We start from the raw sequence: 72089 nt of genomic DNA, 5'->3' as shown, positions 1-72089 counted from the left end.
ATGGTGCAATATATGTCCATCCGCCTGTCTGTCTGTCTTTCTCTATCTGGACTAGTTAAACTCAAAAACTGCCAGACTATAGGCTTGATATTTGATGGGGACATTACTTGTGGTGTCTACTATGCAAATTGTTCAAAGACAACTGATTGTAATTTTGGGAAAAAAAATAAACTCAAAAACGTCTGGACACATTGGACTGAAATTTGAAGGGAACATTCTTAAGGTTATGTGCATTATTTTGTGTAATAGTTTTAAAAATTGTCTTCTTGATAATTGTTCTTTCCAAATAATGTCAAGTGTTGGATATCAACACCAATTATACTGTAACACTATATGTAGTAGTTGACGTACTATATTACAAATGTACTTAGATTGTAACACTCACAAAAGAAATATCAATTTCCAATTGGCAAGGCAAGCAACTACATCAATCGACTGTCTCTAAACTGAAACCGATAATTATTTGGCATGGTATGACATGCAGCAAACTTTAGAATCTCATTCCCTATCCTAGTTCATGTCGATATTTTTAATTTCTAGGAAGAGATTTTCCTGCAAAACATCAGATAAAAAAGAGTAGTAATATATCATGCATAAAGAATTGATATTGTGAGGGGTATACGAAATTTAATTTTGAGATGTTAGTTTTCCTGTTAAATTTGATATGCTGCTTTGGCAATACTTTGGAAATGCTGCATAAAGAACAAAAAAAACAAAGTGGCTCAGGATTCAAATTCAACTTGGCTGATGTGTTGAATTTTCGCTTGATGATTTACTCTACAAAGTATCTTAATTGGTCAAAAATTGGGGGTAAAAGCATTTCGAAGGTTTAGAAAAGTCTTTTACACAAAGATTTTTCTTTTCTATCTAATATTTGCAGAAAGTCCATGTAAATTATATGCTAGTTTTGAGTGGTAAAGTCTAAGAATTGTGGTTGCATGTCATTTTTGTTAGATTCAGCACCATCAAATTATATAACCCTGGAAATGTTGCATTCCAACTTAAAACACATGCATGACCATTGTTTAGATCATTTTTTGAATCTGATCTACACTATGAGTAGCTATACTTGTGTTTAATTCAATCACCAATGAATTAGTTTGATAGAGGCAAATTGACTAATGAGTACAAATGAAATACCCTTGTACAATTATCTACTACTATTGTAAATCTACAGAACATATAGGGAAAACTGCATACAAAATATCAAAGGATTCAACATTTCACCTGTATTGATTTTTTCCATGATTCATTGCTCGGAAAATGTATTGTACTCAGTCAAAAATATGAAAAAGGCATTTTTCCCGGAAAAAGTCAAATTACTTTAATAGCAAAGTAGCCTTCCTAAAAATGCCTACAAGACAATTAATTTTCCAGCGACTCTATCTGGGGATATACAACTCAAGATATATTAACTACTTGATGACCCTATGAATGATATGCAAATAAGGTTACAAATATGATGTTTTGGTCAGATGTCTCAGCAGTATTAGGCAGGTAGGATTATACAGAAAATGTCATTGTTTTAGTAATCTCATTAAATCATTAAATGTGTTATGGGGTAAAGTGGCATTGATATTAATCTCTCCTTGAGGTGCTAAGTTCTGTCACAAACAGAACCTTAGTTGGTGTAATGTGAAATACCTGTCCGTGTGTCCGGCTGTCTTGTGGATGATGCAAACTACTGGGGATGACATTTGCTAATGATACTAAAAGTGTTAATCTGCAAATTGTGAATGTGTCACACTTGCATAGGTTGCCCTATACTAGCAACCATGATCACGCCCATAAAAAGCGATACACAATGACGTATATATTTCCAATACAACACCGGTAGAATAAACTTTCCAAAATGTATGCAAATATGCCTAGCAACAAGACCATATAATCGTAATAGACAATTAAAGTTAACTCTCAACAGTTGTGCTACAATACCATCGGCGCTTTTATTCAAATGACTAACCAATCGCATCCCTATAAATGTCTTGTGTGATTACCATATAAACAAAACTGTTACCTCCGCGGGTGGAAATATTTTCGATGATCTCAAAAGAAATTGAACGCGTAAAAAATCCAATGTTTCAGGTAAATTTGTATAGTTCATTTTTGAAAATGTTTTCATCTAATTATAAACAAGTTTAAATCTTCCTGTATAATAAATTGCAACGATTTTATTGTGAATACTGTGATATTGATTAGCAATGTCCACTTCAAATTTTACTGACACTGAAACTGTCGTTTTAATCTCCATTTGATTTGACTACCATCCCATTACATGTTTTGGCATAATTTTGATTTTATTTGTATGATTATTTCAATATACATTTTCAACTCATCAAATCTAGGAGATCGTAAGCAATCTCTATTAAACAGATACAATCATGAATGCTGATGGTGCATTATTAGTTTCTTCTTTCTTCTTTTTTCTTCAGAATTGATATTGAAATTTCAGCTACCAACGGGGGATATGTCACCTTAATTCGAGACTCTGTCGAGAGAAAAGAGTACTACACGGGTACTGAATTATCCTACCTAGGAAGTATTGTTTTTGACCTTGAAGAGCCATATCATTGCTCAATGCGTACCAATTGTGCCGATGAAATACTTCACATCAGCAGTCATATTACGAAGACGGTAATTCGGCGTTCTTTTTAAACATTGCAGTATGACTATATGACTCTCCAAGAAACAAATCTTAATTATGGGTGTTTAATTTACGTGCCAGTGTACGTACCACTGCGAAAACCATAGATCCAAAGCGATCAATTAGCCTTTTATTAGAATTAGAGGTACTTCAAAATGTCTTTACACAGAGACAAGTAACTTCTTTGTATACAACATTAGATTTAGTTAATATTGTGTCTCTATTCTACAGTGACTATATTCTCGCCGCCAGACTGGTGACTATCGTCCCTTTGTGAGGCGCACAAAGTGCGACCCGAGCGGCTTCGCCGAGTCCGGCTAGAGCTGTTTGGAAAGAATGTGATGCCATCATTATGTGGGTTGGCCAAAAAAGCAAATAACATCTCAAAGCAGGTAGCAGGCCGGTGATTATAACAAAGACATGACTTTTGTGTAGCCACCTGGGGCGACGGTCCACACAATGTGCGTCTTATTAATATTCTGTTTTGTCGGTAACTTGTGTCATTGCATAATTGGTTATATCGTACGGTCTCGGCGACTTTCCTCTCTTATTTGATCTGTTATCGGTGCCACTAAAGATTAAACAACTACCACTACAGACCTGCGAACAGTAACAGTTCTGTTGTTGTTGTAGTGGTCAAAGCAAAATGGTGTACTCTGATAAATGGTCGACTTTTCGTACCCTATTGGAAAATCGACAACAAAGACATCCTGCCCCTCCAGAAACGCTGCAACTACCTCTATTTCTTTTCACTTCAGCTCGGCTATCTTAACTTCTTGTATCCTGTATATTTTTGATAGCAAGGCGGGTTAAAGTCGCTACCTTCTCGCGGCTTCGCCGCTCAAGGTGCACCTTACAAGGGGACGATACAATCACTAATAGTCACGAGTCTGACAGTGAAATTAATCTGCAATTAGCTGAAAGCTATAGGATTCTGTTGTAGCTCATTTCTTGTGATACATCACCTGTCACCGCATTCTGACTGCTCGACAGCACAAATATAGAGGCGTATTTTTCACCAACAGCCATATTTTGGATTATTGTATCATGTGACCAAAATTCGATTTGTTCTTTCATGAACAACAACAAAATAGTGCTACTTCCTAGCTTAGCAAAACTCTAATTGTATTCTTAGATAAGAATTTTTTTTTAAATGTTTGGTTTGTTGTGATATAAATCCATAGTAGTGATACTTAAACGAATTATCAAAAGTCTGGATTGTTGTCATGGTCTCGCACGTCATGATCAACACCCGGTTTACTGACAACATAGCAGAGGACATTTGTGTATACAATCAAGTCTATATATGTCGTACCAAAACTAAAATTGAGTCATTGCTCGCATGAGACAACAAAACAGAAACACCGAGAAGAAAACTAAGTACGATGTACGGAAAGATATACCATGTATACATTATGACGAAACAAAGCTCCTTGAAGAAATTCCATTGAGTATTTTGATCAATATCTGCAAAGATTTTATAAGAATATTGTCAAAGAGGACGAGAGCGAATTGGATGAAAGCAAGCTTAAATTTCACATAATTTGATACATATATCAACCACAACAAAGCACACAAATCCTATAAAGAATGTTGGCATAGTTTTGATAAGTAATTATATATAATTTGCTTAATTAATGATTTTCGGTAATTGTAGTACTAGTATATCTGAAGGATAAAGCTTCAAAATTGTTCATATATTTTTTAGCAATTAGGCTGTATCTGACTATGCAAACTTCAAATTTCATATACTTTGCTACATATATCAACCACAATAATGCGCACATGTCGTATGAAGTTTGTCTACATGGCTTTCACTTTAAGTTGTAATTTACATAAATTAATGATTTTCGGCAATGATATCTGTAGGATGCAAACTACAGATTTGACACAATTGGGTGTATTCATGGGTGATAACAAAGCGCACGTTTTTGATAGTAATACACTATTTGCATGAGTAATGACTTTTGATGATCAGACCATATTTTAGAATGGAACATTTTCAAATGTTACATAGTTTGGTACAATATAAATCAAACATAACAAAGCGCACATGTACTTTAAAGTTTGTTGGTGTATCTTTTACTTTAAATGAGAAATTTCCATAATTAATTATTTTTTCGATAATTAGTCAACCTGTTCAAATTTCATATGGTTTCATATAATTATTTTTTCAAGTAAACGAAACGTAGTGTTTTGCATTTCAAAAATGTGTGTAGAAGCAAAAAGCTATGGTTTTGTCCTTATTATATCATGCTTCGAGAGGCATTGAGTTTACAGTATTTATTTGGTCATATTTATCGTTACGACGTTGATAAATATTACTGATCGTGTATTTGACTACGATCTAGTAATCGCAAAACTGAGTTTGTCGACATGTCACAGTCAGTCGGTCGGAATACACAAACTGCGCATACTTTATTTAATCCCAATATTTAATGTTGCTATCGTTACTGTACGAAATTATAGAATAACAACCGTCATTCTGTTGTGATCACTGTAGCGATAGCGTGGATGGATTGCAAGTGTGGGTGAACAGTTAAATATAGGTCAAAATAATCCTTACATATAACTGGTTAATAAAAAATTTGAGTATCAGGTGAAACTGCTAAACAAAGTGCATCACAATTTTTAAGGTTATGTAAAACACCTAGCACACGTGAACAAATGCGAAAGTAAGACTTAGTACCCTAGAAATCGCTATATTTCATCGATATCCAAAACACCGATTTTTACTGTGGCAGGTGGCGTATATATTAAGTATTCGGCTCTCGGTTATTGCTAGAACAAATTATCTCTTGCAGCAAATATGCATTTGGCAAATGACATATGCGTATTTCAGATTTTTCTAAAATTATCTATTGCTTCTTGGCAAGTCTATTAAAAGTTTCCTTTTTGATGATTCTGTCATTTCTCTTAAATCGGGAAACAGATTTGAGTTTGACAATAGTATTGTGTTCTCTTTCAGGACCAAATAGATATTACTTGGTCTGGATGGATTGATGGCGAGTCAGGCATTAATGAGTTTGAAGTCAAAGTCATGTCTACAATAACACTCGGTGATTATCTAAAGTGTGAACAGGGTGAGGGTAAAGAGCAGACATACAAAGCAAACCCACAGGACTCCTCTTGTTCGATTACACTTCCGATGCAAGGTAGGAATTGTGTGTACTATTAGTGAAATATGTAAACTGCAAGGCAAACTTTCTTCAGGTGTATGTGGTTGTGTGAGAAATTATTCACGGGGGGGGGGGTGTTAGGAGACCAACGAGGTGATATATATGGGTAGATATATACCCTGGACTGAAATGTACACATATGTCGCGAGAAATAATCACTCTGATCGAGGTCATTATTTTCTCGAAATAATTGGGCAACCTTCAGTTTCGGGGCATATATCCATTACCCATATGTTACTGATATGCCACCCTGGATAGAATGTTAGACAGGACAGGAGGAGTCGCTCATCAGCCTTTATTGACCTTGCCTGAGGGGTCCCGTAATGGAGTACTTTAAACACTACTTAAACCCCTCCAGCTTTTGTGACGAAATGAGACATTGTCAAATTTCTTTTAACATTAATTTTCACCTCCCGTGAGGGAGTGTTATCTTATGCTTTTTGTCTATCTGTGTGTCTGTGTGTATGTATCTATGTGTATGTCTGTCTGTGGACACGATATCAAAATAAATTCAGCACCGATCCTAATGAAACTGATTAATTAGTTATTTGCATAATTAATGCATTTTATTAATTAGGCTATATATTAAGAATGCAAACTTAAAATTCAATATAATTTGGTATATACTTAGATATAACATAGCATGATGTAGATTATAGTTTTAATGCATAATTTGCATATGTATGAGCTTTGGTAATTAGGATACACCTTAAGAATGCAAGCTGCAAATTCCATATAATTTGTAACATTCATCAACCATATCATTCATAGTTAATGATTTTCAGTAGTGAATCTATATCTAAAGAATGCATATATTAAATTCCGCGAAATTTTGTTACATACATCAGCCATAGTAAGCACGCATGTCCTAAAGAGTATGTTGGTATAGTATTTATAGTATTTAGTTTCAATGAGTAAGTTTAATAATTAATTGATTTGGTAATTTGGCTGTATATTAAGAATACAAGTTTCAATTCAATATAATTTGGCACAGACATCAACCATAACAAATAAAGCCTGTTGGTAGAGTTTTTATTTTTAATGATTTATGTGCATAATAATTATTTCTGTAATTAGGCTATATCCTAATAACACTGCATTCCGCCAATGTGTGTAAGAGCAAAAACGTATGGTTTGCCCTTACGGGGGGTATTTAGTTTAAATCTGGCAATAGGTGGTCTGAGTTTAGTTTGGACTTGTTTAGCATAATGCTGCATGTGATTGTAGAATTTGAAGTTATTGCACTGATGTCTTCAAGACAATCATTGAAACACAAAACGTCGAGCTCTCTTTGTCTCTTTGAAGAGCAAATTCTGGACAAATTGGCACATTACAGACCTATATTACGAGGGCTTTGATTGGAATATATACATACATTTCTTTTACCACCATTTACAACTCTCACCCTGAGGTAAACAGAATGCCTTCCGTAAGGACCAAATGCAAACCTTTCGATTAGTTCCTACATGCATTATCAGAATAGGGCATTTTGAGTTACCATCTGTATCACCCCAATATGTAATAACCAACCAAATATGTGAAAATGATCCATAGCACATCGCTAATAATAGGTAAATCTCATTGATATACTTGTGCAAATGACTTAATAAAAGTAAAAACTATATCAACAAGTTCTTATAAATCACGTGCTCATTGTTAGGCCAAAGAAAAAGAATTGTGTGGTTCCGATAACATCCAGGGTTAGGATTTGTTTTTTTGTTATTATTATTTGTTTTGATCTTGTTCACGTTGTTACAATGTAAATGTACGCTGAGGTCAACAGAAATTTCTCATAGATGCGTTCACATTTTCCGTACGGTGTGATATTCAGACATTGTGTGCTACTGTATTCTGCCATTTTGTTTTGTTTAGAAGATGATAATGTCATCAAATCTCACTATTTCTTTCACGACTTTGCAAAATATTTCGATTTCGATATTTCGAATGTAATACCTGGAAAAAGTTAAGTATCGGCAGTAAAAAACTAGGTTGGGTCGGGTTACCAGCCAGAACCAAAAGAAATATACTCGATATATGCATAACATTATATGACATTTGAAGCTTGTATTCTCAAGTAGCTACATGATGCTTAACATGTCTTTGTAAACGACAGTCACATACTTTACTTCTGTGTGGCTGAATGGTGACATGATTTATAAAAGAAATTCGTGACAAACTAATACTAAAAAGTGTCTCTGATATCCAGAAAATGGCTTGATTTTGATAATTGGGCAAAGTCAAGGTCAAAGATCAAGATCTCAATAGAAATGTACGCCTAATAACATAGGGACGGACACGTGAATGGAGTCTCTATGTATGAATTTGTTTGGAGCCACCATCCAGTTAAAAGCTATATGAGACATTTTGAAAAATATTGGCCACATATAAATGTTACACTGTCGACATTATGCTAGAAATAGCTTGATTTTGAAAATTCACGTGCAAGTTCAAGTTATATTTAGCAGAATTAACTAATATGATGGACAATGGAAATACAACCTTTGGAATATTTATCGATTTCAAGAAAGCTTTTGACACCATAAATCACGAAATTTTATTACGTAAGTTACATATCTATGGGATTAGGGGTGAATCGCTAAACTGGTTTCGTAGCTACCTTTATAAACGTCATCAATCCGTAATTGTTGGCGGGAAATCTTCAAGTCCACAGCAAATCCAGTGTGGCGCGCCTCAGGGATCAATTCTCGGCCCGACCCTTTTTCTCATTTATATCAATGATATTTGCAACTCCACCAACTATTTCAATTTCAGACTTTTCGCCGATGATACAAATTTATTTCGACCATTGTATTCCCCAAAACTTAACCTCAACACTATCAATGAAGAGTTCCAACATGTGATTAGATGGTGCATGGCTAACAAACTTACTATTAATGAAGGGAAAACCAATTTCATGTTGATTAAAACGCCACAGAGAAATATAACTTTGGAAGGTAATCTTTATGTTGGCAGTACGACGATAGAGCAAGTTTCATCTGCAAGTTACCTCGGTGTTTCTATTGATCCTTCTCTTTCTTGGAAATCTCACATAGAAAATATCATCAAAGTTGTTAACAAAAAAGTAGGAATTATTTCACGTTTACGTAACTTTGTTCCCAGATCGACCCTTATCATGATATATAATTCATTTATTTTACCACACTTAACATATTGTTTAGAGATTTTGGGCAATACTTACCAAACTCTTCTCGACCCAATATTCCGACTACAAAAGAAATTTGTCCGCTTGATAACATTCACTGATTTCAACGCACACTCTGAACCCCTTTTTAACCAACTTAATGTTCTAAATATATTTCAACTTAGTAAATTTTCCTCCTGTATTTTCGTGTATGATCTTAGAAATAATAGTTATCCCCACAACATAGAAAAGTATTTTGACTGTCCCATTCATACATATCAAAACCGTTCAGCCTCCAGTGGTAACTTTCGTCCACCATCGATAAAATTGACCATCACCCAACACAATTTCAAATATGCAGCGACAAAGCACTGGAACTCTTTACCAAGTCACCTAAAAATTAACATGTCCAGGCAACAGTTCAAAAATGAACTAAGAAATTATATTTTAAATTCTACACACCAACCTTAATTTATACTCTTTGGCGTTTTTACAACATTTCTGGTTTTTGCTTTATTTCTTCTCGTGTGTGTGTATGCGTATGTATGTATGTATGTGCGTGCGTGTGTGTGTATGAGTGTGCGTGAATGCGTGCTGTGTTTATTTTTGACTTAATTTTCTTCGTTGCGTCCATTTATGAATTTGAATTAATCTAAAATTGAATGTACGGGCCATGGACACGACTAGTTCTGCTGAACTATTTTCATGGTCCCCATTAGATAACACATGTATATTTCCTTTTGTCCAATTTGTTTGAAAGTGTAATGTATTATTTGTTTATTTATTTATTTACTGTTTTGTATTTTGTTATCTGATGAAATAAATTTCAATTCAATTCAATTCAATATCGAAATATTGACTGTTGACCACTAGAATGGTCGTCATCAAACAAATGTACATATGTGGAAAAACAAAATGACGTGCATATGTTGAAAATGTCACATCCCAACCATGTTAACGCCTTAAAATCAGATGTTAGAATAACTAAAAGAACTAGTACTGGTATTACATTTAAGTATAAATTGCATCCTTCTTAATATAACTTTCTTTTCAGGTGTTTACTGTGTGCAATTTTCTGCTATTGACCAAGCGGAAAACGTGGCTAATGCAATGCGTTATCTAATATTTGATAACAAATATACTGCAACTATTGACCAGACTGATCCACTGAGGGTTGAATCAGCCGACGAAAACACACGATTCGAATGGCAATCAAACGTACAAGATGCTGCACTAATCGGTCCTAAGGTGAGTTGAACCATTTTGAGGTATGAAAATAATGAAATACCACGGCTGAAAGTTTCTTTTAAAAAATCAACTTTAAAAATGGCTAACGAAATACGAATAGAAATGAGCACTGTTCGAACACAAAAAAAACAAAAACGACAAAAGTGTCGAACACATGTACAAAGATCACTGCAAGTGCAATATTCTATACGTATTGATAATTATGAATGGTCTCTATCATCGTGAACTCAAGACTTTTTAGCATGTATGATAGGAAATACCACGGCTGAAAGTTTCTTTAAAAAAATTATCGCTTTTACACTAGATATACATCTCATGGAATGGACACTTTCGGAACACACATCATCACCAGAATGGCTTTCTTCAGGCAATAAATATAGATCACTTCGATGTACCCGCCGAGTATGACGAACCTTACGGTCAACCACCTGAAACTAGATCGCGTGAAGCTATTCCGAACGCTTACGGGATTGTTAACTACCAGATGATATACGGCGTGGATCATGATGGAGGCAGATCTCTTTCCTCGCCACCGACAGGATGGGTCGATGTACTAAACTTTACAGTGAGCATAGCTTTAGCTTTCAAATTGAAATACATCATTTCGTTTAAAGATTACATATATGCATGTATTATGCATTTACATGGATATATGTAGACAAGTTATTCACAGTCACACTAGGTCACATTGATCGGTTGTAAGAGGCAATGCAATTATATATATATATACTTTCTTTATACTTTCGATCTAATAACATACTACTTACATAACATTGGTATTTCAGAATCAACAATTAGAACTCAATATACCAAGGAATGATGGCGATACAATCCGTATTTGGGTAAAGGCATTTGATGTTATGTATAACACAGTCGTTGACAATGTTACTGTACATATCGACTCGTCCCCTCCCGAAATTAAAGACATACACCTCACTAAAGATGACATTTCTTTTCTGACCGTTCATAATTCTGTGGATCTATTTGATATGAGGTTAGTAAAACTCCATGCAAGTCCCAATGACTTAATTTCGGGTTAATTTTATTTAATTAGACCTCAAAAAAAAAAAAAAAAAAATAAAAATATATATATATATATATATATATATATATATATATATATATATATATATATATATATATATATATATATATATATAATATATATCTCGTCATGACATGGCACTAAATATAATCCATGCAGCACTCATCACGTTTTAATTCATGTACAGTGTCTTTGTTTTCTAAATATTGTCTGGCAATGTACAAGGTGGTTAAAGTGGTAATGGAAATGTTAAAGTGTTCAATTGTATGTTTCACATAGAGTCGTATTTGTGGCGTTTGATGATCACAGTGGTTTGTACACAATTCATTGGACATTACATGACACGGAAGATGGGGATTTAGTACATGGCAGTGGTACTGTGGCTGTGAGAAAACCTTCGGTGAGTTGGATTCGAATTGGTTCCCGTCCTTTTTCCCTTACAAAGAAAATGAATTGCATAGCCGCATTGAAACATGAATACACTATGTCGAGAGTTTAGGCCTTTACATGTAGTCTTCAATGGCAGCTATCAGGACGTATCTGTTTGCCAGAGCTTTCTAGCTTTACATCTATCTACAGTACTATTGTTCCTGTTCATAGGACATTACGTCGTATTGGATTTTGGGCACTCTACACTTTCTTTTGATTGATTGATCGTTACTGTAAAGTTTACACATGGTTATGGAATTGACATAACACATCGCTCAATTTAATATTGCACTGTCGCCGTCTGTAAAAACATTGTGTAGAATACTATCTATAAAGATTTCCACTCATCAGGTTTAAACAATCAAGACGAGAATCTAGGGGACTAGAATCAATCACGTACCCATATATTACATAAAGTGATATCATTTTCTTTCCTAATGACATAAATTATATAAAGAAATTAAAAAAATTGTTTTTCACCAGGAAAAAGAACCCGCCTGCAACCCTCCTCACTGCGCATGTGTTCCTAAGGACAATGAGTGTTACCATAGAAACTATGAGATTCCATTGGACAGCAGTAAAATGGACATCCCAGAAGGAATCCATGACTTTAATTACATATTTACAATCACCGTTACTAATAATGCCAGACTTCGAACTACTCGTCAGTTTCAGGTAATTTAAATTTCATTAAATAGAGTATCGCATTTCTGGTAGAAATACTGTTGTCATGGTATAAACAGATCAATGGCGTTGAAGCACAACTGTTGAGGGTAAGCTTTAATGTTAACATTCTACTGTGATTATGTGGGCTTGTTGCTAGGCATATGAGCATATATTTTTTGGACATTTTTCCCATTCCTACCCATCCATGGTGTTATATCTGCTATATCTTGCTATGCATTTGCCTTTCCTTCACTGGTGTTATATTGGCATTTTACGTCGTGTACCTGTTGCTATGGCCGTGGTATTTTTGCTAAGGACATTTGCATATATGTATAATGTTCATTCATCCCTGAATTACCAATCCCTGTTGTTATATTTGCAATAAATCCTACCAACTGACTGTTGCTAAGGGTATGGTCATTGTTGCTAGGGCCATTTATGTAAGTATGATAGTCACAATTTTCATTCAGACTAACATTTTTAGAATCATTACCCATTACCAATTACATCCCCAGCAGTTTGATAGGTAAAGGTCATTACCAAAATCATTTACATCATCAACAAGAACCATTATTCACACTCGTGTTACAATTTAAAGAATGTGTCCAAGCAACCGCAAGGAGGGATAATTCAAGTGCCACTAACATGCACTTGTTACATTATCTTAAGTACTATACCCTATAACATGTTAAAGGATTTAATTAGATCAATGAAACAATAACAATTATGTACAGCCCTATCTGGCTAGATATGAGAGAAATCGGACCCAAAACATCACGTTTTTAGCCTTAATTTACATATCACTCCTGTAATAAATATACCTTGATCTGTACACTCCCAGAAACATCCCTGCGAAATTTCAGTCAAATCAGCTGTGAACTTTTGGAATTACAGGCTTTTTTACCAAAAATTCCCATTTTTTTTCCTCATTTGCATATCACTGATGGCATCATCATGTAACTAACCATTCTTAAACTACACACCTCTGAGAATATTCTCACAATTTCAGAGAAATCTGCCCTGAAGTTTTTTAGTTTACGTTTTTTGCACCTTATCTTCTAATTGTTTTATTTTTCTACCAGATATGTAACTTGTTCTGTTTTACGCCGCAATTGCAACAATTCTAGGTAACGGTCGACACTAGTCCACCTCATGAGGGCAGTGTTCATGACAGTAGACCCGGTGAAGTAGATCTTGACTTCCAACAAGATTATGAGATATTCGCTTCGTGGGATGGATTCTTTGACAGGGAAAGCGGTATCATGATGTATGTTTATTATTTCGGGGAAGGTTGTCTGGAGGAGTACAGCAATATATCATTTCCATTGGATTATCCTGTAAGTAGCCCTAAATGTCGCAATGCCGAACCGCGTAGCATGTTTAACTTAATGCGTTTTCATTTTCAATTCTTAAAACAGTGATACATATAGACGAGGGCGATATAAAACTATTCCTTACTTATGTGTCATAAAACATTCTATAGAATGCAAAATTGAAGACAGATTGTAATGTAAAACAAAAGTCTGTTCAGTCTAGCGTTAATGGTATACACCGATACTTCAGGCATTTTTCTGTTTTCTGTCAATGTGTGGCAATTCCTTTTACGATTTACAAAATTTATCAATATTATTTGTTATGGAAAATCATTTCAAAATTTCAACTTTCCTTATTAGTTACAGGAAACAACATCGACACATTCCACATGGACTGCACAAGGTCCTGGTATATATCACTGTACTGTGATCGCATACAATAAAGCCATGGCTCCATCAAAACCTGTATGTTCAGATGGTGTTACCATAGATACTAGTAAACCAACGATCAGTGAAGTTAACATTAATGACATGCATACAAGACCAGCATTACTGAAAGATGTCAGTAATACAGTTTGGTATTTGAATGACAGAAGGCAACGATATCTCGTAGTAAATGTTTCAGAAGCATGCAGGTGAGATTTGAATGATAATATTTTCAAAGGATAACCAGATCATATCTTACATATTTATCTACAAATGATGAAGTGTGTATATTCACATTGTCAGTATCACTTTTATCTCATAGATCTGTTGCTAGGACTGAGACTGGTATTGACTTAATTCCCATAGCAAGGACAGGAAGTAATACATCTACTACATCACTATCTGACTTGGAATGTACGTCTATGGGTAATACATCAACAGTAGGATATCTGAAGAAAGAACACCATGTAAGTGTTAGCGTTATTCAAATGTATGCAGTATTGCAGCAAAATATGCCTAATATTAACACTAATTCACCGACATTTTAAATTACTGGTGATAACACATACCTACACCCCGCGAAAAAAACACCAGTGCGTTTGCTTGCACGAGGTAAGCAAGAATGCGAGAGAGAGAGAGAGAGAGAGAGAGAGAGAGAGAGAGAGAGAGAGAGAGAGAGAGAGAGAGAGAGAGAGAGACAGACAGACAGACAGACAGACAGACAGACAGACAGACAGACAGACAGACAGACAGACAGACAGACAGACAGAGACAGAGAGACACAGACAGACAGAGACACAGACAGAGACACGCACGCACGCACGCACACACACACACACACATACATACATACATACATACATACATACATACATACATACATACATACATACATACATACATACATACATACTGCAGATTAATGTGTTTCTGGCGCGTTTGTCTTTCTTACACACAGTTAAGCCTTCAGTGGATGGGCGAGGACAAAGAGAGTGGCATTTATGATTATGAAGTTGGTTTAAGCAGTTCTTCATCTGGTCTGAATCCTGACATAATGCCATTCACATCAACCAATGGACATCAAGAATACAAGACTTATCACCCAAACCTTGGTGAAGGGACAGAATTCTATGTCGTCATCAGAGCAACAAACAGAGCACGATTGTCCGAATTGTGGGTACGTGAACTACATTAAGCTGATTTTCAAAGACAAATAAAATGATAGATAATTACCATTAATACTTAATTTCTTCGTGATGTACGACTTAAACCGACAAAGTGTAATTGTGCATCTTGTATTTGCGATACTCGAGAATCATTATAATGTGAAATTATTGACACAAGCAGAATTTCATGGTCAAATAATGATATGTAGTAGTAGAAATGACGGTAGGGATGGACCGTGGTGCGAGTGCTGGTGTTGGTTACTATAGTATTGAAAGTAGACAAGTGTTGATATTTACTATATTGAAATTATTTCTTGATTCATTTTCCAGGCAACTGGTCCTTTCTTTGTCGAGATAACACCTCCTGTCTTCGATGGAGAAATTACCGTTACTTTGGAAAAAGAAGACGATGGTCTAGACTTCTTGGTTGCAGGCTGGCAACGTGATGCTTTCTACGATTTTGAAACCTCTGAACCTCTCACAAACTATGAAGTTGCCATCGGTAAGTATAGGTAATACAATGTCAAACCAAATAAACCTTACATTTATTAAAATAAAAGGATCAATGTCAAACTATGAAAGTAAGGATACCACACCAGTTTACCTTTGTTAAGAAACCATTGTCTGTTCTTTCAGGTGATATGGAAGGGTATACAAATGTTATGCCATTCACTCCTTTGACCTTGCTACCACCTCACAGTTCATGTGAAATTACAACCCCACCATCCTGCGTTGCCATACCAACTAGTGTCATCAATTGGCATATCCATGGTGAGCATGTCTACCATGTGTCAATCAAAGTTGAAAATGTTGCTAGACTCAGCGTCATTGGGGTATCACAACCATACAAGCACAGTGTTCTACTGCCAAGACAAGGTGTTGTATATGAAACCAAAGACCCTGCTGTGGAAGGAACTGAGTTCGGGGTAATTGATCATTCTAATACATTTTTAAATTTCGATTAAAATCAAACTTTAGTTTATGTCCGAATATGACTTCAACACCATACGCGTTAGACACTGATATCGATTCTATACTTGAAAAATTCTTACCACTACCTATTGCCTTTCATATTCAGATAAAAGACGACGTCGATTTTCAAACCAGTATTACCAGTGTACATTGTCAATGGTTTGGATTTGCTGATCCTTACCAAGAGATAAGTTACAGAATAGCACTAGGTACAGCCAAAGGAATAGCAGACATTCAGCCATTTACCTCCGCCAACTCAGCCATATCAACGTATTCATTTCTTGGCTTAGACTTGGACCCATATGAGGTAAGAATAACACTCAACCATCTCAAAATCATCAATGTCTAAGATTTAACGTCCATGTTAAAGTTTAACATATATCGTTTCATATCAACTAAACGTAAAACCGTGCATCGTTCAACATCTTGACATGAATATATCTATCCACACATGAGCAATACGAAGCATGTCATCTTACATTTAATTTTATTTGCAGAGGTACTTTGTGAGCATTGAAGCATCAACAGAGGTTGGTAGCATTACAGTAAGTTCTGATGGTCTTCTCATAGTACCTGATGAAGACGTGGTAGATATTGACGTATTCGATGGAGAAGGTTGTCAAGTTGGAATTGGTAATGGTTCTATTCAATTCAATTTTCAATTCAATACAATTTCATTGTCATTGTTTGATTGTCGCCAACTGGTTGAGTGATCAAAGGGGTCGGTTTTGCCAAGTAATGCATTTTTTTTGTTTTTCTTGCCATATATTGATTTTCAGAACACCTTTTGGAAAACAACACCTCGTCACATCACAACTTTGACAGGAGAGATATTTGTGAAGAGGATATATCTTTCCAGAGTTCTACAAATGTTATCTCTGCTCACTGGACAATACCCAGTCATCTTAAGGACTTCATCACACACATAGAGTGGGCTTTGCAAAGGCGAGATGTACTGAATAGGTAATACATGTCCCTATAAGTGTACACAGTTCATGAAAACTGAACATTAAAAAGGTTTATAATGGGGAACATGCAAACCCGCCATCTTGAATATCCTGAATAGTGCATCACGGGAAATGTGATGATAAATACGGTGGCTCAATCACTGCTATAAACAATATAATTACAATATTTTTTGTAAACCACAAATAACCTAGTCTATGTCATCCAGACATTACAGAGAAGCTTCTCAGTCGCCCATCATAAATTAGGTATTACGATAACTACAGATAATCCCATAGTCCTTTGCAGCTGAGCATGCTCCCTATTGACACGCATATCTCAAGTCAGCAAACCTCCTTCCTTAAGTTACCCTAACCATCTTGGGAATCCTACATACAACCTGCTACATTTGAGTGTTTACATATCGTTTAACAGTTCTTACTCGGTCTGGGACTTTGTAACTGAATTTAAAAACATCAAAATGCAGTCATCGGTTCGGGTTGCAGACGTGTCACTTTTATCTGGACTCTACTACCGATCCTCAGTGAAATTCTGTCATTCAAATGGTTGCTTTGGAACAGTGAATAGCGATGGATTTTGGGTAATCACTCAGCCACCTACACCAGTGGCCATCCGGGAAATCACATATTCAAAGTGAGTATTCCTTTGGTGTGTTTTCGTATCTTGTTATATTCAAGATGTTTTGTTTTTCAACAGCAAGACAAAACTATATACCATACTGGAACTAATCTATTATGCATAATGTTTTTATTACTTTCAGTATTAGTGAAGAGTTATCATTTGTCTGGAAGGTGTTTGACCAAGAAGAACTGAGAGACCAAAGTACTTTAGCAGACGGTCCTATTGATTACTATGAATGGTGTTTAAATGCAAAGACTACAGCAGAGGCAGTACATGGGGAGTTATTACTTCCTTGGTTACGGATCAACACTAGTGATGACAGTGGTTCTGACTTGGTAGGATTACATTACACTTTCTAAAATCACATTAATTTGTTTTGGTTTTTTTTGGAATTTGTTTACCCCCTATCTATTTCTCTTTACAAATTTTGAATGAAACATTATTTACCATTGTAGTTACAGACGTCTGTATCGTTGCCGATGGGCCTGGATTTCACAAAATGTCTTCGGCTTGGTCTACGTGGCTACAATAAAGCTGGTCTATACTCCACCATATACAGAGAGATTAAAGACTGTGCGTCCCTGGACCCCAGACATGTTGTACCTAATGTCGTCATTGATGCTGTCGGAGAACACGAGTTTGGCGGTGATCCACGGTAAAAGGGCTTATATCATTTTTGCCATCGCTGTAAACGTAGAATTATTATAGTTATTGGGTTGTTTGTTTTACAGTCCAATGTTTGATTTAGTGTCTAAAGAAGTATCAATAATGGAATAACATTATTCCTGTTCTCGAGTTTTACCATACTTTAAACGTATTTTGTATTTAACAGTGACTTACAAAACAAAAACAGACGGCAAAGGGGTAAAATCACTATTAGTAATTTTACCTTTATCATATAGGGATATTCTATTGGAATTGAACGCTCAATGGCAATATTCAGACGCGGAGTATACGCCCTCTCAGCAAAAGCTATCAGCTGTATGGCCAACTCTACGACATGGTGCATATGAATGGAAAGTTTTATCATTTGCCCAGGTGTCCATGGAAAATATGGAATATAGTTCTTTTGAGTGCGGTACGCCACATGTTCTAGCATGTGGGCAAACACAGGTATGGTATAGAGTTAGACTATATCGAAACAGTATTTAAAATATGATGAACATATAATATTTAAAATGTCATATTTTTAAACCATAAGTTGTGGATGAGATTCTCTTTTACACAATTATCATATATTATACAAAGTCATTGGAGCACATTCCTTGAAAGGTTTCCATCGTTAAAGATATTCCAGAAACCTTCCTAATTGAGAACGTTTATCTCCTATTTAGTTAAACTACATAAATGTTGAAAATCTACCTCTTCACCACGGACAACGATACTATGTGTGTATACACGCCAACGCCACGTTAAAGATGTATGAAAAGTCTGAACATCTCCTCCCTGAAGTATCAGCCTGTTCTGATGGCATCGTTGTTGACCATACGCCTCCAGTGAGTGGCAGAGTATGGATTGGATGGAATAAAATTATCTTTCAGGTAGGATCATTTTACATCCAGAATACCTGGTCTTAAGCCTTGAGATGAAGACTTATTTAACTTAAACATGCACTTCTATGTATTTATTCGTGTGTCTAATTGTAAACATTACAGATAATATTAAGGCCTATCTTAGCATAGACTATTTTGCAAAGTCGGGGGGGTCGAAGTTATGCCTGTGTTCCCCATTATAATGGCAGCCACGATGTTAAAGTGATATTCGTGTCGTTCTGTTCTATTGTACTGTAGACATCAAAATCTGAGTTAATTATTAATTGGGATGGTTTCATGGACGTCGAAGAACACGGCAAAACAACACACAGCTCTGGTATCATGAAATACAAGACAGCAATAGGTATGTTTCTTTTCAAATAACTACTAGTGACGAGACGAGATATCTTACCGAGCATGCGACGTGGTACTATTTTTATTATGTTGCGATTGTTCACTGTGACACATAGATGAAGCTACGTCATTCTGCTAGGACCATTTACAATGTTAGTTATTGTTTTATGAAATTAATGTAAGTAGAACTGTAACAGGAAGGAAAAATGGCAGGATAGCCGTCAGAGTCTGATGAGCACACAAAACCTGGGAATTCGTATTGACGTATTTCTACACATGTTACTCGGCCCACTGCAGGTACATCTCCTGAAGGGATAGATGTTAAAGACTTTGAAGATATCGGCGTGACAAATTGGGTAGTGATACACGGTCTACATCTGAACGAAGGGGAAACCTATTACGCAACAGTTAGAGGTAGGAGACTGGTTTCAATTAGTTACCTGATTTCGACACAAAGTGTATTCCTCGTTTAAAAGTATTTATTAAGGGTATTGAAAAAGAGCATTGTCTATTTATGGTGCTACATGTATTCTAGGTTGGAAAATTACCTGTTTATGGCCACTCCACACCCTGTCTATCATTCTCGTTAAGGACCAACTTCTACCAACCGTACTGCACTGAGGAGTCGTGACTACTTGTGTTTCGTTTATTAGATGACGAAAGACATTGCCAATTGTCGTTCATTTGGTTTACACTGATGACGTTTGTAATTCTGAAAATGCCTCTATATGTAAGTCACACTGTATTGACTCTGTGTCGAAATGTTACAGTAAGGGTTTCGTGTGTATTAAAGATAGATACATCCACATTATTTTTTCGTTGCAAGTAAAGGTTATCAAACTGTAAACGGCCTTGTATAACACAGCAATGTTACCATCTCTTTGGGTAGCTACGGACTTTGTAGGCCTAACGACTGAAGTTGTTTCTGAAGGCGTCACCGTAGATACAACTCCACCTATCATGTCCGATAAATCTATCGACGTCGGTGGACATTTCTTGACGTCAACGACATCAATAATGGCGACATGGTACGGACTATTTCAAGATGTCCAAAGTGGTAAGATTATTCATCTATACTAAGTGGAATGTTGAAAATCATTCGAACGGGGTTCTAATTTTACGTTCCAGCCATGATCTAATGAACAGCATTGTTGTCAATATAATCTGATATTCTAGAAATCTTGATCATTTTAAAGTTAACATATCACACATCTTCGACTAGGAGCAAACATCAGTTTTTCAAATTAAAATGATCTTGATTAAAATTCAAACACATTAAGACACGTGTACTCTTCACTCGACTTTATAAAGTTGATTTGGAGCACTTCAAGAAGAACTTGATTTATATCGATGTCATTTCTGTTCCAGGCATTAACCATTATGAATGGTGCATTGGCTCAAAAGCAGGATATGCTGATGTATCTCCTTGTACCATCACTCACCAGGAAGAAATCTTGACGTCCGAGAATATCGAACTATTACAAGGACATGTGTACTACGTATCTGTCAAGGTAAACCTTGTTTCATATTATGACGGCTGTATTTTACCCATCAATATTACTCGTTATTTAAACAATACACCATTCTAAACTGCCACTAGTTATCATCCAGATATATATGCATACGAAGATTGTTTCCTTTCTTCTAATTGACTAGAGGATTCAATTGTTTCCCCTTAGGCATACAACGGAGCAGGGCTTACAACAACAGCTATTTCGTGGGGTGTGGTCGTTGACAGTACCCCTCCTGAAGACGGTTTCGTATATGACGGGGTTCCAACAAATGTCCTTGACCAAGATTATCAGGTGATAAATTCACATTCTTTACCATTTGTCAACTGAGAGATAAAGTTTTAGTTTAACATTCACTAAACTGGATACCACATTTTTGGTCACAGTAGCAATGAAAATATTAAAAGGCTGAGACTAGCTAATAATGTATGATATATCATATTTGTCTATGACTAGGTTAATCTAAACAACTTCACTGCACGTTGGGGCGGCTTCAGTGATCCACATACACCTATTGTTGGTTATTCCTGGAAAGTTGGATCATGTCCACAGTGTGATGACGTCATCGAGGAACAGTTGCTAGGATTAGTAACAGGTATAATAAAACTTGATGTTACAAATATCGAACGGTTATTTTCCTGGGACCTTGTAACGGACGTGAAGTACTTTCAATTCTTTTTAAAGAAAAAAAAAAGTGGGTCTATTTGTAACAAATGGTGCAAATTTGATTATTGTGGCAAAGGGCAACATCTAATTATGCAGTACCTCTATTTAACACAAATTCCATGAATCATTTTGTCTTGTAAGAAATAACGGCCACACATCTTCATCTCCAACCTGGAATAAGATACTACACAACAGTGACAGCATGTAATGCAGCTGATCTATGTACAACAATGTCATCAGATGGTATCATTGCTGATGACTCACCACCAATTGCTGGAATGGTATATGATGGGATTAGTGACGTTGACCACTCCTTTCAATCATCAAGGTATGTCGGGAAGTATGAGGAATTATCTTTACTTTCCAAGTTGATTTACAACGTGTTAAGATCTAGAGCGATGACCATATGCCCTGAAACCATTAAACCTCTGTCCGATGATACCATATATAGCTGAGTTGAATAAATCAAGTGGCAAATTCAATATAAATTTATGTATACCATTTATTCTCTATGCAGAACAACGTTGGCAGCTCATTGGTACAATTTCCATGATCCCCATACCCAACTTTCTCATTATGAATGGTTCGCTGGTACAACACCGGGTGGTGATGACGTATTTGAATCTATCAGATTACACTTGACAGAAAAGGATTTCATCTCCCAGCTACAACCACCTTTACCTGTCAACATTCCCATCTATGTGACTGTACGAGCCTTCAGTAAAGCTGGTAAGGAAATCACACTTTAACAACTATCATGCCTATTCATGTCATAATCGCATATATTTGTGTAACTTGATGCAGTGTTTTCATTGTTTATCAAAACCAGGACGTTTCTAATGTTTTGATTTTTGATTGTATTTGTTTTGTTTGTTTTATCCAAGGGATGTACACTGGTGCAAGTTCTAATGGTATTATTGTAGACAATACCCCTCCTGTTGTTGTATCAACACCACAGTTTAACCTGACATCAGGATCTATAACCACAAACACACAGGTAAATATAAATACATTTGACCTGTCAGAATTCTCTCATTAGTTGTTCCAATGCTAATCTTGGTTGTATTGATTACTGAGGTATGTGAATGGTAGGGTGATATTGATGGCAGTTGAGATCAACATCTCCTTGAATTATACGATATTACATTTTATTGATTGACACTACATTGTTACTTCAAATTGTTCAGTAATATTCACTTTGGAATTTTATTTTCTCATTTGAATCCATTATCAAGGTATGGCGTTCCGTACTACGTGTAATGTGGGAATTCAGTGATCCAGAGAGTCCAATAGAGAACCAGTTGTTGTCAGTATTTACGCATCACCAGTCAGACATGTCTATCCCTCCAGTTAAGGTACGTTATGGAGTCTTCCTTAGAGTAAACATTACTGAGAACCTGCCTATTTTCAACTCATAGAATGGTTATAACAACGTTATGTCTGGTGCATTGTTTATCCCTGTAGGTCGCAGGAAGTGTCCGTGAATACACATTTACTAACTTGACACTTCACGATGGTAATACCTACTATGTTAAGGTAGTGGCTTGCAATGCTGCTAAACTTTGTACTGCTGACGAAACAGGCGGGGTATTAGTAAGTAAATTCTTTACCACTTTTTCATATGAACAATTTGCCATGTGTATTAAAGTAGGAAACATTCTTTGGTGACATTTATCTTACTTTTATTTTGCCTTACGGTCAGTGAAAATTACAATGTCTAGGGGGGTTTCAATCTCCAATATTCTGTGTTTATGTTACTCACACAAGCATAGAATGTCAAGGTAGAACAGTTTCTATCAGCCGTATTAATGATCGAAATATCATTCATAACAACTTCACCAACACAACTCCTTATGAAGGTCTTATTTAAAATGGATCAATATCTCTACAGGTTGATTCATCTCCACCCTCTGTTGGAACATTTGCCGTTGCTACAGACCATACAGCTGGCCTAAGCCGCCACAGAGACGGATGGATGACCTATGATCAGAGACAAGGTGACACACCAGCACAAGCCAACCTAGCCTGGTTAGGCTTTGCAGACCTACATACGGCAATAAATCATTATTTTGTCACTATTGGTACCCGCTTTGGTTTACCAGATTTAACTCAGGTAAATTTCTAATACATGCATCACCTTACTTGGTATTTAAAATGAAAAAAACCGATATCAGTATATTCGTATTTCTAGAATTAGTATAACTAATTTTACCTTTCACTTTCGCAGAATACTACTGTCCGAATTGATTATGTTGATGGAGATTCGCATTTTGATGAAGGTGTGATTCAAAAAGCTTCTATCCCAGTATCAAGAGATTTCGTCACAGGGGAACATTTGTATACTACTTTATGGGCTGTCAATGCAGTAAGTGTAGCTAGACGTGCAAATACTTTATTCATATGATATACGGCTGTGTGCATACTATAAGAAAACAGCTTATTCTCAGTTTGACGCCGCTGATATTTCATTTGAAGCATCTCCTGACAAAGTATTCACGGAGTGTAAATGCAAAATACATGTTTATATATTGAAGTTATAGTTTAAGTCTTCTTTGGCCCAATTACTTACGATTTTACATACATTTAACCTTCATAACATATTACTAGTGTTATATTTCAGACTTCCTTTGATTCGCGAGATCATTTATGTATATTGCGTGGTTACAGGTTGGATTAAGGAGTTATGAAGCACATGAAACATTTATTGTTACTCGATCCAATGATGTCAGTGGACTGTTATCATTACTTCGCCGATGTGACGTGCAGACGTGTCAAGGAGACTGCACATGCGCACCGCAAAACCAGCTCTGTTTAAGCAACTTAACTTGCATAGACGTAACAGGTACAATATGAATTATTTGTATGCTTCGTTTATATACCTCGTTGTGATACATCGAGAGACTGCTTTCATGACTGGTAAAATAAAGTATGGTGATCACCGTTATTAATATATTGAAAATATTGATGTATTTTCACAAGTATTTCCTATACACAGCAAGGTATACTAAAAATAACTAGCTAGTTACCATGGCTACAACCACTTCCATCAGTATGTGTTATTCATTTCTACCTGAACATTTGCCCCCATCCCACACACACAACAAAAAAGAAAATGAAAAAACTAAAGGTATCTATAATGCTTTATGGAAACTAAATTTACAGGTACATGTAATTAGATCATGTGAGACACGTGCGAGTTTCGTGAATTGATGAATGTTGTTACTGGGTCACCTGTGACAGTTTGGGGCTCTGTTATCAGATATTGATCGTTGTGATTTTTACAGGTGATAATGGATACCAGCAGGTGGAGGTATTTGATGTTTTAGATTATCATGAAACTGGATACACGGACTTTGACTATACCCCATCAAGATGTACCTTAGCAGCAAGATGGAGGGTACTAAATGAAGGTAACTAATCATTTGTACAACTGAGTCCCCCTACTGTTAAATCTCTGTTGTATTTTCCTATTGATACAATATGTTCCTAATTCAGGATCGATACTGATTGAAATATGCCACTGGTATCACCAAACGTTCTATGGAGGTTGGGGTATCCTTCAATCGTTACATACATCTCAGATGGTCTATGTTTGCTGCAAGGTTGTCAACGAGGTCGTTAAAACGTTGAATTTAAAGTCACATCATCGTGTAGTAGATTGTACTTGAGCCCTTCCTATTTCTTATCTTTGAAGGTAATCAAATCCAACGTTATGAATGGAGCGCAGGTAGCAAGGGAGAAGAGCCTGGCACTGGTTTACTCGATCCAGCTGAGGACAGACTGTGGCATGAAGCAGGACTGGAAACGTTTGCACTGTTTTCACTGAAAGATGGTATGTCAACTAAATATCCCGTTAGATGGAAAATTCACATTGTATTGATTTGATTTGATTTGATTTGATTTGATTTGATTTGATTGAACGACTGTACCTGCACATCAACTTAAACTACCCAAATATATGTAATTGATACAATTTGAATATGTCTGGTTGTAGCTAATGATTAAACTTAAGGTAAAATCGTAATTGTACATTCCTTTGTTTAGGTCAACTGAATCCTGAGGCTGAATATGTTTTCTACGTGAAAGCCTGGTATGATAGTCAGACGTATGCTATATTTCAGTCTGATGGCGTTCGACCAGATTTCGTTCCCCCATCTATATCAGCATCACGAAAGGTATAAAGTCTTGGATTGCTTATATATTATATTTGTATATATCAATAACAGGACCGCCTTTAGTAATACACATTGTTCAACGCAAATATATTGCAAACACACCCACTAGTTGTCAGGTAATAGGGAAGAAAGTAAAAGTATTTTAAATTTGATTTTTGTTGCAGTCAATCACCTTGTTCAATTACTTGTTCTGTCTGCTTTGATAGACTTTTAACCATGTTTGTATGATCACCACAGTCTGTCTCATTATTCAAAACTCTGTATTTTCATCGTGATGACTTTAATAGGTAAAAGATGTTATCAACCTGGATAAACTGGTAGACGTCGATTATTCCAATGATGCGCAAACTCTTGGAGTATGTTGGTTAAACGTTTTCAGAAATACTGATAAAATATCACAGTTCATGGTTGCATTAGGTACACACCCTGGAGGTAAGTTGCAAGTTGACAGTGTCAGTGTCAGTGTCAGTGTGAAATTTGATTTTAAAAAATGTCAGACCAGTGGATCCTACAAATATCATAAACTAAGATAGTCAATTATAACACAGTTATACAGTACTGTGTTGACGATTAAAATTCGCACTGTAATTATAATGTTGCTCTGCCGTACTTTGTTTTGTCAATGGTCACTGTACGATTGATATACATGATATTAGACCTGCTCCTAGTCAACAGCGGAAACTGAAGAGCAAAGTTCGATGACCATACTCTCCTTACTACTTGCTTATGATAGAGTCGAAGGTATATTGATTACTGTCATTGTCTATATATTGTGTCTTGATGATATAACTGTAACAACTTCAATTATTCAGGTGAGGACATTCGACCCTTCCATGCAAGCATGCATGACTCCAATGACTATAAAACACTATTCACCAACCTAAGCCTTGAAACGGGCCAGACATATTATTCGAGTGTTATGACAATCAATCATGCTGCTCTCTACACAATAGCATCATCTGATGGAGTAATGGTACGTAACTATGGTTTTATTCTATCCTGCCGTTTTTCAATCACATTGTGTGTCAATATTGAGAGGACTTATAATTACGTTTGTATGCCATATTGACCACTATATCAAAACTCTTAAACACCCACCACGGCACCCCTACCATGGTACCCCCAGCATGGGACCCCTACACCCGGCCAACCCAGTGTTCAAGAAAGGAGGATATTATGTCTCCATACAGATGCACAGTCACATCCTGGAACTGTCCTGAGGTAATTTGGCAAATATAAAAGGGTATACGTAGAGAGGGTGAAAAGGGTGCTTGTGATTCCATAGCATCAACCATCCTACTCGTGTAAACCACAGCCATACTCCGTGGGTTACCAAAGCACCCAAAACTATGCACATATATTTAAACATGTCGATCCAAAAACTTAAGTCCAAATCAAATGATCAAGGAATAACACACTGTGAAACAACTCTGTGGCATTACTTGCACATAATAGTTACACACAGGGCTTTAAAAAAAACAGTTCACTCATACGGTCGAAAGTTTCCATACATTTAACAAAATTACACGTACCTGTGATTCTTGTATTTCTTACAGATAGACACAAGTCCACCCGATGCTGGCATCGTTAATGATGGCGTTCTAATCAACGACATAAATTATCAAAATTCAAGCACTCTGGTATCAGCATCATGGCATGGTTTCTCTGACTTGCAATCAGCTATCCATCATTATATGTGGTGTGTAGGTAGTCAGCCAGGATTACAGGACATTCTACCCTGTCACAGCGTTGGTCTTCATCTGTCAAGATCTGCTGAAACTGAATCACCAATACTCTCAGGTAACTATGGCAATTTCACTTTTGAAAACTATCATGTGAACATTTGTTCACAGAACAACATGCTTGGCAGGAACACTATCCATTGATATCGTAGTATCGTCACTAATTATGTAATGCACATTTTATACCTAAGAAATTAGAAAGGGTGAAGTAATAGATTAGTTTATTGAGCCTAAGTATACAACATTCTTGCGGTGTGCGTTCTACGTATACTCCTACTGCGTGCATGTGTCATTCGAACACACTGCATTTACTGGTAAACATATATGTAAATAACAAGATTTAATGTCACTCTTTCTGTACATGTATATGAGTTACGACCTATCTTCTTGATACTATCTTAGACCACTTTGAGATTATATGATTACCATTCTCAGTATATTTGATATCAAGAGGACGAAGTGTGATAGCGAAAAGTGAGGAAGTGAAGCTAGTGTTGGTACTTTGCGTTTTGTGAAGAATTATCATCCCGGTCTATATTTTGTGTTTTATTTCCAGGTGAGAGATATTTCTCCCAGGTTGTAGCAATAGATGCAGCAGGCTTGGAGTCTATCCCTGTAAGTTCCGATGGCGTTACCATAGACACATCACCTCCTGAAAACATATTGAGGTTTGTCACAGAATCAAATATAATTAGCAACCCTTCGTTCGAGGAGAACTTGACTGAAAACGTCACAGCATGCGTGGATCCTTCTGATCCCATTTGTTATCCTGAGCATTGGCAAATGGAAGGAGTCGGCCACGTGGTCATCTCAACACAACTGGAGGCCCAATCGGGACAAGCTTATCTAACTGTGCATGGCAGTGTGTCACAGACTATCATCACAGCAGAGGGTGAAAAATACATAGTGTCCTTCTTTGTCAGTCATCTACCTGTAGCTAGCGTTCCTATTTTGTCGCAAGAAGGGTATGTAAACATACCTGGGTGGCATCGTGTCTTCAAACTGTACCAACGAAGTGGTAGCCATGGTAACGATGACATAGAGTGGTATGAACATATCTACTATTTCACAGCGGATTCGACGTCATCTCGTATTACAATAGGAAGTCTTGGCGAAAGAAATGGTAACTATTTCATTAATGTAATGGAAGTAACTACAAATTCAAACACGTCCATACTCACCCCACATGTATACTCTACTATACACTCTCACCATTATTACAAGCAAATGGAAGTCACAGTTTTGTATTTCATGGTACGTTATTATGTGGTGTTAAGAAATTGTGACTTCGGTTATTTTAATGTTATACTGGGTAAAAGCATGTTTAACTGAAATTTAGGATAGAATCGAGATATTCTCATCTGTTGAAAGAGGACTTCTTAATCTTATCATGTCAAATTATAGCAGATAAACAATTAAATTTGCCACCTTTAGCTCATTTTAAGAAACACTCTGTTCCATATGTTACATGAAGTATGTTATCGGGTTTTTTTAGGAATAGCACTTGACAGTGTCAGAGTTCAACATCTTGAAATGCGTGAAGACAGCGAAGTGAGTCAGAGCTGTATTCGTCTACATAGCAGAACCAATGGTAAAAGTCACTCAGTATTAGTCAGCTGGGATGTCGTAGATCCTGAGAGTCCTGTTATTGAATACACGTGGGCCATCGGTACCATGCAAGGTATGTTGTGATTATATCATTTTGAATCATGCATCAAGTAGTGTGATTGTGAGACAAGACTTCAATGACCCATCCATGTTTATGTATGAATATGAATCTGATAAAAAAGTTGGAGGCTTACAATGACTCACGATAATTATACATAATATAATATATAGTGATTAATTACAATATACATGTGTGTGTATGTGTGTATAAAATTGCAGATACCATACGCACTATGAACAAGTACAATTTGTTAAGATATTTACACAGGTTTACTGGAGCAAGCCTAAATGTTCTAATTTTGTATTTCATCCGAATATACGTGTCCAAGAATACATAAAGTTCCAAATCTTGTATATTATTCAGGCGGAATACAGATACAACCGTTCAAATCAACTGGTCAAGTGCCTCACGGATTTGCCGATGATTTACATCTTCCCCATGGTATCCCTATCTTCGTTACTTTAACGGCACGAAATGCTGCGGATCTACGATCTGTCTTCTATTCACAACCTCTAATGGTAGACGTAACTCCGCCAAATATTTGCTGTTTAAAGGTATATATTATACCCTATAATTTCAAAGTTGTACGTTTTATATCATTATGTTATGATTTTTATTCACATGCCGAGTGTTTGTACATTAAACAGCTTACTTAGTTTTTCTTTACATTTAGATAATGTGTCATAGAGAGTTACTGAATTGTAATACAATTGCCAAGTAGAATACTTTTTGATGTCACTTAAATCTTACTTTCTGAAAAAAATGAAAAGGTGTTTGATAGTATGCAAAGTCTGATAAATGCCAGTTTCTCCATAGCTAGCTGAGTAAATTTTGTTGGTTTTATAGCTGACTATTGGTACATGAAACAGGGCATTTGCAGGTCAAAAAACTCTGATACTATGGCTATATGAATTGTAAATAGTATTACAAGCATTTAGTACATCTACTCGATTCCCCATTAATGTTTCCAGGACGGAGCAGAACATGGCGAGGATCTATCGTATCAAGTGTCATCTGTAATTTCAATGCAGTGGAACGTCACAGATGCAGAGAGTGGTGTCGAGTTTTGTGAATGGGCAGTTGGTAAATATTCTAATTCTTCTCGAAATGAATTAATAACAAATTGCAAAAAAAATATGAAAGGATTTTTTTAAAGTTAAAGAATATCAGACTTGTTGTTTAAGCGGTTTTTATACATGTGTAAGTTGCTGACTGTGTACATTAAACATTTGATTTCTATGCTGTTATTGAAATAGAATAGAATGCCCATCTTTGTATATTCTCTCCAAGGAACGAAGCCACGTGTATGTCTGGTTTACTTTTACGAGTGTATATACACATATGACTCTAGCCATTATTTTGATCACTCTGTAGGTCTTTCTCCATCATCAGCAACACTGAGCACATTTGTCAGAACTGATAGTCTGTACTTCGCCGAGAAAGACTTCAGTGGTACAATGAGCCATGGACAGACAGTATATTGTACCATTCGTTGTAAAAACAATGCTGGTTTGTTCAGTCAGAAGACATCGAATGGAGTGACAATTGTACAGGATGCGCCTGTCACTCATGACGCTACCATCCGATTGGTTGCTAGTTCACCGTTTGTTTATGAAACCAGAGGGAACTACCAATCACAGACTGACAGTATCAATATTGTCTGGAATGGATTTTCTGACATTGCTGGTATCTCTCACTATGAGGTAAATATAACTCCCATTTTACCTTGTATAAACTTAAATTATGTTGTGACGGTGCTTATACAACCTTAGATGTGTCACTTTGATCTGGTTGCATAATATAAAACATCAAAACACAACATGCAAGTTGGGCGCTTATAATTGAAATAAGTGCGTAGCGAATGTTACTTACGTCAAAACTATTGACCAACGATCATTCCCATAGTTTACTTTTCATCTCCAGAGCATTTTCCATAATGCCTGTTTCATAACATGGATGGTACCATTTCTGGGAATGTAACAATGCCACAATATATCAAATGTGATGATGTGTTTGTCTGACTAAAACTGTGTGCATTCCTTTATTTCTCTGTGTGTTGTTGTTGTTGTTGTTGTTGTTGTTGTTGTTGTTATTGTTGTTGTTGTTGTTGTTGTATTGGCGAAATTCTCATGGGAATTTTTCTTACTGCTGGATTTCAGACAGCTAACAGCATCAGCATGCAGGTAAAATGTTCATGAGCAAGGGTGGATTGATGGCATTTAGTAATCTTATGCATATCTCCGGTCTGTTATATTTTATTATAGTGCAAAGTTGAGGATGGTGCTGGTTTCAATAGCAACTGGAAGATCGTTGGCTTGGAAGGGCAGACATCTGCCAAGTTAACAGGATTGTATTTGGATTCTAATCAAACATATCTGGTACAACTACGTGCCGTAAACCATGGAGATCTGAAAAGCTATGCTGTGTCATCGAATGTCACCATTGAGACTAGTGCACCAAAGCTGACAGGTAAGGGGCATGTACATGTACTTGTAAAGCAAAGATAAACAGTTCTCTGGAAAGGAGACAGCCTATAAACGATCATGTAGAGAGAAGGATGGCGGGAAATGTGCCAGCCAATGTAACACATATGAAATCGAGGTACAATTTTGAAAACTTTGACGAATTAAAGTTGTTCAGGGAGTCATTTAATGGCACTAAAATGACACTTGTCGTTTTTCAACCTGACCCCCCACCCCCCCCCCCCCCCAACACCCATCCACCCACCCATCAAAAACACCGGCCTCCCCAGTAAGGTGAAAATGCACGGCTCCTTATTCCCGCGCTTATATTATCTTGAGTCTCTGCCATATCCTGTTGATCTCTTGTTCGGTAGTCGGAATGTTTTGATTGAGACATGCGGATGGGAAATAAGATCTCTCGATCACTCTGAAAATATGACTCGGAGAAGAAATACTTATCTTCTAGCACAAGAAGTTATCGAAATGTAATATGTTCTTGAGTGCTTACCGACAATTCGTTCCAGACATGTACACATCTTTGTACGGCGCCACGATCGTCGAGTCGTTCATAGTTGTCCTCCATGTTGTTAACGCCACCAACGATGGCGTTAGAGTATCTCGTGTTTCTCCTTTCCTCCAGTACAAAGTGTCAAAACAGAAAAGTGGTGTTTTCTCTGCCGATTCCTCGACAAAAAGGTCTAACTATACTTCGACCATATGAAATTAAAACATTTTGAAATTAATTATATGTTATATAATTGAAATATTTATTTTAGTATCATGCTCTCCATTGACTTCTATATTAACAGAGATGAATATTTACACAATTCTTCATGTGAATTAGAAGATTATAGAAAAATTTGTGTCATATTTTAATCTATTTTTTATTGCGGGAAACCTGCGAATACTGTTACATTTGTCTGAGGAAGTTTAGGTTGCAACTGTACATAAAATACAAGGTCATTGCACCTTTACCTTAAAGTGGGTACTTCTAGTGGGTCAGTGTCCCATCTCATCATCTTCGAATTCCAAACAACGTCAGAACCTAACTATCCCAAATCCTGAATATCCGTTTCCGCTTTCTCTTGTTTGACTCTGCTTTCACAGGTGATGGAGTGCTATTAAAGAAAATCTTATTACTTTTCACCCTTTTAAGCTTACATAAATGATCCATACTGTGTGATGTTAACATTATTGCGGACATGTTGCCAATTCACATATACCTTTTACGCTGCCTTCTTTTTCAATATCTTAGGACTCACCTTGGAGTATACATGGCTACCCTCCAATGCCATAATCATTGACTGGAATGGAGTATTCGTGAGTGTATCCTCATTATATTATGAGATTACCCTGGGTACTGTACAAGGCGGAAGTGACATCATCCAATGGTTCGAAACGAGTCAGACAACGTACACGTTCCACGGTGCAGACCAATCAAAGGTTTATTACTTTACAATCGTGGCCGTGAACGAGGCTGGTCTCTATCATCCATACAACGACGTTCTCATATATGTTTAAACTATTCCAAATATTTCATCATATTAAAATGTGATGTAATCGGGTTTATTGTTATATAGTGAGGTTGCATTTGCTCTTAATATACACAATGTTACATATTTCTACTGTTTTAACCGAGCTATAAATAATGCTTAAACATTCATTTTGGTGGAGCAGTCTATTTACAAAATGTAGAAGGGTTTTTATTCTTAAAAGATCAACCAATGTCAAAATATTGACTTCTGAAATGAACCTTTTCTTTGTTCAAAAGATTCAAATAAAAATTACAACTCAAATGCCTACCCTTCTAATTTCTTAAAACAGAAACAACAAAAACACTCACGAACCTGAACTCGACAACAGAAATATACGGACTTCTTAATGGTATAGATACAATGTACTAAATGTTTGCCATTACGAAACACGATAAATGCACTATGGGAGCCAATTAAAAGTTTTGAAAGAATTTTGATATAATTATATTATTAACCCATTGTTTCAATATTACCTTGGTAGAGACAAATGTATAGGTAAAAGAAATAATTGCTCGTGAGCATACTTTTTAATGAAAGTCATGATTTAACAGGGGCCTACTGAGTGACTTTTTTTATAATGTTTGCAGTGGATACAAGGACAAAATTCATTATCAATATAATCAAGTATTATTATCTTGTTATTTTGTTATCTGTATATCTAAAACGTTAAAAAAAATTCTTTTTTATCGATAGTATATTGTTGTGGGCTAAAAGTAGTGTATTCTTAACTTCTGACAAAGTTGACGAACTGTCAAAACAGCACAGTCCTACATCAAATTAGCAATACTATAACCAAGAGAAATAAATGAAGGCTGATTATAGCTGCAGAATGACGTTGTTGAGTGACGTTGCATGTGTCAGTGCTGACTGGATGAGTTTATCAACCCCTTTAAATCATTTGCCTACTTTATAGAAACACTGTTGTAGTGTCTGAGGTTGTAGCAGACGAGTAGCTGTCTGACGACAGCTCGCTTCTAATAGGAGAGGAATGCCTCCTGGCTATTATATATATATATATATATATATATATATATATATATATATATATATATATATATATATATATATATATATATATATGCACACACACACACACACTTTGTGCAGTTTTTTGTTTAGATTCCACTGCCATATATAGTGTGATGTATTCTTTTATTCAGTGTACACAGGCTAGGTGAATGTTAAACAGCATATTTGTATTAATCAAAAAAGCAAAGACATTTTACAAAACTCAGACTGGGAAATGTGAAATTAGACAGCAATGACTCAACTCTTCAGAATCTACGCTGGTTATGCTGCAGATGATGATGATGTTGTTGTTGTTGTTGTTGTTGTTGTTGTTGTTGTTGTTGATGTTGGTGATGATGATGATGATGATGATGATGACGATGTTGATGCTGCTGTTGTTGCTGGTGTTATTATTGTTGTTGATATTGATGCTGTTGTTGTTGTTGTTGTTGTTGTTGTTGTTGTTGTTGTTGCTGCTGCTGCTGCTGCTGTTGTTGCTTCGGTGATTACTTTATGTCATTTATTTATATTGTTAAATTATAAAATGGAAATTAAAATATGATAAGTCATATTTAAAGAGTGGTTGACGTCTCTGAAGCTAATTCGTCTCTCAGAGTAGCTGTTCAGTTTTCAAACTACTCATCCTGATTACGGAACAATATTGTTATCAATAACTGATGCGAATGAAAACACAAATTAAAGAGATGGTTTTATTTATAATACTCATGTGAATGACAAATTTATATACATTCATCCAAACCGTAAATACTAAATTATCCATTTCCCTACATGTATATGTTTGATAAAAGCACATACAATATGAATACACCCCCAACTAACTGGCGTCGTGTTCTTATAGCGATGCAGTACACAATGAAGGTTATTGACGACAAATACATTTACGTGCATGTATGAATCTGTACACAACATCTGTATTTTGCAGTTGGAATAGTTGTAACTGGAGAATTTGGAGAATTTTTGTGTGATTTACAATTATAATTTACTCTCGATGTCATAAAGTAGTCATGAAGTATATCGGATCAGCTATTGGCAAATGTGTGTGTGTTTAGATGGGAAAAAAATGTTCAACAGCCTAAATGCAATACAACGATATTGGATGGTAAGTACATAACGTGTTTGCATGATGTGTATATGAAAAGGTTAATTGAAAACTGTGCATCCAAAAATAGAAACTCGTCAGGATTTCACAAATTACATGTGACTCGTCAATAACATAACATATACCAAAGTAAGGGTCAGTTGTACAGTGGTGCACAGAAAGTTTACTTTTGTAACTTTGCAAGAGATATTTTCATATAATAAGAATAACTATCGAAGCAAGAAATACAAGAAATATTAGAGAGGGAGGGAGGGCAGATACATACATATTAATATATGCTGCGAAGAATTTTACGATTTAATAAGTTACAGTTTACAGTTTACAATAAAAGAATTATTTCTCTTTACATCAACAAGTATTCTTCGTGTATGAATTTGTACACTTACTATTTTAACTGAGTTGTAGTGTACAATGTATCAATTGTAAAACTATAGAGATATGTAAGGCATCCTTAAAGATGCACTAACTGTAACTGGAGTATTGATTTTTCGATCAGACAACCAACAATATATTCCCTGAAAATTGTTAAAATACCAATAATTAAGACATTATATACTTTAATTAGGGCTAGGTTGCATCCAGAAGTAGTACAGCAAGAGGCTGAAATCGTGGTCGCACTGGGGGCGCTGATTTCTGGGTGCGGACATAAAAATGTATCTGATTGGATTCATTGTATTATGTGTATGGCTGCATAAATACATTTACCCACATGTGATTCATTGCTGTGCAGAGTATACAATATTACCAGTTAGTCATTATGTATGGGGAATGGTATCCTTTTCAAAATGAGCAGGTATGGTATAGTATGTCCTGTGGTGACACTTAAGGTTACTTTTGTATTATACGAAGTCTGTTTTATTCAGTACCCCTAGCTAGTGACCATGGATTACAACGCCACTATTATCACAGTGTCGTGTTCTTGCAAACAGCATTCCATAGCATTTACTCTGTGCGATGCTACAATTGTTATCAAAAAGGGTATCCTTTTTGTGTGTGTGGTATGACAGTTTTGGTTTGTAGGTCTTAGAGGAGCCGCCCGTCCCGTATCATTTCACACAATGTTGACCCCCCCCCCCCCCGATTGCAGTCAAATTCGAAACACGCGTATTGCATGCACTCTAGGTCTTTGTACGATATTACGAGTAAGTCATAATGTATGAAGAAGGGTATAATTTTCAAAAAGAACAGGTAAGGTATAGTATGTTCTGTGGTGACACTTACTCTGGGAGTACATTTTATTGGGGGTACCCCTAATGATCATGGATTATAACGCCACTATTATCACAGTGTGTCCTCTAGGTAAGTTATTCGTTTATGTCTTCCCAATTTTCATGTTCATCAGTGGTATTGCATCCCTTCTCTTGACACGAACGGTGAGTTTTTGTCTAGTGTAAACGATAAGGTCGATTATAATTAGGGTACTTGAAATAAGGAACAGTAGTGATGCAAACAAGGAACTTGGCAACTGACGAATAATCATGTCTTTGACCGTGTTTCTCTGTTCTTTTGGGTCATCTGATGACGATTTAGATATCTCAACGTCGACTTTGGATGTAGATGAATATGTATTTGCTGTGACAGACAGAGGAGTGTTTTCGTCAGAAATTTCAGGTGTATTTTCTGTTGCTGATGTCATATCATATTGCATCAGTGACGTTGTTAGTGGCTCTGTTTGCAAAGGTGTGCCTGTAGGGGGATTATAGATGACAGGAGGGTTGGTGGTTTCTGCGACTGGCGGAAGCGTTATTTCATCAGACATATCGAGCGTAGCTTGAGTCGTTGACATCATTTCAGAATTTTCAGATTGCATCGAGGATGGTGTTAGTGGTTCTCCTGGTAAAGGTGTCTGCATGTGAGGAATATAGACTACAGACTGTGTGGTAGTAGGTATAGTCGATTGAACTGTGGATGGATGTATGGTAACCATAGATTTCGCTGTTGGCTGAGTCATAGTGGCCGTCGTTGGGGGTTTCTCAACAGTTTGCGTAGCACTTGTTGAGAAATGTTTTGGTAGGCTTGCTGTAGATTCGATTGTTGTTGCTTCTCCGGTTGTCGTGGGGAAATCTGTAATATAATCACATTTCTATTTTAATAATAATAATAATAAATACTTTATTGATCCCACAAGGGGAAATTGGGACACTGCCAGCAGTACAACAATTCACAAAGTACAAAAATAATACAATTATAACAGATACACAACAAGATACACGTACATGTGTATCTTGTGTATCATACATTAAAGGATCTATTTTGCGGCATGCAAGGATTTAAGCCTGTCGTGAACAAACCTTCCGTCTGTCATGAGATTACATCCTTTGTAAAGTTACCGTTACGGCTCTGTTTAATACAAACTTTAAGATAGCAAGATTGAATGAATACAGTTCTTTGCAACATTAATTGTGTCTAAATGAAATAAACTGAAGCGTCACCATACATACATCAAATGCAGACGCCAAAACATTGACGTCAACATGTCTGCATCTAGTTGTAGTATGTTTAATGGTTTTATTTCATGATAGAGAAATTGTACCAAGAGCTAGTGATCATGCAGTGTCTTAGTAGTTTCTGAGTGGTTGTATCAAACAGATTCGTTGAAAGGTGAATTGAAACGGGCTGTATTACAATACCACACGTGTAATTAATAAATGCATCTCACACGAGTTGGAAAAATTCTCATATGAGCTGCAGACGACTACGAGACAAGAAATTCCCTAACGAATGTGCTCTTTATTCTAAATCTGGCAAAAAACAGACTTTACCTCGGGCTTTGATACAGAGTGTACGTAGGATCAAAGCCAACACTTGTTGCCACAAACACGTCGACTGTCAGAACGTAAGAAGAAGGTATAAAAATATCCTGACAAAGCTCTATAGATCTCTGTGATAGTTTATAGTGGCCGACTACTTAAATTAATTAGTGGATTGTCGAGAGACTCCGTGTAGCACTGTGCAATTTCCAAGGTGACAAAGACGGTGCCCCATCGGTTATCTTTAAGAAGCTACCCACAATGGACATATCTTACAATGGGTGTCCCGAGAGAGGATTGATAAAAAAATTACTCAACGTCTTCACATCCTGATACCCAAGTTATTAAAATAACTGTTCCAAAATAACGAATTGCAAATTTAACGTTCTTAAGGTTTGAACTTCACAAGGTGATTGTTCTACCTAATACCGAGTTTCAGTATAATTACAAATTACACGTTGTCTCTCAAACAATGAGTAGGTCTCAGGACACCTACAGATATATTATATTTCACTAGAACGACCTAATCCACCTAAGTGTACAGTCACATACGGATTTTTCACAATCAATGCTTCACTTATGCGAGTGAACAAACACGGAATGTTCTGTAACATGTTTAAATTTAAAGTAATCCTCACAGATAGGAAGTTAGTTCATAAAATAAGTTTCCAGAAATAACCATATATCAAAATCGTTTTGAACCCAACATGGAGCTGTATATTTCCACAAAAATGATGAAGTCTAGATTATTAAAACCCTACATTTTGACTGCGCCAATCTAACGTTTGAAAAAGCATATTTTTGTGGGCTGAATAGGTGTTGTGGTATACAAACGAAGTCAAAACCTTCCTGTCTTATAGATATAGCTATTTGAAAAACCACGTGACAAATTTAAAATGGCACAAGCTGAGTTTATAAACTCTTTGTTTACGTGAAAATACTTACAAAAAGGTCGATCTATTACTCTCGTTTTTATGTTAATGTCGATTCATACCTTCTTTGATATTACAACATGTGTTCTGGCATTCTTACAACTGTTGATTGCATAGTAGGGAGTTCCTGTACATTTTTTATACGTATAATAAATTACGTCATCAGATCATGTATAAGTTATATCCTAATACCAGGTTTAAGTTCAGTTAATTGTAAGTAGTGGTTAAGTATACATAAGTCAGGATGATATGAGAACTTGACACTTTAACATGAATAAAAATTAAATCCCATTATATATCACACAAAAAATACTAGGTAGTAAACATTGCTAAATAAAAATTACATATCGAATAGAAAGATATTATTTATCGAGAAAACAAATTTAATTCAAAAATTTAAGTAAAACGAAAGGGTATTTTTATGAAAATACACGTAAGAAATTTTTTTTTTTATATTTTGATTAAAACTAACATAACAATTTTCATACTTACCGATTGCTGTTACGAATATTTCACAAAATATGATTGTCATAATCGAAGGAACCATAAATCTCGTGTACTGTGATTTCTTCATCTTGCAAGCACAGCAAGAAATTTTCAGTTGTCCGACTGTTATGGCTGACAAGACTGATGCCAGTACACTATATAAGACACTGCGCTCTTCCCTGTGGGGAAACAACTGCTCTTGACTCAAATAGAGAAAATATATCTAGCATGTGAAAGATTTGGCACATGACAGCAATATGATAATCGAATAAATTTATTGAAACAGGTGAAATGGAATAAACCATTACAATATAGGGAGTTTTGCAAGGTTTGACATGTGAGCAAACATACATCAATCAATTGATAATGCAGGGATCGAGCCATATATAGATAAAAGTGTATTAACATTAACATGATTAAAATGTCGTTTTGTTACTTACAGTGATATTGATAATAATACTGTTCGTTTTTATATAGCCTTTTTCCATGAATAATTCCCAAAATTGAATTTAAAAAGATAAAGGCCACAGCATTAAATCTCTGAGATTATTTGAAACAAAAAATGAAATCTTTAAAATACCTGATGGGATTTTTTTGGAACAAGTATTCGTTTATTCAGCAACTTACCAATTACCTTTACTCTGGTTTTTTTTCTGAACTCGGATAAAACATAACAAAGTCTGAAAAATCTGACAGGCCTTTGATATTTGTAAAGGTGGATTATAAACACTTATGTATACACTTATTAGATAACGCAGAAGTCTTACAAGATGAGTGACAACTTGCCAGCCACCACAGACAAATATGTCATAGTTGAGTCAAGGTCAGGGTATAGTGTTTCTGCTATAATAAATTCCTAGCAATTGACCCTTCAAGTGATTGATATGCTCTCCGATATCCAAGTGCTGTTACCCTTCTCTGATAAGATTTCGTGTTTTGGTGTGATGATGCATAAACATGCCTTAAATGTATTTTTTACGTCATATACTTAAAAGCGATCCGTCTCCGTACTGTCACTGCGAATAATTATCACGGATTGGGCTAGCTGTTGGGTCTAGATATTATCGGTCTCCAAAACAATCTGTAAGTCCACAAGTCAGTATTTTCAACAAGCAGATTGACATGCCCACTTTCGACTTTTCGGGTCGTAAGGGGCGAGATCAATAGTTCAAGGACAAAAATCTAAATTCTTATACTTTGGGGATGGGGGGTTTGAGCCATTTTAGTTCTCATCTAACAAAATCACTTTTACTTTTAATGAATGTTTTGTACCCCTAAATGCAAATGTTTCCTTAAAAAATGAAAGAATTGAGAAATGGAAGGATTTTTGCCGAAGTACATGTATGACAATCAAATAAAGTAAAGTGTCAGCAAAAAAACAACAACATTTTTTACTCACTACATACCGGCTTCACATTCATACACTACATACTACTATATACTGATTTGAAATTGATTGTACGGTTTGAAGCAATTGTAAGTTGAGCCAATTTAGTTAAGAAGGGGGAAGGGGGGTCTGAGGCCTAAGTATAAGGATTTAGCTTTTTTATCCTACACTGAACTATTGATCTCATCCCTAAGACTTTTTATACTGAATATAGGTGATATTAAATACCGAGTGACTAAAGTGGATTTTAAATAGCTGAATGTTACATATGTATAAAACAATATGTTGAGTGCTTACATTCCTAACGATGAAAAGATGCCAAATAACCGACTTAGAAGTATTCGGTCTTGTTGTTGTGCACGATGTACACGTGTAATGTTCTACCCACAAACACCCTCCCTCTCAACCTGCATGAAAATAGACGCTTCCATTGTTGTGGTTTCCAATCTACAGTGCTGGCCTATTTAAAGGTTAAATCCATAGGGTTAACAAACAAATCTGCTGATGCTCGCCGCTGCAAAACCCTGGCCCAAGCCTCGCTACTCGCTGTTTCAGTCAGAATTTAACTGAACTCAGGTTTTGTGATCATTTGAGATCTTTAATAACTAAATGGAGTATCAGCCTTTGATTTTGATTTTTCATGAACCGGTGAAATGATTGCCAACGACCAATCAACGTGACTCTCTCAACGACTGTGTGATAAGCAGTAATATTGAAATGGAGCGGTTTGGATTTAACTATGACAATCCTCGTGCATTTGATAATCCCCAGGTGAGTTTATATTAATAATGAAAACAGATACGTCATCTTTGGGATAATGACCCGAGATTACTAATAGTTCAAGGTTAATGTAATGTAACAGTCACTGAATGCACCGGGGGACGGCGAAGCAATTCAAGCCATACAATGCACACATGGGAGTAGAATACAGGCACGAATTCAAAAACTGAAAGGGCAGTTGAAATAAAATTAATCCGACGTGTAGATTGATAAGTCGAGTCAGCGGTATCAGATAAACAATACGTAAACTTGAAGCAAAGTTGAAATAATAATTTTTAGTTTTTTGTAATTGATTTAAAGTATAACGATGAAGATAAGAAAAATATATAAGTGCTTCACCTAACACGTTTAGACATTCCACAATCCAGTGACCATCTTGAGCTTTACACGCGATCTTTTGTGTCAGAAGACATATGTATATATATGTTGTATTTATCCACTTCACAGCATGTTTTCAGTTGACCTCGGCTAAGAGAGTTCATTTACCTGTGTATACAGTTAAAGGTTACTTACATCCTTACACAGACTGGATGTCATACATAGACTGCTGAGACTATTTCGTCACTTCCAATTAAGATACAGTTTATATCTACGTCTATGAAAGGTCATTGAGAGTAGATTATCTGTTTATCGGTTTACTCGAGGGCGATGCCAGTACGGTACATAGTACATTCAAGATAACTAATCATCTGATATCTGACTGTATCCCAACACGGTCATCTTTGAAAGTCTTGTCGTACATAAACCATAACTCCTCTGAACAAACCAGTTACTTTTATCGAACTCAATATCTCTAACTTATTATAAATAATTTTCCAATCAACATCATTTTAGTCAATTTCATATTAAGCGAGTAATTAATATACTACATCACCATATTGCTCTCCAGCGTTAACAGTGAAGTGTTGCCACGCGTTGAAGATAAGTTCAAATGGTGGTCTGTCTAGGATCAGAGGAATTTGCTAAATAGGATTAACGTAATTTGTTGTAATTATGATCACTCCACAGATTACCAGTTCAGTGTTGCTCAACAAAACTCTTACTAAATAGCAAATATTGATACATTTCATTGTCTGGCTCAACAAAAATCTTACCAACATTGCTACATTTCCTTTGTATGTGGTACCATTATCTTCACAGATTATAACAATGTAAATTATGTTTGGTTTGGTTTATTGATTTCACCAGGAAAAATGTGTGTTCTGATTAAGACAATATTGTTTGCAATTCAGAACATTCATTAAAGCACAGACAACCTTTGTCTATCATTAAACAATACATTGCTGCACTGTACAGGATTTTGCGATAACCTGCTACGATTACAATCATGGTACCATAAGACTGAAAACGTTGGTAAGATATTTATCGAGCCAGTCGATGAAATGTAGCAATATTAGACAGAGCTAATTTTGTCGATTCTATTTAAGTTAGCCTCCTTATTAAATTGTAATTCCCGCCACAAATGATGGCGTCTAATAATAACATTCTTAACAGATCATCACGTTCTTAAATAATTAGTATTACTTACATTTTTACTTTTTTTTACTTTCAGTGGCGATGCATTCCGTTGTGGTTGTTTGTGGCATATCGTTTAGCCATTGCCACCTACATAGTTGCATACTGCATTATTTACACGGTGATTAGTATCTGTGACATCGGAGTGTATTTCCTTATCTACTTTCCTAACTGGTCTCTGATGTTTTTGACAATCTATCTCATAATATCATCCTTGGCGACTTTTCAACACTGCATGAGTCAAAGAGTATCTACACTAGGTTGGTTCTTTTTATTTTTATTTTGTTACATAATACATACCACTTCAAACACACCAATTTTGATATCACGTAAAATAATGTGGTCGTTTCAGATATGTTGACATCGAGCATGGAACACACCATCGTAAAATATTATGTAGACACTATTTGGTATGTGGTATCCAAAAATTGTAAATTGGCTATGTCAATTAAACAACGCACGTCCATTATTGACAAGTTACACATTATACACTGCAGCTGTATTCTTTCTTCAATAAATTGATACAGTGTGATAAAGGGTAAATATTCATAAATAAGGAACATTGTGGCTAGCTCAGAGTCTCATTTTTGTTTGAGTAGGTCATCATTATTGTCATAGAGATTGAAACGAAAAACTTACACTAAGATACACATTTGTCAGCGATATTCATCATTACACAGGGTGAGTGAGGAATGAAAAAGACAGCTCTGTTGAGTATGTATTATTTTTCTGATACACAAATTCATAACTGACTAATTTCATACTACAATAGAAGCCATTTAACCCCAAATAGAACGTATCTGGCTCAACGAAACTTTTACTACATTTTATATGTATGTCTTTTGGCGCCACAAAATTGTATGTAAAAGTGTCACATTGTATTAATCCAGTTAAGGGTGTGGATCCCCTAAAGGCTGTTCATGTAAAGAATTGTAGCAATGTTGATTATCAAGATTTTTGTCACGCCATATAAAATAAACATAGTTGTGTCAGTAAGATTTTTAACGGGCCAGACGATAAAATGTAGCAATTTAAGTCCGATTTTTGTCGACTCAGACGACTGTCTGTTTCAGGCTAACTGGCTTCTATTGTATTATTCTCCTTGCAGGACATTACAGATACGACGACTACAACGAGAGAACTGAATTAACAACAGGACTTATGAGAAGATTATCTACACCACTTCACCTCAAGCTTTCTTGGTTCTTTTACAACATAGCCACCGTCTCAGCTCTTGGTGTGACCATCGCATATATTGTTACGTCAGCAAACTTGATAGGACGAGAGGACAGTGACGTAGCAAAATTTCATATATGTCTCTTGAACACCCTCGTTGTGTTAGTTGAACTTGGCATTGCTGCTATGCCAATGAGGATTGCACACTGCATATACGTAACTACAATTGTTCTGCTTTACATTATACTGACTATTGCCTTCTCAATAGTGGAGGCAGTGAATCCTTACAACGGCCAGTCTGTAGTCTACATATTTCTTGACTACAAGAACAATGTTATTCGGTCTGTACTGGTAGTATGTGTCTTATTATTGAGTACTGTTGTCATTCATCTTCTTCTTTGGGGCATTTTCAAGTTCAAGTTGTACATTTACACCAGACCACGCTGTAGTGACAGTCGTGAGCCTTCGTCGTTTCTGACAAGTTATGACTCAGGGAGAGACACTTACCGAGTACCAAAGACAGAGGTTGCAGAAGCTCATACCAGTCTTACAAATTATCATGGCGATATATAAGATATCGTCTATTTGTATAAATCAACCCGAAAGCCGACTACTATTTTCCTAATGACCGTTATATTGTTTGCCAAGCAATATTTGCAATACATAAAGTTGAATACCAACAATTTTAGAAATAAATATCTAATGTTTGACTATGCGTTAAATGTGGGTCTATAACGATATGGGTAGTTCCCAAGAACGTACTTTCGGTGTGTTTTTTTTCAGCTGCTTACCTTTGAGGTAGTTATCATGACTAAAAATGTTCATCAGATTGGTAAATCTAATAAATTACAAAGGTTCTAATACACAGTACTTCATAGTTACAGCTGACCTCTAGGCGGCGGTATGATCAGCCGATTGTAGAGGTCAAAATGTGTCATTCTGGTGAGCATCGTATGTATGTATGTATGTATGTGTGTGCGTGCATGCATGTATGCGTGTGTGTATGAATGTATGTATGTATGTATGTATGTATGTATGTATGTATGTATGTATGCGTGCGTGTGTGTATGTATGTGCATGCATGCATGCATGTATGTATGTATGTATGTATGTATGTATGTATGAGGGCGATGTGCTACATGGGAATTTTACAAAACCGATACCTGTATGACATGAAATCGTAACGACTATATCTCGTATTTTCTGCTTATGATATGCACCATGAAATGGCAAATCTATGTAAATATGTGGAAATTCTAGGAGCGTGACAGATGGTTTAAACTATTTAATGCAACTTGTATATGTAGCCTATTTTGGTGTTTACGAGGGTTGCAAATCTATCCGCCTTCAAGTATATATATATATATATATATATATATATATATATATATATATATATATATATATATATATATATATATATATCAATACATTGTGTAAGGAATTTCTATATGAGCAATTTCTAGTTGTTGTTCTCTAATGGGTATAGTTCTTGCTATGTCAGCTGTCGTCTTTTCGTGCTACCTAGAGCTATGTAAGCAAAATGCTCACGCTGTCAATATGTTTGTCCTTGACCTGACGACGTCCTCAGATGGAATGCGTTATTTGTGAATGTACGTAACTGTCGTTGGCATCAAGACCTGGCACTGAACTGAGATGAATAACAACAATCCAAGAAAAACACGTCACAAAGCATGAAAGCGTGGGTCTATTGTGTTCAAACAGCACCCTCTTACTACCCCTTACAATAAATCTTTTGACCGAGTGCACGACAATTGTGCACAGTACTACTAGACTCCTAAGGGTACATGTGTACATCCGGCCTCAGCTAGCAGGGGTCACACATTGTATGTTTGTTCACGTCGACTCTCCTCTACATACGACATCGACTGTTCGAATTTATGACCTTCAAATGTAATCCTAATCGTTGCCAGATAGACCGTGCTACAAATTATGTAAATCTGACCATGTGGAGCCAAATGATTATAGATATTACATATGAAATCATCACTTGTGGCATTGATATATCTACTGAGAACTGAGCAGTCACTTACACAGTCATCGCATCGCCATGCCTCACTGTTTTGAAATCACAAGTTCGAATCTGAGTCTGGCGTATGATCATGACCCACGCGTATTCGGTAAACCCCAGGTAAGTGGCTAGAAATGACAGCTATGTTGGATATACCATATCAGTGTCTATTTTAGAAAAGTAAAGGGGTGTTTATAATGAACATAACTATGTGAACACATCTGTAGCCCATGATGTTTACGCCTACGTTTACCTTTGACATTTGCTGACTTAAAGCGCTGCAAGGCCAAACAGAATTGTCTAAGCATAATTTTGGACCCTGGACATTATAGCTACATCGTAGCAGCTTCATAAATCTGACATTTTAATGAATTCATGTATTGTTACTGATGTATATGTATTTCTTTATACAGTTAAGGACAGGTTTCAATCCGTCACATGACATGTGCAAAGTTCAACAATTTTGTATACGCACCCCTAAGTTTGTTCTTTAAACCACGTCATACCCAGTCTACATCGTATAATATACATTTAAGAGCAAATCAGTAATTCCATAATTTAACCATTGTGAAGCAAAATAAAATATACTGTTAGCTTTATATTACACCACTATGTAGGTCTGGGTAAAGAAAAACAACAAAAACTTGCTGGCCTAAACTAATTGTTTGGTTCAGGTTACCTGACCCCACCTAGATTTTCACTGTCGACCCTAAACTGTTTTTTACGACGAGAAAAAAATAACAAAATCGCGACAATTGTTAAGCCTCGCAAGAAATATAGATATATAGCTTATATAATGTCTACAACTACATAAACAATGACCTTGTTCTGACTAAAGTGTTTACATTCATGTCTGGCGTATCTTTGTATCTGCTTATCAACAGATAGACCTGGAAAGACATGCTTTAGCTATATCAGAGTAGTTCCGTTTGGGTACTTCGTCTGTCATCAAGTGTAACCCGTGGGTGTTACAACCCATTGATGCTATATAAAAGGTCATGTACCCTTCCACACACAAAAAACACACACACACATTTTCCAATTAGACTCCGCCCAAAATAAGTCAATCCCCTACTAAAGAAACTGATATCTAAGTGTACCTGCTGAAGTGATATCCACGACAGTTCACTTGCAATTAGTGAAATCAGACATTTTAGATATGAAACGGTGACCTGTTGTGAAATTAAACTATCCCTCATCATAAGTTCACTTTTGAGACATTGTCCTCTCCAATAGTCACAGTAGGGTGTCAAAGAAATTTTCAAACAACTGATCTTGACTCTTGTTCACATAGAAGCAAACAGGAATTAAGATCTACAGGTATTGTGGGATCAGGTCACAATGTTGCACTCGTACTATGAACTGTTTCTCTACAGGCAATGTTAATTTAGTTACATTATCGCATGTTTTCTCGATGTTAATCAAATAACATTTGAAAAAATGCTTTTATTTCAGTGGCGATGCTTTCCCCATTGGTTGTTCGTCATTTATCGAGTTGTTGTTGCATCATACTTCACTGGTACCCTGGTGGTTTTCATGGCAATGAGTTTTACCCAGGGTTTTGGAAGCGACTTTTTTTTCTTCTTGACCAACTGGGGTTTCATGTTCCTTACATGCTATCTGGTAGTGGTGGCGACAGCAACTCTGTATAATTATCATATAAGCCCTGAACGTCCAGACGTTGTTGCAGGTAACTACATGTTGATGCTACATATAACTATTTAGATGTCTTGAAACAGTACTATGATTATATATACTATTCACATACATACACACACGCACGCACGCACACGTATGTGTGTGTGTGTGTGTGTGTGTGTGTGTGTGTGTTCACGACATCTTGACTATTTTTTTAAATCATTTTCACATTTTCGTATAGTATTAGTAAAGGTACAATTTAAAAGTTACAACAGCTAGCTGAATGGATGAGCATAAAAATGATTGTATGTAAACAAGAGGATAGTACAATTGAATACATGTGTAAGTCACTTAAAGCAAACCGGTAATGAAACTTTAAAGGTCTCTCACTATGTTTCACACAATCTCTATGTTTAGATACATCATTTCCAAACGAAAGAACACCGCTTACTGGATCAAGACCACCAAGACAGCAATATACTCCATGGTACTTCAAATTATCCTGGTTTCTGTTCAATATCTCAGCTGTATCAGCCTTAATCATAACCCTTGTCTATTGGCCAGCTTTGTCTAGTTTGGACACAGACATCCCCTTTGCTTTGGACTTCAACGTTCATGGTCTGAATTCGATTATAATAATCATTGAACTTGTGATAGCATCAATGCCCATCAGGATTCTACATGTCGTATACGTTGTCATTATTGGTATTTTATACCTCATACTGACTGTAATATTGTACTACAGTGGATGGAAGAACCCTTTTGACAATAAACCGTACGTCTATCCATTTCTGGATTATTCGGAGAATCCTTGGTTAGCTGCACTGTCCATCATTTTGATCATGATCGGAATTATTTTTTTGCAGCTAATTTTGTGGCTAATTTTCAAAGCCAAACAACGTATAGCAGGTCCAACGCCATACTACACAGATGCTGATGGGTCTTAAACCCAATCATATTGTCCCTAAAAAGGACAAAGTTAAATTTAGAACAGACAAAGATAGGCGATAGAAATAAAGTACATTTATTTACCAATATTTTTTTCAAACAAAATGAACAAGCGTCAATATTTCAAATTTACTGTCCAATTTATATGTATGTATGTATGTATGTATGTATGTATGTATGTATGTATGTATGTATGTATGTATGTATGTGTGTATGTATGTATGTATGTATGTATGTATGTAAGTATGTATGTATGTATGTATGTAAGCATCTATTCATGTATGTAGAGATGCATACATATTCATATAATACAAACATATTCATGTAGGTATGTATGTATGTGTGGATGGATGGATGGATGGATGGATGTATGGATGGATGGATGTATGTATGTATGTGTGTATATGTGTAGGTAGGTAGGTAGGTATATATGGATGTATGTGTCCATAGATGCATAGTCATTTTGCTAAACAATAATGTGCCCTTTTTTGCTATTGTATCGCGTTTTATAAAATTAACATACACATTTGTATAACAATTATGTCTTGGGTTCTCAGTGATTGTTTTTCTTAAAGACAGTTGAGTTATTTATACAAAATGTATAATTGTTATGTTACATGAATATCGCCACTTCCTTGCGTATCATCTTTGATACACGTAAGGCAATGCACAGGAAATTGGTGTTTGAATGTCTACTCAAACTCAAATTCCAATCCCGTTGTTTTGTAATATTGGTCTAAATATTCGCTCTGTGCAACGGTGAAATGATCTTTCCAGCCACCGACTACCCCTGTAAACAGTAAAATTGTAGATACGAATCATTGGTTATACTCATAAAATACTCATAATTTATTATTTCTATGTTTCGTAGCATTTTATGTATGTATGTATGTATGTATGTATGTATGTATGTATGTATGTATGTATGCGCATGCATGTATGAATGTAAGCGCATGTTATATGCATATAATATGCTGGGGGTTAGAGCCAATCAAGTTTTTTTTTATTATTTCACTGGAATTGAAGATATTAAATGTTAGGTCGGTCGTACCGTGAGAAATAGAATACAAGAGCCGCCCTAATCAGACAATACAACGGTAATATTCGTTGATTTTTAGGGAACAAGCAGAGTTTTAACAGGGACTCAGAAAAAAAAATAGGTCGGCGTGAAAAAACTTGGTGGGGTCGGGTAACCGGAACCAAACAATTTTTTTTGTTAGGTATCATATCAAATGTTACAACAGTATTTTAGTTTGTGTCTATCGAATTAGCTTCCCTATAGCTGTGAAGAGTTCTGTAGTAATATCAAGACGTTACCAAGTGTTACTGACCTTTCCTGACATAAATTGGTTCTTTGCATCCGAATCCATCTTTGCTGGTAGCATCATCACGTGCCATTGGATCATTCTTCATTTTATCAAAGGTAGAGAATTCAGCAATTTTATCAAGAACTTCAGAAGAAAATTTCTTGCCGAGAAAGTCAGCAACGGTTTCAACAGTGGCCCTCAAATCCTACAAAATAAACCGATGACATTTACACTCTTTTTGAATAAAACAAATAATTTCCAATTTTTCATTAAAGACTTGTTTGTTTCGATTTTTAGTGAATAATGTTCATGAATTGCATTGAGAGGGAAATTATTTTCATTAAGCCGTGCAATCAAGGTACCGACTGTAATTATTTGTAAGAAGACACTGAAGTCGACGAAAACAACTTAGTAGTATAGGATAACCTAAAATGTCGTAGATACACATTTATCGACACATCCGCAGATGCATCCCGGTTAAATTTCAGCCTCTGCGCAGTAGTTTTGGAACGATCGATTTGTGGCCAAAATACACATTTTCGAACTGATTTGCTTGATTCCAATTATGGGATCATCATGTCATGAACCACTCTTAATATAGACACCCCTAAGAACGTTCCCACCAAATTTAAACCCAATCTGCTAGGTATACGTAGTTTTGGAATTAAACGTTTTTGACCAAAAAGACACATTTTTAAACCTATTTTGCACATCATTGATGGGACCACCATGTCATGAACAATTCTTAATCTAAACACCCCTGAGAATATTTCAGCCCAATCTACTCAGTAGTTTTTGAATTAATGATTTTGGCCAAAAAATTAAACCATACATTTTTAAACCTAATTTGCTTGTCACTGCTGGGATTATTATGTCAATAACAATTCTTTATCTAAACACGTTCCCACCAAATTCTGACCAATCTGCCCTGTAGCTTTTGAGTTTAAGTTTTTGACCAAAATTCAAATTTTTTTGACCCATATCAGGACTGGCTGTAAGATCATTTTCATTTGTACAATTTCCCAACTAGACTCCCAAGGTAATACACCCACCAAATATCATGGCAATCTGTCCAGCTATATTTGACTTTAAGTTGTTCACACACACACACACACACACACACACACACACACACACACACACACACACACACACATATCCAGACAGACACTTTTCCATGCATACTCCACTACTGAACCTAAGAAGTTCAGTTGGGCTACCAACATCAAACAAAATTCAGTTGCCATGCCAACATATCGTAGAAGGTGATCGTAGAAGGTGCAGCTTTGTTGCTTACAGCACTCCCACCTTTTTCACGTCTTCATATTTCAAAAACAACACGTTTTGTTGATGCCGTCTCTTCCACCAGTCAAGAACATGATTTCCCCACAGACCATGGTCTTCTTCTGTCAAAAAAAAACAGAGAAAGATGCGTCTTGAACTTACAGTTAATTAAAGTCTATGTAACGACATACTTCAACAACAAGTGAATTCAACTCCCTCTATTGGTCAGACATCTATAGGTGACGCACAAGTGTGTATCTTTGTCTGTATACGCGAAATTGTCAGTAATCAATTGATTGGTCACTTCCAGGTGCAGTCAACGAAGCTGTTCTAGCACAAAGCTGTTCTTATGCAATTTTTAAATTGGACTGCCTTTTTTTTCGATTGTTAGCTGGAGGAGAGCAAACAAGGAGGATATGGAGGAGCAGGGAGTGATGTTGTAATATAAGTATAAAGCCGAAATGCCGGCATTGTAAGGCTCCCTGCCGATCAAGAGCTTGAAATAGCTAGTAACACAACAGAGAGATGAATTCCAGGTGTACTGCTTGACAGGCGTGGTAACTAATAGGCAAGTTTTATGATGTCTGTAGGGTAACGCAAACAGTATACATCAAAATGAATTGTTGGTACACTGGAAAGCACAAACGTTTTACTGGTGGGAGGGGCACTGGACTATCAGTTGAAACCCAGTGAGAGGGAGGGAGGACAGATATCCTTCACCACCAGTGCAGTGGGGGGTACATAAGAATAATTTGCTTGGGGCGAATCTATTAAAAACGTATTTTACATCTGCACTTCAATTGATAGAGTGACAATTTGCTTCAATGGCAGTCTTATGTATTGCTGGATTTCCTATTTAAGACAATTTGGATTTGTTTTTTGTTGCTTCTTCAGTTCAAGCCTAGTTTAAAAATGAAATTAAACAAACCGTATATTTTGCCAGTCACAAACATTTTCAGGAACATTCCCAATCCATCCGATTGTTCTCGGGAAATAACACCAAATTTCGACAGCATAGTATAATATGAAACCGATAAGTCCTTCGGATTGCGAGCCAGATATATAGTCTAAGAAATAGATTAACATTAAAACGTCAGACAGTTATAATATAATTATGATATTACACACAGACACAGACGCAGACACAGACACAGACACACAGACACAGACACAGACACACAGACACACAGACACACACAAACAAACAAACAAACGCATATATATAGATATGTGTGTATGTATATATGTATGTATGTATATATATATATATATATGTTAAAGTCTTATTTATTTGTCATACACAATCATATTTCCGATAATCAGCTGGGAGATAAAAGGTAGCGTGATGTTTTCAGAATTCGACAAAAAATGTTCTTGTCAAAGGGTAATAAGACTGGGGTTACTATATATGCAAATTGGTCATAATACCCTCGTCTGATGATTTGCTAGAGTAATCTGTGCTGTCTATCATTCTCTCTTTGTTCTAACTTTAGTAACCACATTTCAGGTGGACAAGTTAAACATAGAAGCGCTGGTGAGTGACACCAGTCCCTTGGAAGGATACTAGTAACAGGGAAAATACCAAGTTTTTATTTTCCCATTTTCCTTCCCAAAATTTGAAATGAATAACAAATTTAAATCATTTAGATATATTGAGACAAACAAATCCCCAAGGAAATGGTGCCAGTCTAGCAATCGCGTAAAGTTTATATCAGGTGAGATCATGACATGACTCTCCAGAACCCAAAGTTTATGAAAATATCTTCATTTCCTGGATTGCAATTCCGTTCCACTTTAATAATCAAGACAAGACACGAAAATAAATCTTACTTTTGGTTGTTTCTCGTAGAACTGCGTGGGTAGGTTGTCATATTTATAATGAGTGGTGAAAAAGCGAGGCGAGTCCATGTCGTCGGGCGTGAAGTGTTCACCGTATCGACATTTTTTCACATGAAAATAGAAAGAATGGTCTTCCTCATCGACTAGCGTCATTTCAAGAAGTGGTCCTCTTTTAGTCATAGGAATGATATCATTGGTATTGCTATTTTGTAGAACCAGCGTAATGACTTGGGTCAACCAATGGGTGCCTACAAAACAAAAAAACCCACGCCATCCCGAGAATACTACTAGAATCAGGGGTATACCGTTTTCCATATATATATATATATATATATATATATATATATATATATATATATATATATATATATATATATATATATATATATATATATATATATATATAATCGACAAGTTGTCTTTTTGAAAAGGCATGCCTGTAGACTGTAAGATGATACTGTTGCCGAGATTGTGTGTTAACTCCGTACACGCATGTAATTTTCGGCGACAATAAACTTGATAGATGATTTAAGATTAGAAATCGTTCAGTTTTAATCCTCATATAGAATGGGTGCAAATGACTCGGTGGTTGAAGTATTACGTATACCTTAAGTTTGCTGGACTTCATCTCTGACATGTGATCCATTATGAATGTATAATATCAGTTTGAGATTAGAGAGTGATGAGCTAACATATTTTATCTCCAATCTGTCGTATTTTTTGATCTTCCCATTTGATTGGCCGTTATGCGTATCTTCGCTACTAATTGTACAGTCTTCAACTGACCCGAGGAATTTCTCTGCTCTTTCCTTGATTGAGATCAGCAAAATACTCGTAAAGAACTTGAAAATCTATCTACACTTCTACTTCTTCATTCTTCCTAAGAAGTAATAATACCAGTGTACACGAACTCTTACTTGCTACAGCATAATATTTGTCGGCTTGTTTACCTTTCAATGAATTTGCATTTCTTTGTTTCCTTTCTGGATAGCGTAATTCTTTACAGTTATCGAAGTTAAAAATTGAAATTCAGAGAGCTAGCGTAGCGTGTACTCTCATATGTTACGCCATAGTGTGTGTATGTGTGTATGTATGTATGTATGTATGTATGTATGTGTGCGTGCGTTTGTGCGCGCGTGTGTGTATGTGTGTGTGCGCGCGCGCGCGCGTGTGTGTGTGTGTGTGTGTGTATGTGTGTGTGTGTGTGCGTGTGCGTCCTTGCTGCATTTGAAGTGATCAGTATTGAAACTCTGGGCCAGACTGGCTAATTTCTTCAGTTGAATACCTATAATTTAATTTATTGCTAAGTGCCGTCATATGAGTTTCAAATCAATCTTGTGGCTGAGTAGGCAGTGAGTTGATAGTACATGTGATAGAAGGCGACAGCTCACATTTCAACCGTGAATACCCAAACCCGGCCCAGGTCACAGGCACTTGTTTCCCGAGATATATTTCTGAATACAATAAAAAAATAGATAATACTGAGATAGTTTATAATAGTATATGAAATAATATATGAAAGGGGTACAATAACACGGGTTTCTAGGATCGCGTACTTTAAGTCCACACACCGCGAAATATACACATTTTTTGTATCTACCTTTTATGCATATTATACTACATAACCCAATCCTTCACCTTTGCGGCTTTGCCTTCAGTCCATATATGACTGAACAATCGGTGTTTGAATTGTAACAAGGACGTGATTTATCTGAATTAGTTTAATTATTAAACAGTCCGGCACCACTCCGATCCAAAACGGGAGGTTACAAACTCTCCACACTAGTTACAGAACATGTCATGTAAATGTTTGGCTGTTTCACAATCAATGCTTCATATTACAGTTTGAGGCAAACGTGAACTTGAAGGTTTCGTAATTGCAATCTTTATAGATAGTTTATAAAAGAAGTTAATCTAAATTGTTCTACTCGTCAGTATAAACTTGTCAGAAGGGATTAATACACTTTCTATTTTGGTCACTACATGTTATTGACACTACAAATCATCACACCTCATCAGATTCGGTCAGTGACATTTTGTCGGCCCGATTTAAGAATCCACCCCACCCCCAGGCTGGAGAAACTGACCGGTCCGATAAGAGCATATTTTGGCGCTGTATCACACAGTTCGGTTTACTATCAGTTGCGCTAGCAAGCCCATAGGCTATGCAAATTGGACAGAGCAGATTTCAAGTTCACTGAGTTATTTCAACTACGACGGTGCAGTTTATCGTTAAACGACCGGTTCAAAGATCATGTTGTCGTTCTGTGACCGTGTTATGTTGCAAGCATCGTTTATAATTTTATACAGTGTGTGGACTTACGCGATGCTAGAAACCCGTGTTATTTTACCCTTTCATATTATTGATAGTCCATTGGATTCAGAAACATATCTCGGGAAACAAGTGCATGTGCCCCGGGTACCATATTCACAAATTATTCGTCAACATTATATTCACCAATAATACGTCATGGCAGAAACTCACCTGACTTTGGATATGTGATTAAAAATATATCATCCTGTCGTACTTGGAACTTCTTGACCCTTTCCTTTGGAAATGGCTCTAAGATTAGACGATCTGTATTGTTTTCCATATGGAATACCAACTACAAAAACATTAGCAACACGTTTGTTGTGCGGTATATCGCACATCAACTATCTCTCTCGAATTTATACACCCAGTTCACGTTGCGCCTGGCTTTAACAGCTATAATTGATATTGAACCATCACTTTACCTCAGATAACAAAACACAAGCTGATTGGTTGATGAAGACAATACTATCCAGGGCCGTAGCCTGACCAATTTGTCAGGGGGGGGCAGAACTTTGTCTTGATGCAATCATGCATTTAAAATTTAGAAAACTGACTAATTTACATAAATATGCATACAATTTACATAATATCTATTTTAGCATACGCAATTAAATATCATATGTAAGGCTAGAAAAAAATTTAAAAAGCTGGTCAAAGGGTAACCTTACCCATCACATTTGGGTAGGTAGGTAGGTAGAATTTCATTTTTTCACAATGCTTGACAAGGATAAAACAAACCATATATAATGATAGCAAAATATTTTAGTCATCTTGATACTATCTCTTGCAATTTGTCTGCATAGCTACAGCTAGGAAAGGTACACAATTCACGGTTAAATAAATGTTGTAGCTCCTCTCACCCTCTCTTCTCAAAAAATGTTAAGCCCCACCAAATGAAACTCAAGCATTATTTTAGCCACCCCTTCTGTCACCTACACTAAAGTGGAGATATAAAATTATGTGGTATAATATGATGCATTAAAATACCAGTGATAGCCAACAACAATAATACTCTGAATGAGATTACTTTCCACAGGATGTGGATTTCACACGCACACGGAGATGTCTCTAATTAGCTCTAACCTATACAGGGAGGTACTTAGCCAGACACCATCCATCTTGTTTTGGGAGAAAGACAAATATACCTTGATTGCAACTGATTTGAGAGACAACTCCAAAGGTACAAAAACTGAAAATAAGACAGTGTAGGAGGCCATTTAGAGGCATAAAATATCAAACCATAGACATAATTTAAAGTCTTTCAATACGTGAATATGGTAATAAAATACCAGAATTCAAACAATTATGCTATACATTACATATTATCTGGAAGTGTATTTTGTTGTGGCAAAGCTGAAAGATATTTTGCGGATGTGCACTTGGTAAATGACATCTCCTGAAGTTTAATTTGGTTCCAAAAAATCCCGAATAAAGAGCAAAATATTTCAAGACTTTCAGACTTTGATGGCCCTATGACACAGGCTGTTCAACCCACTCCCATGGTCGTAAACCTTTACTCAATTATTCTTTTTAGTGCACATTGGATATGCAACAGCTTAATTTACTCTGAATTCATGCTTGTATGCATCAGCACAGCCAAGTAAACCACTGTATAAAACATTATATAATTTGGAATAGACTCAAATGTATATTGTTACATGTACTATTCAGAAAATATAAAGAAATATCCTTAATTTTGAAACAAATGCGAAGCCCGCATGAGGATATATTGCCCATCACCAAAAGAATATATGGGTAGGTTGAACAGCTTTTTCATTTTGTTCTGGCCTAATGTCGTATCTTTCAAAGTAGTTGCCGAAAAGATGTCACATTCAAAGTAAAAAAAACTTTTAAATAAAAAATGGATGGTGCTTTCTCAAATAAGTAACACAACAAAATACAGTAATCATTTTCTTTACCCTACTCCCAACACTTATGGCCCTCCTTTATGTTGGAACCCAAGGTGAACTCAATGAATTCTCCTTGTCATTATCATTATAATGGAAATAATTGAAGTTTGGATTTTAATGTCGAAGGTACAGCTCTGTTTACAAATTAAGGGCCATTCTTTCCATAGCAAGTTTTCGCTTCAAAATGAATTGCGTAATAACGCTAGTGTCAGTGCAGTGAGATAATTATATCAAACAACATTTTAACCAAAGACAACGCCGAACACAATTATTGAAAGTGGATCTTTAAAGAGTGGATCTTAAATTGCGTACATAGTTTAATAGTTTTTCAGGGCCACCAAATATTCCAAAAAGAGGCCTGCCGTTTTATCAGTAAATGTTTTAATATAAGGAACAAGATGTAAATGAGGTTGAGTGCATCTTCGGAGTCACTGCATGCAACAGGCGACCTCACGTTGAATGACTTTTTACGTCTTTTTTTGGAGTTTCACTCTCTGACATTATTGCGACATGCTATCTTCAAATGAAGGAGACTTTCAAGACTACTGTTACTCGCGGAATACTACTACTGTTACTCCAAATACATGGCGTTAATGGTCTGAGATTCTTATTAAACAAAACCGATTAGATAGAACATTTCTTTGTTTTAAAGGAACTTGTCAACGACATTTCCTTCCTTACTCTATGGAAGGAGTAGTACAAACATGATAGAAATGGCATATGCAGATATATACTGACGATTCTGAAACAATGCCCATGGTTGCAGGGGAATGTGTGGTTTAACGTGAATATGAGACAAATAACTATAGGGAATCGTTGAATGGCGAGAGAACTCGTCATCGAATACTGTGTGCATGTTATCATGGATATTAATATGGTGGGCTTTGGATATTAAACTTCAAATTACTTTCAGCGACCACAAACACTTATGTCCAGAGAGTTTCAGGCTATGATAAAATATCGACAATATTCATGTATATGGTTGAAGGGGGTAAAATATAGTAGGTCCACACACCGTTTATATGTACTCGGATATGTACGTGCTTGTCTGTGATGTATGGACTTTAGTCTATCAGCTAGCCCTCGGATGTTCTTCCGATAAAATACGACACACAGCCGAACAACGCTATCGAGGATGTTCGGGCAAGCCCTCACATGCGAACTTCGTTCGCTTATAGTTATAGCATCGAAAGAAAGCCCGAACGTCTAGCAGCAAGACTATATGGACTTGTGCAATCCCAGAAACTCATGCTATTTTACCCCCTTCGCATATTGTCGGCCAAATACGTCACTATTATCGTAATTTTATCACTTTCTGAAACATATCTCGGGACACAAGAGTCTTGTGTTAGCGACCTATGCTATCAGCAGGCATGTCTTTCATGTAGTGATGTTAAGATGGTAGCACATCATAAAGTATAATACAAATGACTATTCCGATAAATCTATTTTCCTCATATTCCTCAGAAAACTGTCGCCGAAAAGGACGTTACTTTGCTGATAAACAAATAATGTTTATGATCAGCTTTCTCGATCATTACGAAAACGCATTGAAAACTCACACACAATACATTAGGCTAACATCGATTCAATATGCACTCTCGAGTCTACAGTCCTCTCTGAATTCACGCTCAATAAGATTGGTCTTGAAAAACGCGGTAAGGGCTGTTATTTATCGTTCCGTTCCTATGAATTAACTTTACAAGACACTCGTGTTATTCTTTCGTTTTTATTATCTTTTCAGTGGTCATTACATTACAATCATATTCATCATTTATCGAAATGTGATGGCGCTGTACTACTTCGGCTGACTTATCTATATTATGGTGATTCAGATTCTTGACTTTGGTGCCGAATTCTTCGTCTACATGACAAACTGGGGATACATTATTCTAAATGTGTATCTCCTTCTTGCTGCGATTTCTACAATTCATCATCATGTTAGTCAGAACTCACATAATGGAAGGTTAAACCGTAGGTTTCTTCTTGTAGAATGTATACTGTCGAGTTTTTCCTTTCCTAATATATATCTTTCAAATTCTTTTACAGTCACACAGATTACATGCACAAGGAAAAGTCTCCTAATATAACTCCTACCTAGAGCCAAGACGGTGTTATACCATCACTTGTATATAATACATAATCGATGACTTTGCACAATGCATGATCAAAGTCACAGTCAACTCTATTTATCTAATACTTAGTAACACTAACTTGATATTCAATTCCTTTACTCGTTTTCTTTACTGTAGTTGATCATGACACGAATGGACTGTCTACTGTAGATAGCAGGAGCTCGTCAAAGACACCCTGGCAATTCAAGTTATCATGGGTGTTTTTCACCATGTCTTCTCTACTCGCACCAGTCGTTACGATATTATACTGGGGCGCCCTCCACGCTCCAGGGACTGGAGTCAGCTACCTCGATTTCCAGATCCACGCGATGAACTCTATCGCCATAGCCTTGGAGTTTGCACTTGCTGCTACACCAATAAGATACTTACACGTAGTATACGCGGGAATATTTGGAGTTTTTTACGTCATCATTAGTGTAATATTTTGGGCAACAGGGGGTACAAATTTCTACGACGGGGGTAACTACGTTTACCCTATTCTGGATTATGGCGAAAAACCATGGATTGCCGTGGCAACTATTACGGTATCCATCGTTATTGGAATGGTTTTCCAGTTATTATACTGGGGTATATATAAGCTAAAGATTAAGATCAGTAGGAGGAACAGAGGAAGAGAGTTGTCGCTGAATATAGCTATGGATGGTATTGCAAACCCTGCCTCTACTGGGATAGAGGAAGTAAAATAAATACAAATGTGACGACGTCATCCAACGACACGAAGAACAGGATGTCGTTAAAATTGTGTAAAAAGTTTAACGTTTGTTTTCAACTTCATCATTTAGTCTAGCTGCTAGATCCTTAGGCAATTCTGCTAACTTTACAAAAGTGACTACAGGTTGCAGAGCGCCAAATGCGCTATCGAGACTCATAGCTGTGTATATATGTACGCCATTGACAGACTTAGTTTCGACTAGAGAAGACCGACACCTTTAATGCAATTTAATTTCGATGTATGTGATAATGGTATTACAGAGTTGCGCTTAAGTTATGTCCGTATAAACCCTGTAATAACTTAGTGTAAACAGAGACGATTTCCTACCTACCCCCCCCCCCCACAAACACACACACTATCTAAAGTTAAAACGCTGAAAATCCCAAAATACAGGTGTACACTATAAGATCATCTCCTGAAATAAAATGCTAAATTGCAATGGTCTGAACCACTATATAGTTTGAATGTCCCGTCTCTTAAACACTACCAGAGAGAGACATGGCCCTATAGCTACCGTGGGTGTATGAACGTCAGATATCAACATCAACATAATATTTGTAGCCTTATGTCGAATCTACGGTAACCAGAGTAATATGTATACTACATACAAGGAAACAATTTAAATTAAATCAAATGAAATCAAATTAAATCAAATTAAATTAAATTAAATCAAATCAAATCAAATTAAGTTAAATTAAATTAAATTAAATTAAATTAAATTAAATTAAATTAAATTAAATTAAATTAAATTTAAAAAATCAAATAAACATGCTTATACATATATCCATTTTTTTCTTGCAATAGACGTCTTATTTCTCTGTCCTGTCTAAAGTTTTTAATTATATACGATGAAATTGATGAGCTGAAACTTCGGAGTCTTGTGCAACTGAAATAATTCATAGTTATATATGACAAGGAATAAATCACAAACTGATCCCTTGGGTACTAGTGTATCAGAATAAGAAGATCGACAAGTTTAATCAAATTTTCAAAAAACCTATTTCAGTTTTATTTTACACTATAAAGAATGTAAATTACGTTCATATATACACGCACTTGATACATAGTACCCATGGGAATAAATTACTGTCGATGCCAGTGGCATCCTTAGGCCAATCAACGTGCAATTAACCATTGCATTGAGAATCTATGCATGGGATGTGGAGTTCGGAAAGGCTCGGCAATGTTGACGAAAACGATCTTCGGCTTGCCTGACATATTTAGTAGCCCAATTTTAAAGTGAACACTTTTTTCATTGTAACTGTCAGCGGACAAAATATTTGCTTAAAACGTACACGTGTTATCTATAGAGTGAGCTGAGCGAGGGTGAAGCCTTGCCACATACATAAGCCCATAGCCATAGCTCAGATCGTCTGTTTTAATTCATATTTCAGGAAATGTTTAAGCAACTTATTATTGCTTCCAATATTAACCAATAGACTTGTCATTGGCTGTCTAATCTAGTGATTTCATTCCCACACCCTCCCCACCAGCTAGCAGCCACCATGGTGGTGCTGCCTATCACACCAAGTCAAGATTGAAGGGAAAGTATCCAAGTATAGGTTAGAGCTAAATGTGAGATTTCAGATATCTCCAACAAAGGCCCCATCTTTCTGAAGTCGATTGTCATTGTTGGTATTTTATACCTCATACTGACTGTAATACATGTATTATACTACAGTGGATGGAAGAATCCTTTTGACAATAAACCATACGTCTATCCATTTCTGGATTATTCGGAGAATCCTTGGTTAGCTGCACTGTCCATCATTTTGATCATGATCAGAATTATTTTTGCAGCTAATTTTGTGATTGATTTTCAAAGCCAAACAACGTATAGCAGTTCCAACGCCATACTACACAGATGGTGATGGGTCTTAAACCCAATCATATTGTCCCTAAGAAGGGCAAAGTTAAATTGAGAACAGACAAAGATGGGCTATAGAAATAAAGTATTTTTATTTACCAATATTTTTTTCAAACAAAATGAACAAGCGTCAATATTTCAAATTGATTGTCCAATTTATATGTATGTATGTATGTATGTATGTATGTATGTATGTATGTATGTATGTATGTGTGTGTGTATGTATGTATGTATGTATGTATGTGTGTGTGTGTGTATGTATGTATGTATGTATGTATGTATGTGTCTATAGATGCATAATCATTTTGCCAAACAACAATGTGCCTCTTTTGCTATTGTATTGGGCTTCATAAAATTAACATGTACATTTGTATAACAATTATTTCTTGGGTACTCAGCGATTGCTTTTCTTAAAGACAGTTGAGTTATTTGTACAAAATGTATAATCGTTATGTTATATGAATATCGCCACTTGCTTGTGTATAATCTTTGATACATGTAAGGCATTAGTGTTTGAATACATTAGTGTTTGAATGGCTATTCAAACTCAAATTCCAATCCCGTTGTTTTGTAATATTGGTCTAAATATTCGCTCTGTGCAACGGTGAAATGATCTTTCCAGCCACCAACTATCCCTGTAAACAATAAAATTGTAGATACGAATCTTTGGTTATACTCATAAATTAGACATAGGAAACTTGATAAGAGCGGCCCTTTTTATAATTTCTATGTTTCTCATCGTATGATTTTATGTATGTATGTATGTATGTATGTATGTATGTATGTATGTATGTATGTATGTATGTATGTATGTGTGTGTATGTATGTATGTATGTATGTATGTATGTGTGTGTATGTATGTATGTATGTATGTATGTATGTATATATGTATGTATGTAGAAAGAAATGCATAAGGAACTAATAAACCAGTCCGTATATATAGCTGTTAAATCCGACGTTTCGAATAATTATTCTTTTTCAAAGGAAAAACTGCCGAGACAGAGAAATGCCAGGTGAAAACCCGAACATTTCTAAATATAATGGAACAAAACCGCGCGTGATATAAATAAACGGTTATACGTGGGATAAGTTTATAAATTCGCACGCACCTAATAGAACCCAATAGAATACGCCTGAAATTTAAAAAAATACCCAATAATCAGGATAAATATGTATGTATGTATGTGTATGCATGTATGTATGTATGTATGTATGTATGTATGTATGTATGTATGTATGTATGTATGTATGTATGTATGTATGTATGTGTGTATGTATGTATGTACGTACGTACGTATGCGCATTCATGTTTGTATATATATATATATATATATATATATATATATATATATATATATATATATATATATATATATATATATATATATATATATATATATATATATATATATATATATATATATATATATATATATATATATATATATTTGCTGGGGGTTTTATATAGCGCTTTCCCACTTTCTAATCTTGCCCTACCCAATAGATTTTTTTTATTATTTCATTGAAATTGAAGACATTAAGTTTAGGTCGGTCGTACCGTGAGAAACAGAATAAAAGAGCCGCCCTAATAAGACAATACAACGGTAATATTCGTTGGTTTTAGGGAACAAGCAGAATTTTTACAGGGACTCAGAAAAATAGGTAGGTATGAAAATATTTGGGGATGGGAAGGGGCCTTTAAAATTATGTTGGTCCGAAAGGGAGGGATTTCAAATATTTCACTCTTGATTTGTGGCACTTTGAACCGAAAATAAACTTCAGCCACAGTCGTTTACTTTCAATGTACATTTGCAAACTTTTGTCTTTTCCACTGCCGGCCATCATGGAGATGATGTCGCTGTCACAAGATAGCTTAGGCCTAACAAAATACTATTGTGTGGTTCCGATTACACGCAATTTTAGAATAGGTGGGTAGGTCGATTTTCTAGTTTATTTTTATATATTTCTTTCATATGTGAGTGTCTAGTTCAGGTAGAGATATGTTTCCCATTGTTTTCCATATGGTCTGTGTTATTGGCTTCTTCTCAACGCGATGTACAGCCATTGCGGATTGGAAGAACAGTTTTATATTGTCTTTTTAAGATCATGTCAGTTTCAGCATCTACTATTTCTTGCGAGAGTTATCAATTTTCGCGATTTTATTATTTGTTTTTTTAGAATACTTACAAGAAAGTTTAGGATTGGCGTGAAAAACTAGGTGAGGTCGGGTACCCGGAACCAAACAATTATTTTTGTAAGGCATTATATCAAATGTTACAACAGTATTTTAGTTTGTGTCTATCTTAGTTTCCCTATAGCTGTGAAGAGTTCTGTAGTAATATCAAGACGTTACCAAGTATTACTGACCTTTCCTGACAAACATTGATTCTTTGCTTCCGTAGGCATCTCTGCTGGTAACATCATCACGTGCCATTGGATCATTCTTCATTTTGTCAAAGGTAGAGAATTCAGCAATTTTAGCAAGAACTTCAGGAGACAATTTCTTACCGAGAAAGTCTGCAACGGTTTCAACAGTGGCCCTCAAATCCTACAAAATAAACCGATGACATTTACACTCTTTTTGAGTAAAACAAATAATTTCACTATTTTTATTAAAGACTTGTTTGTTTCGATTTTTAGTGAATAATGTTCGTGAATTGCATGCATTGAGAGGGGAGTTATTTTCCTTAAGCTATGCAATCAAGGTACCGGCTGTAATTATTTGTAACAAGACACTGAAGTCGAAGAAAAGAACTTAGTAGTATAGGATAACCTAAAATGTCGTAGATACACCTTTATCGACACATCCCCAGATGCATCCCGGTTAAATTTCAGCCTAAGCTGCTCAGTAGTTTTGGAATGATAGATTTGTGGCCAAAATATACATTTTCAGAACTGATTTGCATGGTTCCAATTATGGGATCATCATGTCATGTCAACTATTCTTAATATAGACACCCCTAAGAACGTTCCCACCAAATTTAAACCCAATCTGCTAGGTATACGTAGTTTTGGAATTAAACGTTTTTGACCAAAAAGACACATTTTTAAACCTATTTTGCACATCGTTGATGGGATCACCATGTCATGAACAATTCTTAATCTAAACACCCCTGAGAATATTTCAGCCCAATATGCTCTGTAGTTTTTTAATTAATGATTTTGGCCCAAAATAGCCACACATTTTTAAACCCAATTTGCTTGTCACTCATGGGATTATTATGTCAATAACAATTCTTTATCTAAACGTTCCCACCAAATTCTGACCAATCTGCCCTGTAGCTTTTGAGTTTAAGTTTATTAACCAAAATTCAAATATTTTACCCATATCAGACTGGCTGTAAGATCATTTTCATTTGTACAATTTCCCAACTAGACACCCAAGGTAATACACCCACCAAATATCATGGCAATCTGTCCAGCTATATTTGAGTTTAAGTTGTTTGCACACACACACACACACACACACACACACACACACATAAACACACACACATAAACATCCACATCCAGACAGACACTTTTCCATGCATACACCACTACTGAACCTAAAAAGTTCAGCTGGGCTACCAACATCAAACAAAATTCAGTTGCCATGCCGACATATCGTAGAAGGTGATCGTAGAAGGTGCAACTTTGTTGCTTACAGCACTCCCACCTTTTTTACTTCTTCATATTTCAAAAACAACACGTTTTGTTGATGCCGTCTCTTCCACCAGTCAAGAACATGATTTCCCCACAGACCATGGTCTTCTTCTGTGAGGAAAACAGAGAAAGCTGTCTGTTGAACGTTTTACTGGTGGGAGTGGATGAACCATTCACACATTTGGGTGGGCACTGGGCTGTTAGTTGAATCCCAGTGAGAGGGAGGGAGGACACCTTCACCGTCAATGCAGTGGGGGTACATAAGAATAATTTGCTTGGGGCGAATCTATTTAAAACGAATTTTTCACCTGCACTTCAATTGATAAAGTGACAATTTGCTTCATTGGCAGTCTTATGTATTGCTGGATTTCCTATTTAAGACAATTTGGATTTGTTTTTTGTTGTGTTTTTTGTTGCTTCTTCAGTTCAAGCCTAGTTTAAAAATGAAATTAAACAAACCGTATATTTTGCCAGTCACAAACATTTTCAGGAACATTCCCAATCCATCCGATTGTTCTCGGGAAATAACACCAATTTTCGACAGCATAGTATAATACGAAACCGATATGTCCTTCGGATTGCGGGCCAGATATATAGTCTTAGAAATAGATTAACATAAAAACATCAGATAGTTATAATTATGATATTACAGACACACACAGACACATAAATGTTCTTATCAATGGGTAATAAGACTAGGGTTACTATATATGCAAATTAGTCTTAGTACCCTCTTGTCTGATTTTAGTAGAGTAATCTGTACTACCTATCATTCTCTCTATGTTCTAACTTTAGTGACCCCACATTTCAGGAGGGTAAGTTAAACATGGAAGCACTGGTGAGTGACACCAGTCCCTTGGGAGGATACTAGTAACAGGGAAAATACAAAGTTTTTATTTTACCATTTTCTTTCCCAAAATTTGAAATGAATAACAAATTCAAATTATTTAAATATTTTGAGACAAATAAATCCCAAAGGAACTGGTGTCAGTCTAGCAATCGCATCAAGTTTATTTAACAGGTGAGATCATGAAGTGATTCTCCAGAACCCAAAGTTTATGAAAATATGTTCATTTCCTGGATTGCTATTCCATTCCACTTTAATAATCAAGACAAGACATGGAAATAAATCTTACCTTTGGTTGTTTCTCGTAGAACTGCGTGGGTAGGTTGTCATATCTGTAATGAGTGGTGAAAAAGCGAGGCGATTCCATATCGTCGGGTGTGAAGTGTTCACCGCATCGACTTTTTTTCCATTGAAAGTAGCCAGAATGGTCTTTCTCATCGATTAGCGTCATTTCAAGAAGTGGTCCTCTTTTATTCATAGGAATGATATCGTTGGTATTGCCATTTTGTAGAACCAGTGTAATGACCTGGGTCAACCAATGGGTGCCTACAAAACAACAAACACGCAATCCCAAGAACATTGCTAGATTTCATTTGATTGGCCGTTATGCATATCTTCGCTACTAATTGTACAGTCTTCAACTGACCCGAGGAATTTCTCTGCTCTTTCCTTGATTGAAATCAAATGTATATATTGTATATTTTTATCTCGACACTGTGTGAGAAGAGCCTGTGGCTCAACAGTCTATCGAGTTTAAATAAAGTCTAATAATAATAAATGAGTTTCAAATCAATCTTGTGGCTGGGTAGGCAGTGAGTTGATATTACATGTGATATGAGGCGACAGCTCACATTTCAACCACGGGTACCCTACCCCAGCCCAGGTCACATGCACTTGTTTCCCGAGATATGTTTCTGAATACAATAAAAAAAATAGATAATATTGAGATAGTTTATAATAGTATATGAAATAATATATGAAAGGGGTAAAATAACACGGGTTTCTAGGATCGCGTATACACCTTGTCCAATCACTGTTATACCCCTTTGTAAACCAGATTACTTTCATTTGTTTCAAACAGAACGGCATACCTATGGTCATATTACCACATTTGCCTAGTTTAAGTTGAAATTAAAATATCTTTTATCTAAATCCATCCAGGATTTAATGGTTTCTATTGTCTTTAACCCAACACTTTAACAAAACCAACTTTACAAGTTTAGATACAAAGGGCAAATTGATACAAATTGATACAATAAAACGTGAATAACAAAAGAAGGCAAGTGATCAAACAAAGGAGAAAACTATTATTAGTGGGAGAATAATTTGCTAGTACATGTAAAGTGTTTTTTATGTATTTCTTAAGAATAACATTAATAGTAATGAGCGTCGGTAGGCGGATATGATAATCTGAATATCACGCCATTATATTGTATTTTAGTATATATTGGGTCAAACCATCGTCAAACAGTTCAATGAATATACATCGATATCGTTGCATGGTAGGTAACCAAATTCTTTGATCCGTTCCTTGAACATCGAACATTCATTTTCCCCTTAGAAATGTCAAATGAACGTGAAATGTTGTGTATGATCGGGTCGTTACACAGTGTGTATTGTATGTACAGTAAGTGTTAAGATATTGTTATTCAAGGTATGCTGAAATAGAAAAGTCATACAAATCATTATAAACTATTTCGACATGTATTTTTGCACGTCAGTTGCATGTAACTACAGTTGAATTACACATTGAACCAAACAATCAAGTCTTTCACTGTGACACAACGTTCAGAATCGTGACTATATATGTTTACATATGTTATATAACTGCGGGCAGAGCGGGCAGACGGTCACTGTCAACAGCTGCCAAAAATATTCACACTTCATTACCGCCATTTCAAGGGTTTTGACGGGCGGACAAGGGCGGTTTTGGACACCCGCGGGCAACACAGCTACAGGTGATTACCGCCGACTTGAATAAGATCACCTCCCTTACTATAATGATGCCATTTAACTTTTACCCTGAGTGGTCAATAATTATAATTATGATGGTGCTATCCCGGGATCTTATAAAGTATTTGCAAGACAGTCAAGCTTTCCACAATGAGTCGCGATCATGTGAATATTATATATTGGGAGGGGGGGGGGGTCATCATGTTTTAGAATTAAGCCTGTTTTTGGTTTTTAAGATACGGGGGTCAGTGACTTTTTGTCGGCCCGATTTAAGAATCCACCCTCACCCCAGGCTGGATAAACTGACCGGTCCCTTAATATTACATATTGAGTTAAAGTGCGTACATAAGAGCATATTTTGGTGCTGCATCACACAGTTCGGTTTGCTATCAGTTGTGCAAGCAAGCCCGTAGGATATGCAAATTGGACAGAGCAGATTTCAAGTTCACGGAGTTATTTCAACTGCGACGGTACAGTTTATCGTTAAACGACCGGTTCAAAGTTAATGTTGTCGTTCTGAGACCGTATTATGTTGCAAGCATCGTTTATAATTTACAGTGTGTTGACTTACGCGATCCTAGAAACCCGTGTTATTTTACCCTTTCATATTATCGATAGTCCATTGGATTCAGAAACATATCTCGGGAAACAAGTGCATGTGCCCCGGGTACCATATTCACAAATTATTCGTCAACATTATATTCGCCAATAATGCGTCATGGCAGAAACTCACCTGACTTTGGATATGTGATTAAAAATACATCATCCTGTCGTACTTGGAACTTCTTGACCCTTTCCTTTGGAAATGGCTCTAAGATTAGACGATCTGTATTGTTTTCCATAGGGAATACCAACTACAAAAACATTAGCAACACGTTTGTTGTGCGGTATATCGTACATCAACTATCTCTCTCGAATGTATACACCCAGTTCACGTTGCCCTAGTCTCGCTGCCAGACTCTTGAATATCGTCCCTAATCTGTTTATATGTACCGAGCGGCGCAGCCGCGAGAAGAGAGGGACCAATCCCCGCTCGGTATACATAAACAGATTAAGGACGATAGTCACGAGTCTGGCAGTGAGACTAACGTTGGCTTTAAAGGCCAAGGTCCACTATATAAAGAGGATTATGGGTAATGTATGCATATGCGGGAAATTCAAACTGCTGTAAGGAGCACTGACTTTGCCCTCGTGTCTTCATCCCATTTTGCACTGAAAAAGTTTCACATGGCTCTCATATTTCATATATACTGTTTGTAAATATATAGTGATGCAACGTGAGTAGAAATAACTGACGTTAACTAAGTTTGGTAGACAGTATAGCAGGTTTACCGTCAAACTGACCCAAAATTTGTTTCAAATTTGTATAGTAAAAACCGTTGGCCAGTTGTCAATTAGGCTTACAAGTTACACAAAGCATGATAAGACACTGTGAATGGTGCAAATAAACAACGTGTGAAATGCCAAATACCGAATGCAAACAATACAAGCGAACAAAAGAGTCTGTGTGCTCTCTGTTAGTCCGATATTTTGCCTAAAATCAAGCTCACATGTGCGAACGGTACCTGAAAATGATACATTGTTACTGAAATAGAATGACATAAAATGAAACCAAAATGTTTCTCAGTTTGATCGACGTACGTTCTGGGTTGCTACACTCCTTAGTAAAATCACAATTTCATACAACTTTTTGTGCGCGCGACAAGTGTTTTCTGTGAAGTAGTTGTGTCGTTGACGTACCTATACCTAGTAGGCAGTGATGTAGATAATAGCCGGTTACCTACCGGTCACAACGCCCAGCCATAACTTATAAGTATAACCACGTACAACAGTTTAGTTGTGGGACCGGCTAAGGAAATTACTAAAACCTGACGACCATTGTAAACAAATCTAAGGTCGGAAAATTAAATATGAGTTTCCCAGAAGTACTAATAGCAAGTAAAATACCCAAAGTGTAAAAAAAGACAGAAATAAATTCATAATTATTTGGAAAACATTTGAGGATTACGCGGTAAAACAAGACTGGCCACGCTATCGCTAGCGAAAGCCTTCGTAGGCTTCGAACTAGTTTCATAGGGACCGGACGTTGAGGGAAGGGCAAAGCGAAGTGTGAGGTCAATGTGACGTCTCATGATGTATGATACAACAACACGACGTTTACGTAGAGTAGAACTAAATGTTTTCTAAACTTCAGCGGAAAGAAATTTTGTCGATCGGACACTGACTATTTTCAAATTCTTAAAACATCTGAGAAAAATGAAGAGAGGAAGCAAAATGTAGCACTGACAGACAAGATAGACGTACGGTACGTGTACAGGAGGCGAGGCACCGTGGCACCATGTGGTGCAAACTGGACAATGATCGTGCGTGGCACGTATATGACATCAGATGTAATACATGTAGCTAACCAAATATTCTTGGAATGCAGCCTTTCTTGTAACAAGTATTGGAAATTGTCAGAAACCTGAGGATTTTATGACTGAATATATTTCGATCAAGAATTCCCATACTTTCAGTTAGGGAGTGTACATTTTTAATTTCCAGGGGGAGGCCGGAGGATTTCTAATGAAGCAAGGGATTTTTATTGGTGGCCCCCCCTACAAAAACTGGTATAAATTATCTGGCCCCCCCCCCTAAGACTTCTTGTTTTTATTTCATGGCCCCCCCTGAAACCACTAACAAAAATACGCACAGATGAAACACAGATACAGCAACACATAGATTTGCCAGCAGTTGCTACATGTATTAACTTATTCCATATTTATACTTACTTCAGAATTGAACCAGTGCACAAAGTTGTTGAATCATGGACACTCATAAAATCACAAATAAAGACTATTATTAGTTAAATTGGCTGACATGATGTCTACTTACAACTGAGGGGTGACAATAGACTACTGGTCTGGCTACACTTTTTCTTGGATTTTTAGCCCATCACTGACATAAATAAATTAGCAAATAAATGAACAAGTATATATATATATTACTTATTTATCACAGGTTTGGAAAAAATAGTGCAAAATTGCACCATGAGGAAACTT

General features: G+C 36.2%; 5 protein-coding genes across 5 annotated transcripts; 3 read left to right on the top strand and 2 right to left on the bottom strand.

Moving 5' to 3' along the window:
• The first annotated feature begins 41863 nt into the window (after positions 1-41863).
• LOC144449365 (protein rolling stone-like) lies at positions 41864-45235 on the top strand. The gene is made up of 3 exons (XM_078139893.1): positions 41864-41917; positions 43479-43701; positions 44550-45235. Exons 1-3 carry the CDS (start codon positions 41864-41866, stop codon positions 45188-45190), a joined length of 918 nt encoding a protein of 305 aa, XP_077996019.1. The 3' UTR covers positions 45191-45235.
• A 1266-nt stretch (positions 45236-46501) lies between these two features.
• Positions 46502-49299, top strand: LOC144449529 (protein rolling stone-like). Its single transcript, XM_078140073.1, has 3 exons — positions 46502-46769; positions 48105-48339; positions 48705-49299. Exons 1-3 carry the CDS (start codon positions 46689-46691, stop codon positions 49232-49234), a joined length of 846 nt encoding a protein of 281 aa, XP_077996199.1. The 5' UTR covers positions 46502-46688; the 3' UTR covers positions 49235-49299.
• Positions 49300-49927: 628 nt separating this feature from the next.
• Positions 49928-56259, bottom strand: LOC144449364 (amine sulfotransferase-like). Its single transcript, XM_078139892.1, has 6 exons — positions 56151-56259; positions 53657-53913; positions 52755-52893; positions 51851-51948; positions 50567-50747; positions 49928-50025 (listed from the first exon to the last, which is right to left on the bottom strand). The coding sequence occupies exons 1-6, from the start codon at positions 56257-56259 to the stop codon at positions 49928-49930; spliced, it is 882 nt and encodes a 293-aa protein (XP_077996018.1).
• A 3974-nt stretch (positions 56260-60233) lies between these two features.
• On the top strand, positions 60234-60710 carry LOC144449363 (protein rolling stone-like). Its single transcript, XM_078139891.1, has one exon. The coding sequence runs from the start codon at positions 60234-60236 to the stop codon at positions 60708-60710; it is 477 nt and encodes a 158-aa protein (XP_077996017.1).
• Positions 60711-63140: 2430 nt separating this feature from the next.
• On the bottom strand, positions 63141-69890 carry LOC144449360 (sulfotransferase 1B1-like). The gene is made up of 6 exons (XM_078139887.1): positions 69782-69890; positions 67385-67641; positions 66708-66846; positions 66262-66359; positions 64971-65151; positions 63141-63238 (listed from the first exon to the last, which is right to left on the bottom strand). Exons 1-6 carry the CDS (start codon positions 69888-69890, stop codon positions 63141-63143), a joined length of 882 nt encoding a protein of 293 aa, XP_077996013.1.
• Positions 69891-72089: the final 2199 nt, after the last annotated feature.

This window comes from Glandiceps talaboti, chromosome 18, assembly GCF_964340395.1.
Source record: "Glandiceps talaboti chromosome 18, keGlaTala1.1, whole genome shotgun sequence".
Taxonomy (NCBI): Eukaryota; Metazoa; Hemichordata; class Enteropneusta; family Spengelidae; genus Glandiceps; species Glandiceps talaboti.
The sequence above is the reverse complement of the archived record's forward strand: the minus strand, read 5'-3'. Positions and strand labels throughout refer to the sequence as shown.

Excerpts from the sequence above, each read along its gene's own strand:
- LOC144449365 (XM_078139893.1), top strand. The coding sequence starts at position 41,864 with ATGGAGCGGTTTGGATTTAACTATGACAATCCTCGTGCATTTGATAAT. Across the intron at positions 41,918-43,478 it reads GTGCATTTGATAATCCCCAG|TGGCGATGCATTCCGTTGTG; the intron begins GTGAGTTTATAT and ends TTTTACTTTCAG. Across the intron at positions 43,702-44,549 it reads TCAAAGAGTATCTACACTAG|GACATTACAGATACGACGAC; the intron begins GTTGGTTCTTTT and ends TTCTCCTTGCAG.
- LOC144449529 (XM_078140073.1), top strand. The coding sequence starts at position 46,689 with ATGCCTCACTGTTTTGAAATCACAAGTTCGAATCTGAGTCTGGCGTAT. Across the intron at positions 46,770-48,104 it reads GCGTATTCGGTAAACCCCAG|TGGCGATGCTTTCCCCATTG; the intron begins GTAAGTGGCTAG and ends CTTTTATTTCAG. Across the intron at positions 48,340-48,704 it reads ACGTCCAGACGTTGTTGCAG|ATACATCATTTCCAAACGAA; the intron begins GTAACTACATGT and ends CTCTATGTTTAG.
- LOC144449364 (XM_078139892.1), bottom strand. The coding sequence starts at position 56,259 with ATGGAAAACAATACAGATCGTCTAATCTTAGAGCCATTTCCAAAGGAA. Across the intron at positions 52,894-53,656 it reads TCTACGAGAAACAACCAAAA|ACTATATATCTGGCTCGCAA; the intron begins GTAAGATTTATT and ends TCTATTTCTTAG. Across the intron at positions 50,748-51,850 it reads AATATGAAGACGTGAAAAAG|GATTTGAGGGCCACTGTTGA; the intron begins GTGGGAGTGCTG and ends TTTATTTTGTAG.
- LOC144449363 (XM_078139891.1), top strand. The coding sequence starts at position 60,234 with ATGTCTTCTCTACTCGCACCAGTCGTTACGATATTATACTGGGGCGCC.
- LOC144449360 (XM_078139887.1), bottom strand. The coding sequence starts at position 69,890 with ATGGAAAACAATACAGATCGTCTAATCTTAGAGCCATTTCCAAAGGAA. Across the intron at positions 66,847-67,384 it reads TCTACGAGAAACAACCAAAG|ACTATATATCTGGCCCGCAA; the intron begins GTAAGATTTATT and ends TCTATTTCTAAG. Across the intron at positions 66,360-66,707 it reads TGTGACTGGCAAAATATACG|AAGAAGACCATGGTCTGTGG; the intron begins GTTTGTTTAATT and ends TTTTCCTCACAG.